We start from the raw sequence: 71,498 nt of genomic DNA, 5'->3' as shown, positions 1-71,498 counted from the left end.
GCACTCCATAAGATCTTCAAAAGGAAGAATAAGCCGCCATCACTAAGGTGGACCCGTTCTTTAATTTCCTTGTTCTTATTTCTCTGTTTTTCGAAAATTATGCTTTATGTTTTATTTATATTTGTGTCTTATTACATGATCACTAGTGTCTTAGTGTCTATGCCTTAAAGCTATGAATGTCCTATGAATCCATCACCTTTCTTAAATGAAAAATGTTTTTAATTGCAAAAGAACAAGAAGTACATGAATTTCAAATTTTAAAATAGTTTAATTATTTTGATGTGGTGGCAATACTTTTGTTTTCTAAATGAATGCTTGAACAGTGCATATTTTTGATAGTGAAGTTATGAATGTTAAAATTGTTGGCTCTTGAAAGAATAATGAAAAAGGAGAAATGTTATTGATAATCTGAAAAATCATAAAAATGATTCTTGAAGCAAGAAAAAGCAGTGAAAAGCTTGTAGAAAAAAATAAATATGGTGAAAAAAAGAGAGAAGAAAAAGAAAGAAAAAGAAAAAGCAAGCAGAAAAAGTCAATAGCCCTTTAAACCAAAAGGCAAGGGTAAAATAAAAAGGATCCAAGGCTTTGAGTATCAGTGGATAGGAGGGCCCACAGGAATAAAATCCTGGCCTAAGCGGCTAAACCAAGCTGTCCCTAACCATGTGCTTGTGGCGTGAAGGTGTCAAGTGAAAGGCTTGAGACTGAGCGGTTAAAGTCATGGTCCAAAGCAAAAAGAGTGTGCTTAAGAGCTCTGGACACCTCTAATTGGGGACTCTAGCAAAGCTGAGTTACAATCTGAAAAGGTTCACCCAGTTATGTGTCTGTGGCATTTATGTATCCGGTGGTAATACTGGAAAACAAAATGCTTAGGGTTACGGCCAAGACTCATAAAGTAGCTGTGTTCAAGAATCAACATACTGAACTAGGAGAATCAATAACACTATCTAAATTCTGAGTTCCTATAGATGCCAATCATTCTAAACTTCAAAGGATAAAGTGAGATGCCAAAACTGTTCAGAAGCAAAAAGCTAATAGCCCCGCTCAACTAATTAAGACTGATCTTCATAGATGTTTTTGGAATTCATTGTATATTCTCTTCTTTTTATCCTATTTGATTTTCAGTTGCTTGGGGACAAGCAACAATTTAAGTTTGGTGTTGTGATGAGCGGATAATTTAATGCTTTTTGGCATTGTTTTTAGGTAGTTTTTAGTATATTTTAGTTACTTTTTATTATATTTTTATTAGTTTTTAAATAAAAATTACATTTCTGGACTTTACTATGAGTTTTTGTATTTTTCTGTGATTTCAGGTATTTTCTGGCTGAAATTGAGGGACCTGAGCAAAAATCTGATTCAGAGGCTGAAAAAGGACTGCAGATGCTGTTGGATTCTGACCTCCCTGCACTCGAAGTGGATTTTCTGGAGCTACAGAAGCCCAATTAGCGCGGTTTTCATTGCGTTGGAAAGTAGACATCTTGGGCTTTCCAGCAATATATAATAGTCTATACTTTACCCGAGATTTGATGGCCCAAACTGGCGTTTCAAGTCAGCATAAAAATTCTGACGTCAAAACACCAGAACTGGCATAAAAGCTGGAGTTAAATGCCCAAACTGGCATAAAAGCTGGCGTTTAACTCCAAGAAAAGTCTCTACATGTGAAAGCTTCAATGCTCAGCCCAAGCACACACCAAGTGGGCCCGGAAGAAGATTTCTGCATTAATTACTTATTTCTGTAACCCTAGGCTACTAGTTTTCTATAAATAGGACCTTTTGCTATTGTATTTTCATCCTTTAATCATGTTTTGATGATTGAACCCTCTTTAGGGGGCTGGCCATTCGGCCATGCCTGGACCTTTTGTTCTTATGTATTTTCAATGGTGGAGTTTCTACACACCATAGATTAAGGTGTGGAGCTCTGCTGTTCTTCATGAATCAATGCAAAGTACTATTATTTTTCTATTCAATTCACGCCTATTTCTTCTCCAAGATATACTCTCGTACTTAATTCAGTTAAGTCAGAATGAAGGGGTGACCCGTGACAATCACCCAATCTTCATTACTCGCTTAGCCAAGGTTGCGTGCCTGACAACCACAAAGCGATCTACATGATGTTCAACGTAGTCATTGGACGACAGCTGGAGTATATTCTCTTGGGTTTCCAATCTAAAATTAGAACCTTCGTGGTATAGGCTAGAATTATTGGCGGCCATTCCTGAGATCTGGAAATTCTAAACCTTGTCTATGGTATTCCGAGTAGGATCTGGGAAGGGATGACTGTGACGAGCTTCAAACTCGCGAGTGTTGGTCGTAGTGACAGACGCAAAAGGATCAATGGATCCTATTCCAATATGATCGAGAACCGACAGATGATTAGCCGTGCGGTGACAACGAATTTGGACCTTTTCACTGAGAGGACGGGAGGTAGCCATTGACAACGGTGAAACCCAACATAAAGCTTGGCATGGAAAGGAGTATGAATGATTGGATGAAGGCAATAGAAAAGCAGAAGTTCAGGAGGAACAAAGCATCTTCATACGCTTATCTGAAATTCTCACCAATGAATTACATAAGTATCTCTATCTTATTTTATGTTTTATTTATCTTTTAAATATCTTAAACTCCATAACCATTTGAATCCACCTGACTGAGATTTACAAGATGACCATAGCTTGCTTCAAGCCGACAATCTCCGTGAGATCGACCCTTACTCACGTAAGGTTTATTACTTGGACGACCCAGTACACTTGCTGGTTAGTTGTGCGGAGTTGTGACAAAGAGTTGAGATTACAATTGTGCGTACCAAGTTGTTGGCGCCATTGATGATCACAATTTTGTGCACCATCAGCGCTGGCCACCTGTGCTGCCACGAGTATCGAATGGGGTCCATACGTCTATCCAGTGTACACACAGCAGGCTGTGTTCAAGGTATACCAATCGGAGTTTCTGCCAATACTAAATGAGAAACTTTGGCCAGAGTGGTATGTGATATGCCTCCGACCTAACCCCGCCATACGCAGGAAGTCCACTAGCAAACTGATTTTCACCCGGTTTTGTAATGAGATGGACGAGGACGAGTACCAAGAGAAAAGTACGGTCTATGCAAGCAAACTGGTCATACCCGAAGAGGTTATCCAAACCATCAGACGAACGAGGCCTAATTTACGGTTGTTACTTTGTATGTGTTTGGTTTAGGGTTTATGTTCGCATAGTTTATGTGTCTTGGAGGAACAAGTTATGTTTAAGTTCGTGTTATTTTCACTCGCAATATTTTGTATCCAAATTTGCATCATTTAATACAACGAATTCTAAATATTTTGTATTCCATATTTTGTATCTCAACATTGTACTCTATCTGTGGTGTTTTACATTGAATTCTAAATATTATAGTACAAACCATAACTACGTTGACATGAAACATGCACAAAGCGAGCAGTACATAACATGACTATTAGGTCAAAATACATCAAAGGTTACTTTATCAAAGTACATCAAAATGTAACTATTGTGATATAAATACATCAGAGTACATCAAAATACATTAATGGTAAAGAGAAAAGTAACAGCATACAATAGAAAGTATTCGATGTCATTAGCAGTGATCACCTTGAAAATGATGCCGATGGCCAGTGCCACACAGCGGAAGTTGCGCCTATCTCTGAGGTTTGCTCGGACGTGGCTCTGCCTGAGGCTGTGGGTGATACTCGGGTGCCTGTGGCTGCATATGCAACTATGATGGGTCTGGATGGTAATGGGCAGCATAACTATCAAAGTAGGACACCGACAGATACAGAGGGTGATAAGGCAAAGGAGAGGTAGTACAAGCATCGACTGCGATGTTGTCATCAATTGACCGTAATCTACCAACAGCGGTGTCGCGTACTGAGCATTGGGTCCAAGGTGTCAACCAAAGATGTGCCAAATCCCAGGGACATGTGAGGAACCCAAACAATGGCGGATGCAGGCACAGATGAATGCTGGTATGGCTAACCCATGCTTTGCTCTCGACCTGTTCGGAATTGTTTCGCAATGGCACTGCATGGTGGATTGGTTGGTGGTGTGAATATGAAAAGCCTCCTCAAAGTCTATCTCATCAACCATCGAGTCCTCAAGGTGACTGCTAGATGGACCGAGGTCATGCCAACCAGGAGCGGCAAAGTCCCAATCATCCCAACCAGCCCCTGAGCCTGACCCGGATGGCAGATGTGGTGGAGGAGGTGGAGGAGGTGGTAGTGGTGAAGGAGGTGGCAAGTCACCCTGGTCTTCTAGGATATCATTGTGCTCCTCCTGCTGGTGATACTCGGACTCAACTTCTAAGCGCTCTCTCGGGGCCTAACCCTCTGCTTGTGCTGGTCCCTGCTCTGCTATGTCATGCCGATCAATCTGTGAACAGTTACAACATTAACCACCATTCAGTCAATATGTCCTAATAATGTTATGCAAAAAATAAAGAATAGTGAAACCAAACTAAACAGTTATCTCGCGCAGCCAAAGGAAACATGTGAACCTGTTGCTCAGGTAGACACCACTTAGGGAACCTCTGGTATATCCAAGATATGAGAAGAGGAGTACACTTGGCGATGTCTATGGTAGAGCGGTAGGTTGCAGAGCATAAGGAGTGGTACGTCCATGCTAGCACCACAGATCCCCAGGACAAACTTCTGCACCTCGCAAATCCCTAGTATTTAAACCAATATATTCATCCTCCTAACATATACTGCATACTACCTCCATAAAAGTACCCAAATCATGGCAACACATCTATTCTTTAACATAACCATAAAACACAAAACAACACCAATCTCAAAGTTGGCTGCCCCTACAATGTGTCAAGTCGCGTTCAGTCTATTAATGTCTCCATTATGATTATCAGCGTGCACCATATTCTTCAAGTAACTCAGAAATATGATTAGAAAAGGGTAAAAGTAGGAGAAAAGGCCAAAAAAGGGAAGTTAATGGGTCTATGGATGAGATACATATATATAGCATCCGCTTCTCTTATCTCGTTTATAGTGTAAATGAAATAAGTTAACACGTATCTCGTTTACACTATAAATGAGATAAGACCATTACACAACACGTGTATAAACGTGATACGACCACATCATCTCGTGCCTTATCTCGTTTACACTGTAAATGAGATAAGAGGTGCCGATACTTTTCAGTACAAATGCTCCAAAATGTATATTTCGGTAATTAAAATATTTATTTTATTTATTTAAAAAAATTCAGCATTTTGCTCATTTAAATATAGACAAATTTTTTGTCGGTAATTATTTTTCACAAAAAAACTTAATTTTTCAACAAAATTATAGACAGATTCTCTTTTTTGTTTGTAATTTATGCTAATTCATTCTTTCTTTTTTCTAACGAAAATTCTCTTGCAAAATCTGTCTGTATTTTGTGGGATAAAATTTTTCGAAAATATCCATCTGTAATAAGTAGTTTTCTAGTAGTGCTTGCTATTAATGAGTATAGGAACATGATAAACGATGTATTATACTATTAGTTTGAAGAAAATTTTGAAAAGAATGTGAGAGAAACTCCTTAGCATTGTCTGTTTGTATCGCTATAAGATTGAAACTAGTTTGTTTTTTCATCAATTGTTTATATTATTACAAAACCTGCAAAACCTGAGCTTTAGAAGTCAGTAAATACAAGCAAGTATATCTACTGTAAGCATAAAAAATACTCATATAGTACCTAAAACCAAATCTTGAGGTCATTGGTGTAGGACCCCATATATCAATAAAATTGAGTTCAAGAGGACCAGCTATTTAGTTTGAGAATTAGGAAAGGTAAGTGTGTGCATCTTCCCTTTACAACAAGCTTCACACAGAAATGATTCATAATCTGATTTATTGGAACAAGGAATATTACAATGTCTTAGGATAATGTCAACAATAATAGGAGGGGAAGGGTGTCCTAATTTTCTATGCCAAAGTACTAAATTTAATTTACATAGCCAAAAATGATTGAAACACTTATGGATCATGAATTTGTTTAGGTATGATCATATTCTCAAAGGATATAGTCCTTGTTTATGTATCCCTCGAAGGAGCACCTCCTTGGACACCTGAGATTTCACAAAGCAATTATATGGATGAAATTCAAAATATACATTTTTTTCAAGACAAAACTTTGATGTATTGATTAGATTCTTTATAAGAGTTGGAATATGTAAAAAAAATTTTAAAACATAAATCTTGTTAGTAGTAAAATTTTTCAATAAAGAAGTACCAATTTTAGGGATCTTGATACCTATCCTATTTGTAGCATACAACTGATCTGATCTAGTAAATTTTGAAGTAGAAAAAAAGTTTGTTGCATTTGGTGTTGGATGATGACTTGCACTTGAGTCTGGGTACCAAGCAGAATCAGATGCAAGAGAAGAAGCAGCAAGAAAAGATTGTGGATTCTGGAAAGAGGCTGAAGAGGTTGTTAGTGAATTGGAATTTGTTGAAGATTATGGATCGCTAAAGATGAATTGCCATGGAAATTTTGATCGAACCTGTGAAAGCATTAAAGTGCAATGTGGCCAATTCTACCACATACCTGACAATTCTGCCAATTACTAAGTTGCCATGAGCTCCTGCCCCGTCTGTAGAAACAACCTTCTCTTGCTCCTCTTCTTCCTCCACAAGGTCTTGAGAATGATCTTAAATTTGAAGGTTGAAACTATGTCAAATTCACTTGGGCAACTGACATTGAAAACTGCTTGAATTTTTCTATTATATCCTCATAAGAAATTGGCAAAATTTTTACTTCACCAATAGTGAATAGTGACGTCGGGACGTCATTTGTCTTACCAATCTTGGCGAGGTTAACAACCCCATTATTGTGAAGATAGCCAAAAGCCCACCTTGGTTGGCCAAGCCAAGGATATACCCCTTTACTCTTAAAAGAGCCTAGAGGAGATAAGCGTAAAGCTTATAATATAAGAAGTTTTTATTACTCAAATCATGTGATAAAAAGAATACATGGACTTATTTATAGTAGTAAAGGGAAGGGGAGCCTTTGAGTATTATGCGATGTGGGACTAATTCATATGCATACTATAATAACATAACTAAGTTTTGCTACTTCAGCTAGTATTTCTAATGACCTAATAGATGCTCAATCATATAAACCCACATTTATTCACCTAAATAGTATGCTTTTGTGTTTTCTCTCTAAATTATGTCCGATTGTGAAAACATTCTATTTTGTGCTTAATTTAATCAATTTTATTCCACTTTCATGTCATTCGATGCCTTGATGATTTTGATGAGTGATTTCAGGTGTAAGAGGTTGGAATGGCTTGATAAGAGTGGAAGAGAAGCATGCAATTGGGAGAAAATATGAAGAAAATAAAGGAGGAGTACACAGCCAAGTGTGCGTACACACAACACCCTGTGCGTATGCACGAGTGACGAAACCAGCAAGTGTGCGTTCGCATACTGACGAACAGGATTTTTGCCAGTAAAGAATGTCATAAAAACAGTCGCGTTGTAGATATAGTCTCTAAACCAACAAAAATCCCTTTCGTGCAAACGTTTTGGTTGTCACAAGTAACAAACCCCTTAAAAATTATTAACTGAGTATTCAAACCTCGGGTCGTCTTCTCAAGGAACTGCAGGGAAGTATGTTCTTATTATTGGCTATAAAGGTTGTAATCGGGGTTTAGAAGATGAGAAGCAAGTGATTTAAATGGCAATAAACATCAATAAATAACTGTAAAGCAACTTTTAGCAGGGTAAGAGAAATTGGAAGTCCAACTTGGGTATCCCTCTCAACAATAATGAAAGTTGAATCTTAATTCCTCTTAGTCAACCTTTAAAGCAAAGGAAAGTCAAGGGACTAATTAGTTTGACCTTCGAATCCTATTTATTTCCTAAGAAAAAGTTGGGATTATTGAAGTTCAGTTCAATTAGCAAGATAACGATTATCAATTATGCTGAGTTTGATAATGTTGAGTTACTGATTTCTTAACCAAGACCAAAAGGGAAAAAAGTAAAATTGCTGGAATAAAAATGTCCTTAGATGGGAAGCAAAAATATCTTAATTCAAAGAGAACAATAATAAACTGAAATACCTCAAATAATCATTAATTCAAATCATAACATGGAAACGGTTCATAAGCCAATTTGGCAACATTTATAGATACGAATAAAAGCATTAAAGTAAAAGTAGCATAGAAACATAGATTAAAGTAAATATTAAACCTGGATTGAGAGTCACTCTTAAAAACTAAGAGAAGTCCTAAATCCTAATCCTAAGAGAGAGAGGAGAGAACCTCTCTCAAACTAAATCTAAATCATGAAAAGTGAAAATTGGCAAGCTCTCCCTGAATGGATGCATTCCCCCACTTCATAACCTCTGGTCTATGCCTTCTGGACTTGGATTTGGGCCAAAAAGGGCTTCAGAATTCGCTATGAGCGTTTTCTGCAATTTCTGGTGCGTGGCCTCTGTCACGCGTCCGCGTGGGTCACGCGGTTGCGTCATTTGGAGCTTTTCCTTGTCACGCGGTCGCGTCAGTCATGCGACCGCGTCGCTGCTTCTTTGCGCTTGGCACGCGTCCGCGTCGCCCATGCGATCGCGTGGATGCCAATTTCCTCAGAAACTCCGTTTTGTGCTTTCCTTCCAATGTTGTATGTTTCCTTTCCATCCTTTAAGTCATTCTGCCTTAGAAAATCTGAAACTACTCAACACACTAATCACGGCATCGAATAGAAATAAGGGTAATTAAAATAATTAATTTTAAAGCTTAGGAAACATGTTTTTTCACATATATCACATAATAAGGAAGGAAAAGTAAAACCATGCAATTAATATGAATAAGTGGGTGAAGGATTGAATAAATCACTCAAATTAAGCACAAAATAACTCATGAAATATGGGTTTATCAACCTCCTCACACTTAAACAATAGCATGTCCTCATGCTAAATCCAAGGTAAAGAATAAAGTAAGGTTAAAGTGGTGGAATGTTATGCAATGCAACTTATTCTAAATGCAACTACCTAAATGAATGATGCATCATGCAATTCTAATTTATTCACTCATATATAAATCTTACAGGTAGTTAAATTAATTCACATTCTCAAGGAGTCATATATGTATATATAGCCAAGCCGTAGATAATCAATAAGCACTTTTACAATTGAGATGGGAGAAGAAACATTTGCAAGACAATTAGATAATTCAAACAGAGATAAATGTTAATGAGCTATTGAACCCTCACTAGATTTGTGTTTACTCTCTAGTTACTCAGTGTTTATTGGGTTAATCACTCTATTCCTCTTTTTATTCTTCCTTTCTATAACTTTGTTCTTCATCTAACCAATCAACAATTATAGAATACAGCCATACCAAAAATCATGAGGTCTTTAATTAAGGTTGTAATGGGGCCAAGGTAAAGGTAAGGATATATGTATAAGGCTAAGTGAGCTAATAAGTGAATCCTTAATTAGACTAAAATCTCACCTAACATACATATTTAGTAAGACAAAACTTTTTTTTTACCTATTTTCCCATACTTTTCCCACTTTTGGATGTTACATGCTCATGTTTCAACTTTTGTTCTTATTCCATGTGCATTGCTTTTATTTTTGCATTTGGGGAATTCTTTTGTTATCCCCTTTATTAAAATTATTTTTTTTATTGCACATGGTAATTTAATCACTTTGATTTCTCATGAGCATTCTTCCCAAAAATTTCTTAGTTGAATTATTTTATTCTTTTCAACTCTTCTACCTTTTGTTTTTATCATCCATGTTCCCAATAGGTTTCCCACAATTAAACTATTCATAATTTTCTATCTTAAGCTAACCAAGGATTCAACTTGGAATTTTATTTTGTTTTTCTGCTTAAGGCTAGTAGTGTGGTCAATAGAATAAAAGGGGATTTAAAGGCTCAAGGGGGCTAACAAGGGTGATGTGAAAGGTAAGTTATTTTGGGATAAGTGAGCTAAAATCAAATGATGGCCTCAATCACTCTTTTGGTATGTGTCTATATTCTATAATTGGACATATAGATTAAAACAAAGTAAAGAACATCAGAATGTAAAAGAAGGGCGGAACACACAGGAATAAAAATTATGGTTTAAATGTAACCATACAATTAAGCTCAAAACTCACAGGCTATGTGTTCTCTAGCTCAAAAATCATTTATCAGTTATGTATGTCATGCAGGTTTAGTTAAAAATTCTCATTATTCTCAATGTAAAATTTATATTGAATGGCTTTAAAGTTTTAGTGTTTCTCCTTGATGAAATGTTGTTAACTTAACTATGTGATGTAATGCTATATATACAAGGTTTATGGATTTAAATCTGTTATGTTCAATTTCCTAGCTTACTTCCTTTTTATATTTTTCAATTTAAACTAAGTTGTCTTATGCTAAAAAGGGTAAGCTATACTAGTTAATCCACTAATAAGTTAGAATTGCAAACTAAACTAAATAACTAAGATATGACTAAAATGCAAAATGCAGAAATAGAATAAAAATACATAAAAGTAGCAATGTATAAGTACTCAGAAAATAAAAATAAAGAGAAAAATACAGAAAAATATCCAAAATAAAAGAAATGAGTATGTAGTGGTTCACTGATGGCTCTGATAGTGTGTCAGGCTCGGAGGGGATGTCACTGCCCTGTCGGATCATCAGCTTCAAATGCGCATAACGTCGCCTGCTGCGACGCTCCGATCTCTCATATCGGCGCCGGTTACGGCGCTCCATCTGATCAAGCTGTCGGAATAAGCAGTGCATGAGGCGGTACATTGGCTCTGAGGCAGGTGGAGGTGCAGTGGTGGTGGCAGGGGCAGCTGTGGAGGAAGAGGGTCCAACAGACGGTGGGGCTGTCTCAGCAGTAGCAGTGAAGGGTGGTGGTCTGTAGTCCAAGGCCAGGAAGTTCCTGCTGTGAGGAATGATCTTCCTGCAGTCCGCCGCTGGTGGTCTCTCATCGGCATCCTCCCATGGCACATCAGCTCGACGGCCTAGCTGTGTAACCAGATAAGGAAAGGGGAGGGTGCCGCGGACGTGGACCCTGGCCATATAATGCCAGATAAAGCATGGTAAGTACAGGTCCTTACCCTCCATCACACACCATAGGAGGGTGATCATAGCAGCCGGGATCTCCGTCTCATGAGTACTCGACATCACAAAATTACTCAGGATCTGATGCCATAACCGAGCCTCATCATTCAAATATGCCCTCTTGATCCCTCTAGGCATGGTGGTGTCCTGACCCATCTCCCAAGGAACAGTCGGGTCGAGGGCTATCCGTGCCTTAACAGCATCCCAGTCAAAACGCATATAGTGCATGTCCTCCTCAGCTTTCTGATAGCCATCTGTCTGATCAGTCTTAGGCAGAAGCTTCAGAACCTCTTCTATTACCTCCTCAGTAACCAGAATCTGCTTCCCTCTGAGGTTCACTGCATCTAAGGAAGTTTTGAAGTAGTTGCAGTAGAATTCCCTAACCCAAGATGCATTAACCTCAGTCAGAGGTCTCTCCAGAAAGAACCAGCCTCTTTGTTTGATCTGATCAGAGATGTATTGCTGGAGTTCTTCTGGGATCTTCAAAGTCCGCCCCAGGTATAGGTGCCTGGAGTTTGCAAACACTGGATACCTCAGCTCACAGTATCGGTTTGCAAATTTTATTGGATCAGTAGCAGGTAGCAGTTGGTCGGCTTTCTCCTGCTGGGTAAAATTTTTCTCCCGCAAGGAGGCATCATGCATGAGGTCGATGATAGACATGGAGGCTTCTCCTCTTTTCCTTTTGCCAGTAGTGGCCTTGCCTTTTCCCTTTCTATGGGAATCCGACATCCTAAAAAGCAGAAAACCAGGATATAATAAAACCGGGAAAGCAAATAGGCAAATAATCAAAGAAAACACAAAGTGGCAAAGGAGAATTAGAATGAGGTAAATGAGTTAACTAAATGTGCATTCAGGATTGTATAGGAATGAAAAGGTCAAAAGGAAAAATTCACAATCCAAAATGTAATTGAATTCATGTTAAACAGAAAAAATTATCATTATGCCATGGTTAGAAAGTTAAAGGAAAGTGAAAAACCAGAAAAGAGATTTTAAAAGGGTAGTTTGGTTAGAATTTGAAAAGGAAGTTAGTAATTTAAAATCAGGGAGTCAGTAAAAAGTGGGTTAAGGTAAGTGGCATAAAGAAAATATTCCATGTAACAAGGATTCACAGGTAGGAACTATAAGTAACTCACAACCAAACAAGAAAACATGTTGATGCTGATTCAAATATATATAAAGAAAGCAAAAATTGGAATCAAAACATCACAAATGCAGTTTATAAACCAGGAAATCAAAAAGGATAAGAATGCATGCCCAAGCATTCATGAAATGGTTTGGTTAAAGCAGAGGAAAACAGAGTTCAAATTGCCAAACCGAAACATAAGTGAAAACATTTTTATAGAAATTTGGGCAGCATTCCAGCTAAAATTGGATTATCCTGGAAAATAAATAACAATCAAAGCAGTTCATATGAATTAAAAATCAAGCTGCAGTTACAGATAATGAATAGAAACATGAAAATTCAGAGTAATAAGCAGCAAATACAGGAAATCATAGCATATGAACAGGGTCATAGCAACAGCAGAATTGCATATATGATAAAACAGAAACATGAACAGTGCAAGTAATCAGACCTAAATCCACTAACCACATCCTAGGCTACCTAACAACCTAGAATCCACTACAGCATGCATATCTAACTATCCTAACATGATCATAAACGGAAAAAATAAGAAAAACTACGAACGGATAAAAGGATTGCATGTTGCGGAACCTGGAAGGCGAAAGAAGGAGGTTGGGGTACAGAGGTGGCTGGGGGTGGTGGCGGTGACATCCGGCGCGGCTGTTGGCGGCGGTGGGCACGGCGGTTGCTGCTGTTAGGGGGGTAGGGGCTTTGGGAAGGGTAATGGGGGAGTAGGGGAGAGGGTTGGGAGTCGCGGGTGGTGGTGGGCGCGGTGGGTACGGATGGCGGCGGTGGGTGGTGGTTCGCAGAGGGCAGTGGCGGAGAGGGGGGAAGGGGAAGAAAGAAGAAGAAAGTAAAGGGGGGAAAAGAGGGGGTTGGGTGGCGGTGGCGTCTAGGTGGTCGGCGGTGACAGGCGGTGGTCGGGGCGGCGGTAATGGTGGCTGGGTGGTGGTTGAGAGTAGAAGAAGAAGAGAGGGAGAAGAGGGTTAGGGGGTTGCGCAACTGATAGGATTCGCGTGGCTGGGGGGTTATATTTTCAAATCCACGCGATCGTGTGGGGGACGCAGTCGCATGGTGGGGTGAAAATGGAGGTGACGCGATCGCGTGGTTCGCGCGATCGCATAAAAGGGATAGAAGAGGGGATGACGCGATCGCGTGGGTCGCGCGATCGCGTCGCTTGAAATTGTGCTAAACGCATGACTCCAGCGTCGTTTCAGCGCAACTCTCTGTCTCCTTCTGGGGTGATGTGCAATCCATGCAACACAATCGCGTCGCTCACGCGGTCGCGTGGGATTGGTTGTGTGCATGTGACGCGATCGCATGAGGCATGCGGTCGCGTGGTCCATTTTGTGCTAAACGCACCAGGGCCGCATGATTCCAGCCTAACTTTCTGGACGTTGGATCTTTACGCCGATCTCCAGGTCACGCGGTCGCATGGATGACGCGGTCGCGTGGGAAGTGTAGTTCGCCATTGGACGCGATCGCATGGGTGACGCGGTCGCGTCACGCATCCTTTTTTCTTTTTTTTTTGACGCATGAAAAATGCAGAATGCAATGATTAATGTGAATGCTATGCATGATCCCAGTTTTAATAAAACAAAATAAAACTCAAAAACAAAACTAGATAAAATTAAAAGTGTAATAAGAACGATCATACCATGGTGGGTTGTCTCCCACCTAGCACTTTTGGTTAAAGTCCTTAAGTTGGACATTGGAAGGGCTTCCTGTTATGGTGGCTTGTGTTTAAATTCATCCAGAAATCTCCACCAATGCTTGGAATGCCAATAGCCTCCGGGGTCCCAAACTAGGCATGTGAAGCTTCTGATCAGCTTCAAGCAGATTTTCAGGCTCCCGGGATGACGAATGTCAGAATAGAATCCATGATCCCAAGCTTTGTTTTTAAATCCGCCTCCGTCTTGATCTACATGTTTCTATCCGGGTGGTTTAAAAAGTAGAATCTCATCATGGTAACCAAACGTTCTCCGTGATCCATGCAATTGAGCATGATACCAATCCGTGTACTTCGAGGTGAAGCATGGAACCTTATTGAACCTTGTGCACCAGCTCTGAGTACGAGCCATTTCCCTCTTACTCTTAAAGCCGCAGAGAGCTCTAAGCTGGCTATCTGTTTCAAGTAAACCATATTCAAGTGAATAAGTAAAGTTAAAGGTTAAGGATTGTACCCACTTGAAGCTTGTATTGGGTGGAAATGGCCTTGGGGTAGGTGTTTCTGGTGGTTCTGTAAGTTCTTCTCCCTTGGGTTCTTTTGTGAATTTCTCCACTTCCTTGCAAGAGTCTTCCGATGTAGTATCACCCTGGTCAAAGTCTTCTATGTCTTCCTCATCACTCGAGTCGTAGATTGGAGGTTGAGAGAAATCTACCTCTGCATCATCTTCGTATTCATCTGGGGAAGATTCTTCGATCTCAGAGAATTCACTTGCGGATGCAAGTTCATTACTAAGAGAGCTAGACTTGTGACTATCACTATCAAGGGAATTTGCTTCTTGGATTATTCTGTCTGATTCTTCATAAACGACTTGCCTTGGGGGTTGTGCACTATCCTCCTTAGCATCAACTGTAACGTCCTTGACGGAGTTCTCTTCAGCTCTGCATTCCCATGGAGGTTCAACATCTCCTAGATCTTCAACCAACTCTTCTTCTTGAACGATGACAGCTTCTTCTACTTGTTCTAGTACGAATTCATGTTCTGTCTTGTCCATTGGAGTTTTTAATATCTCCTTCATGCTACGCTCTTCATTAGTCTGTCCACATGGAGCTGTGGTTGATCCTTGCATATTTGAGCGTCTAGAAACCCATTGAATTACTGCTTGCTCCAGTTGTCGAATGGTTGTTTGAAGTTTATTCACTATTTCCTTGAGGCGAACCTCTGATTCTCGGGGTGCTGGATTTGGATATGAAACACAGGGAAGTGGTGGTGCTTGGGAGTGAGTGGATTGGAACTGGGGTGGAAAAGGATCATATGGTGGCGAATGGTGAAAAGAAGCTTGTGAGTGTGGTGGTTCGAGGTTATGTTGAGAGGATGGTCTATGGGCACGGGGTGGGGCTTGTTGGTAGTTACAAGGTTGTCCACCATATCTCCCAGCTGGGTATGCATTGTGGAATGGTCTTTGTCCATGATATCTTGGAGGGTGTTGTTGCCTAAAGGGTTGATTAGATCCTCTTGGCTCCATCCATCCTTGATTGGTCTGACCTTGATGCATATTCCTGCTGTAACTTCTATTTCCTTCAACAAAGTTAGAACCAAACTCAAAGCGAGAGGGGTGAGAATTCATAGTAGCGAATGAAAAATAAAAATGAAAAACAGAAATAAATAAACAAGTAAAAGAAAAATATTCACAATAACCAATAATAAGGCACACGTTAGCAGTTCCCCGGCAACGGCGCCATTTTGACGAACAGGATTTTTGCCAGTAAAGAATGTCATAAAAACAGTCGCGTTGTAGATATAGTCTCTAAACCAACAAAAATCCTTTTTGTGCAAACGTTTTGGTTGTCACAAGTAACAAACCCCTTAAAAATTGTTAACTGAGTATTCAAACCACGGGTCGTCTTCTCAAGGAACTGCAGGGAAGTATGTTCTTATTATTGGCTATAAAGGTTGTAATCGGGGTTTAGAAGATGAGAAGCAAGTGATTTAAATGGCAATAAACATCAATAAATAACTGTAAAGCAACTTTTGGCAGGGTAAGAGAAATTGGAAGTCCAACTTGGTTATCCCTCTCAATAATAATGAAAGTTGAATCTTAATTCCACTTAGTCAACCTTTAAAGCAAAGGAAAGTCAAGGGACTAATTAGTTTGACCTTCGAATCCTATTTATTTCCTAAGAAAAAGTTGGGATTATTGAAGTTCAGTTCAATTAGCAAGATAACGATTATCAATTATGCTGAGTTTGATAATGTTGAGTTACTGATTTCTTAACCAAGACCAAAAGGGGAAAAAGTAAAATTGCTGGAATAAAAATTTCCTTAGATGGGAAGCAAAAATATCTTAATTCAAAGAGAACAATAATAAACTGAAATACCTCAAATAATCATTAATTCAAATCATAACATGGAAACGGTTCATAAGCCAATTTGGCAACATTTATAGATACGAATAAAAGCATTAAAGTAAAAGTAGCATAGAAACATAGATTAAAGTAAATATTAAACCTGGATTGAGAGTCACTCTTAAAAACTAAGAGAAGTCCTAAATCCTAATCCTAAGAGAGAGAGGAGAGAACCTCTCTCAAACTAAATCTAAATCATGGAAAGTGAAAATTGGCGAGCTCTCCCTGAATGGATGCATTCCCCCACTTCATAACCTCTGGTCTATGCCTTCTGGACTTGGATTTGGGCCAAAAAGGGCTTCAGAATTCGCTATGAGCGTTTTCTGCAATTTCTGGTGCATGGCCTCTGTCACGCGTCCGCGTGGGTCACGCGGTCGCGTCATTCGGAGCTTTTCCTTGCCACGCGGTCGCGTCAGTCATGTGACCGCGTCATATACATTCTGCTTAAGGCGCGCGGTCGCGTCAGTCATGCGACCGCGTCGCTGCTTCTTTGCACTTGGCACGCATCCGCGTCGCCCATGCTATTGCGTGGATGCCAATTTCCTCAGAAGCTCCGTTTTGTGCTTTCCTTCCAATGTTGTATGTTTCCTTTCCATCCTTTAAGTCATTCTGCCTTAGAAAATCTGAAACTACTCAACACACTAATCACAACATCGAATGGAAATAAGGGTAATTAAAATAATTAATTTTAAAGCTTAGGAAACATGTTTTTTCACATATATCACATAATAAGGAAGGAAAAGTAAAACCATGCAATTAATATGAATAAGTGGGTGAAGGATTGAATAAATCGCTCAAATTAAGCACAAAATAACTCATGAAACATGGGTTTATCACATACATCTGTGCGTACGCACAAGAGGAAAATTTAGCATGTCTGCGTACGCACACACCTGTGCGTATGCCCAAGTCCCTGCGCGTGACTTCATTAAAAAGTCACGTGGCTCGCGATTTGGGAGGCTTTTTGGCCCATTTATGATGGCTTTGGAGCATATAAGGAGGCTAGCAACATACCCTTTGATACCATACTATACCATACATTAGACAACACACTTAGGAGTAGTTTTAGGTAGTTTAGGTTAGGTTTTCTTTCAAATTTCCTTAGGTTTAATTAGGGTTTATCTACAAGTTTTCATTCCCAATTTTGATCTTGGATTATAGCTATTTCCATTGTAAGTATTCCTTAATTTTCTCTTTTATTGCACTACTTGTTCTTCACTTTCTTACATTTTAAGTCACTTTGTCAACACATATATGCTTTTGCAATTTTGAGTTTTAATTGATGAATTTGATGTTTAGTGATTTTTTATATGTTTGTTGAGTTGCAATTGTTGATTTTGTTCTTAGTTTCAAGCATTTTTCTAATTTTGTCATGTTTTATGATTATGCCCACTATGTGTTTGATGAAATACCAATTTTGATTATGGGGTAAATTTCCACCTCTTGGCTTGGGGGAAATGATTTATGAAATACTAGAGTCATAATGCCTGACATTTAGTGATAATTCTTGGATTGTTAGTTGTTATTGTTTCTACTAATGCTAGCTTTTTACTAAGGTAATTAGTAAGTTAGCTAGGATTTGTGGATTAATAGCAATTATGCTCACTTGACTTATTCTTTGATGTTAAGAGTTGACTATGTGAGATTAATCCATCAAAATTATCATAGTTGTGGTTATGGAAAAGAAGGAATTTCATAACTCATCCCAAGTCAAGGTTCCATTTATGTTTTAAATCACAATTCCATCAATTTTGAGTGTTACTTGTTTATATTACATACATAGTTCTTTAGTTCTTTTATTAGTTTATTAATTGCAATTTTGATCGTTCTTTTATTTCTTAATTATTTGCTTCAACCATTGAAAACCCCCTTGCTTTCCACAACCAATTTTATGCACTTGTTGTCACTAGTTCCTAGGGAGAACGACTCGAGGTTTAATTACTCTCGGTTATTTTAAATTGAAATTGTACTCTGATTGATGGGATTTAACTGCCGGTTTGGACTATGCTACCGACGAAGTGATTCTTGTTTTTGAGAAATTCCGAATCGTCGTAATCCTCTCACATCAATATCACTGGAGATGGCAGACAAGTCCCTGAAAAGGGCATATGGCATGATGGAGGATGTCCTGGTAAAGGTTGAAGACCTTTACCTCCCTGCAGACTTTGTGATCCTAGACACTGGGGAGGACAGAAATGCCTCCATCATCCTTGGAAGGCCTTTCCTGACTATTGTAAAGGCCTTAATAGATGTGGAAAAGGGAGAGCTAGTCTTGAGGTTGTGGGAGGATCATATCCTGTTCAAGATCTCCAACCCTCAGTATCCCTCTGACAAAGGAGGTACCATTGTGCAACACATAGTGTTTCAGCCTTCACTCTCAGTGCAGAGTTATACAGAGCCCCCAGACACCAACTCTGAGTTTGGTGTTGGGCAACCCTCATCAAGCACTAGGAAGGAAGGTACTAAGAAAAAGGTACCTAAAGGCTGGAGGGATAAGATGGTTCCCACTGAAGGTGTCACACTTGGCATGAGAGTCAACTTCACTAAGAGTCCAGTCATTCCACATACTGTGAACCGGATCCTATTTCTAGAGCATGTGGAGCTCATTCATGAGAGCACAGGAAGAAAGTTCACTGTGAGGGGTGAATATCTGAGCCCCTACTTACCTCCGTAATAGAGCTGTCTGTCAAGCTAATGACGGTAAAGAAGCGCTTGTTAGGAGGCAACCCACCTTTAGCATAGTGATTTCATTTTTATTTTCATTTATTTTAAGTTTTATATTATATTTTTTTCTTTGCTTTTTGACGTTTGTGATCATGTGTAGCACTTAGAACAGTGACAGATGCATACAGAACTGAAAAGAAAACACCTTGAGGAGAGTCCCTTACTGGCACTGAACGCTAGACAAAGAGGAAGTTGGGCATCCAATGCCCATTCAAGAGCTGAGAAGAGTCACTCCTGGATCCCCTTTGGGCGTTCAACACCCAGTAAGGAGGAATTGCTAGCGTTGAATGCCAGGATAGCAAGGGAGATGGCGTTCAACGCCCCTGGAGGAATACTAGCTGGCGTTGAACGCCAGGAGAGGATCAATCTGGGTGTTCAACGCCCTTGAAGGAGCAACCATGCCTGCATTTTGACCCCCTATGGGCGTTCAACGCCCATTCTTGGCATTGAACGCAAGGTAGGGGACAGGAAACTCGAAGTTTCAAGGATTTTTAAGTCAGTGGGTCCCACACATACCGCACCTACCCCCACCTTTCCTTCTCTCTCTTACTTTCTAAACCTTGAAACCCACACCCTACTTCTCCTCTTCCCAACACACACTCTTCCCCAAACCCATCGTAAATCCCATCACTTTACTTCCCCACTAACCCCCAATTTCAAATTCAAAACTTTCCTACCCATATTTCCCTACCACATCCTAACCCTATAAATACCCCCTCATACACCCCTTCATACACATACCTTACACACTATTCTTCTTCGTTCTTCAAACCCCACTTGGTCGAAGCCTTCTCCTCCTTCCCCTTTTACATTTTCTTCTTTCTTCTACACCTCTACTTCGCTTTTGTTCACATTTGCTCGAGAACGAGAAAAATTCTTAAGCTTGGTGTTGCAAAAGCTTTGCTTTTTGACTTCTACCATTCCTAAGTATGGCACCAAAGGCCGGTGAATCCTCAAGAAAGAGGAAGGGAAAAGCCCTCGCTTCCACCTCTGAACCTTGGGAATCATGGAGATTCCTCACCAAAGTGCACCACGATCACTTCTATGATGTGGTAAGGCATAAAAAGGTGATTTCCAAGGTCCCCTTCAAGCTCAAAAAAGGGGAGTATCTAGAGATCCAACAAGAAATCTAGATAAAGGATTGGAAAATTCTGACAACCCTATTTTAGAGGTCGGAACACTAATGGTGCAAGAATTCTTCGCCACTGCTTGGGTCAGCAAAAATCATGATACAAGTGTGAACCCAAAGCCCAAGAACTGGTGCACCATGGTGAGGGAGCAACTCTTGGACTTTAGCCCGGAAAGTATGAGAGTGGCGTTACAATTGCCACAGATGCTAGGAGATCTACACTCTTACACTAGAAGAGTCAACTCCGACCAAAGATTGGATCAAGTCCTTGCGGATATCTGTGTGGAAGGAGCACAGTAAAGGAGGGACGCACAAGGCATGCCCTACCAACTGGGTAGGCTTGACCTCAAGCCCATGGCTAAAAGATGGTTGGAGTTTATCCAACACTCCATCATCCCCAAAAGTGACTGATCTGAGGTTACCATTGATCGAGCAATAATGATTCATTGCATTATGCTTGGGAATGAGGTGGAAGTACATGAGGTGATACCTCAAGAATTGTAAAAGGTGGCTGAAAAGACCTCCACCCAAGCGAGGTTAGCGTTCCCACACCTTATACATCGCCTATGCAACTCAGCTGAAATTGGCATAGCTGGAGATACCCTCATTGAGATGGGCAAACCCATCACAAAGAGGAAGATGGAGCATGTGAGGTAGCCGGCACATGAACCACAGCAAGAACCTGTGCAGCCGCCTCCACCAGAAATCCCTAAGATGCCTTAAGGGATGTAGTTTCCTCCTTGAGACTATTGGGATCAACTGAATACCTCAATAGGGGAACTAAGTTCAAGCGTAGATCAGCTGAGAGTGGAGCACAAGGAGTACGCCACTATCCTCCATGATATTAGAGAAGATCAGAGAAGGTTGATGGAGGAACAGCTAGGACAGGGGCAGGACATAGAGGAGCTTAAACGCTCCATTGAATTTTCCAGAGGGAGCAACAGCCGCCATCACTGAGGTTGTTGAGTCCCATTACCCCTCTATTTGTTTTATTTCTGTTTTCATTGTACTTTAATTTACTGTCTATTTTCTCTTCTAAGTTCATTTTCACATTTAGTATTTTGTTCTTTTCTAGTTTTATTTTCTTGTTTTGTTTGGTTATAAGATATCCTCTGTATCCCTCACCATGCTTAAAAGAAAAATTTTAATTGAAAAGGAATAGTGAGATACATAAGTTTTGAGTTATATCATAAGTAATTCCAATTATTTTGATGTGGTAGCCGTGCATTTATCTTCTGAATGTATGAATTAACTGTGCGTAATTGATAGTGAAGTTGAGTATGTTGGCTCTTGAAGAACAGTGAATTTAGAGAAGTATTATTGATTCTCTAAAAAATAAAAAATATTGATTCTTGATGCAAGAAAAAGCAGCAAAAAGAAAAAGAAAAATAAAAGAAAAAAAATAAAAAGCTCAAAAGAAAAAGAAAAGAGCAAGGATCCAAGGCTTTGAGCATCAATGGTTAGGAGGGTCAAAAATTAGCCTAAAAAGCTCAAATGAGTTGCTATCCCTAACTATATGCTTGTGGTATGAAGGTGTCAAGCAAAAAGCTTGAGACTAAGCAGTTAAAGTTGTGATCCAAAGCTAAAGAGTACGCTTAAGAACTCTAGACACCACTGTTTGAGAATTTAAGCAAAGCTAAATTCGAATCCAAAGGATTCCCCCAGTCAAGTGCATGTGGCGTTTACGTATCCGGTGGTAATACGGGAAAACAAAACGCATAAAGTCACGGCTAGGCTCAAAAAGGTGCAAGGCACCATAAGAAGCTGTGTTCAAGAATCAAGAAGAGCTACAAGAAGAGAATCAATAATATCATTCACATTCTAGTTCCAAGGGATGCCAATACTTCTGAGCTTCAAAGGAAAGTAAGATGCCAAAACTGTTCAGAAGTAAATAGCTAATAGCCCCACTCAATATTTGGAACTGAGCTTCATTAACAACTCTGAGACCTATTATATTTTTCTCTTCTCTTTAGTCCTACTTTATTTTTGGTTTCTTGAGGACAAACAACAGTTTAAGTTTGCTGCTATGATGAGCGGATATTTTATACACTTTTTAGGGTCATTTTCTTAGTGTTTTCAGTACATTTTATCAATTTTTAGTATGCTTTAGTAGGTTTTAGTGCAAAATTCACTTTTTAGATGCTACTTTGAGTTTTTGTATGTTTTCTTATGATTTCAGCTGATTTTTGGGTGAAAATGGCAAGTTTTGGCAAAGTCTGGTTTAAAGGCAAAGAAAGGATAGCAGATGTTGTCAAATCCTGACATCCTTACATTCAAACGAGCATTTCTGGAGCTACAGAGGTCCAATTTCTACGTTCTTAATGGCGTTGGAAAGCTAACTTCCAGAGCTTTCCAACAATATATAATAGTCTATACTTTCTTTGGAATGGACTGCCCAAAATGGGCGTTGAACACCTAACTTACCTTCTTTCTAGCGTTCAACAAACATGACCAACCTCCCAAGTTGAACGTCCAAACTGGCGTTCAATGCCACCAAGGGAGCAAGGAAGCAGTGTGGACACCCTCTAGTGGGCGTTCAATACCCACTCACTCAAGTTGGACGCCAAGTGGGCCCAGAAGTGGATTTTTGTACCTTTAGTATAGTTAATCTCATTTTTATAATTTTTAATTATTATATTAGTATATATAGGTGAAGATCACCCATGTTTAGGATCTTCAGCTTTTCAGAACCTATTTTCTATTTTCTCTGTGAATTATGAGTGGCTAAACCTCCTAGGTTAACGATAGGAGCTCTGCTCATTCCTATGGATTAATATCATTACTCTTCTATTTTAATGCATTCTTGATTTCATTCTATGATGTATTGTCGTCCTTCATCTCTATGAATCTGGGGTGGAATGAAAGTTTGACCCCTTATTCTACATGAGTTCTTTACAAGTCCTGACCCGGATTGTATTGAGCCTCAGCTTGAGAGTACATCACAGGTTCCAACAAGTTATTTGGGATAATTGAGATACGTGACATGAAATCTCGTTAGTCATGGGTAATTGAGGTCCCTGTGGCATTAAGGCTAGAACACTGAGCATCATTCTCCAATCCAAAAGATCCGACCTTGTCTATGGCGTTTTGAGTAGGATCAACAGAGATTGATTTACGTGAGCTTCACCCTCGTCCAGATTGAACGATCAGCATCTTGGTATTTAGTTTGGACCATGGAGATTAATGACCATGACCCATGGCTTAATCACTTACAGCCTTGCCATTGAATGAATCACTCATCGTTAAAATAGTCAGTAAGAAGTATTAATCTAGAAGAATAAGCATCTCCGAGGCCTTAACTGATTCCTTACTATCGTTTCTACACCAATTCTTTATTGCTTTCGTTATTGCTTTATTAATGCGCCTACAACAACAACAATCAACTTTCTATTCGCCTGACTAAGATCTGCAGGATAACCACAGCTTGCTCAATCTGGCAATCCTCGTGGGATTCGACCCTCACTCACCTGAGGTATTACTTGGATAACCCAGTGCACTTGCCGGTTCAATTGTGTGAGTTTCATTTTTGCACACCATCCGTCCTTTTCTTTCTTGTTGATATTTGAGATTCTCCCACCATACTGACGTGTGCTTCTTTAACTTGATTGCTACAAGCTTCACGCGCTTGTCATCTGGAATGTCTTTTAACTTGAACACTCTTTCCACTGTGCAAAGCCAGTCGATGAAATCATCTGGTTGGAGTCTACCATTAAACTCAAGAATATCAATTTTAATTCCTAAGTCTTTAGCTTTCTTGTTGTTATGTAGTGCTCTTCGTGTGGATAAATCTTCAAACGTAGAAGAATAATGAAATGGATTTGTATTATCCTCTTCGCTAGAAGAACTGTCTTCACTCTGCTTGCCATGATTATTTTGGGCAACTTCATATTTTACAAGTTGCTCTTGCAACTCCTTAGCTTGACGGCGTAATTCCTCAATTTCAATCTCTTGAATAGTTCTATGCTTTGGGGTCATCTTTTACATCTATGCAATGATGTTGATGCTTTGGCACCAATGTTATGATGAGAGATGATGCACAACGATGATGGAAATGCACTAATGATGATAATAATGGAAAGGTGCGAAAGATAATTAGTAACAGAAAAAGCACCAAAAGAAGAGAAAAGAACGATATTACCTAGAACTCCGTAACAGACAACCTGCACTGACGATTACTAATGTCGGAAGCACCGCACTGAAGACTCATACCCACAAACAAAATAAAATTTTACTAGAGCAAGGTGAGGACCGACCTTGCTCTGATATCAAACTAATGTCGGGATGTCGTTTGTCTCACCAATCTTAATGAGGTTAACAACCCCACTATGGTGAAGATAGCCAAAAGCTCACCTTGGTTGGCCAAGCTAAGGATATACCCCTTTACTCTTAAAAGAGCCAAGAGGAGATAAGCATAATTCTTATAATATAACAAGTGTTTATTACTCAAATCATGTGACAAAAGGAATACATGGACTTATGGTGCACGAATTGTAAATCACACTTTTCACAACTCGTACCACTAACCAGCAAGTGCACTGGGTCGTCCAAGTAATACCTTACATGAGTAAGGGTCGAATCCCACAGAGATTGTTGGCTTGAAGCAATCTATGGTTATCTTGTAATTCTTAGTCAGGATATCAATTATAACTATCAGTTTGGATTGCGAAAAATAAAAGAGCATGAATTAAATACTTGTTATGCAGTAATGGAGAATATGTTGGAGTTTGGAGATGCTTTGTCTTCTGAATCTCTGTTTTCCCCCTGTCTTCTTCTTCATGCACGCAAGGTTCCTCCTATGGCAAGCTGTGTGTTGGTGGATCACCGTTGTCAACGGCTACCATCTGTCCTCTCAGTGAAAATAGTCCAGATGCGCTGTCACCACACGGCTAATCATCTGTCGGTTCTCACTCATGCTAGAATAGGATCCATTGATCCTTTTGCGTCTGTTACTACGCCCAACCCTTGTGAGTTTGAAGCTCGTCACATACATTCAATCCCTGAATCCTACTCGGAATACCACAGACAAGGTTTAGACTTTCCAGATTCTCAAGAATGCTGCCAATGGATTCTAGCTTATACCACGAAGATTCTGATTAAGGAATCCAAGAGATATTCATTCAATCGAAGGTAGAACGGGAGTGGTTGTCAGGCATGTGTTCATAGATTGAGAATGGTGATGAGTGTCACAGATCATCACATTCATCATATTGAAGTGCGAATGAACATCTTAGATAGAAACAAGTGTGTTTGAATGGAAAACAGAAATAATTGCATTAATTCATCGAGACACAGCAGAGCTCCTCACCCCCAACAATGGAGTTTAGAGACTCATGCCGTCAAAGAGTACAAAGTTCAGATCTAAAATGTCATGAGATACAAAATAAATTTCTAAAAGTTGTTTTAATACTAAACTAGTAACCTAGGTTTACAGAAAATAAGTAAAGTATGATAGATAGTGCAGAAATCCACTTCTGGGGCCCACTTGTGTGTGCTGGGGCTGAGACTTGAGCTTTTCATGTGTCTAGACTGTTTCTAGAGTTAAACGCTAGGTTGTAACTTGTTTTGGGCGTTTAACTCCAACTTGTAACCTGTTTCTGGCGTTTAACGCCAGAATGCAGCATGAAACTGGCGTTGAACGCCAGTTTACATCGTTTATCCTTGAGAAAAGTATGGAGTATTATATATTGCTGAAAATCCCTGGATGTCTACTTTCCAACGCAATTGAGAGCGTGCCATTTAGACTTCTGTAGCTCCAGAAAATCCATTTCGAGTGCAGGGAGGTCAGAATCTAACAGCATCAGTAGTCATTTTTCAGCCTGAATCAGATTTTTGCTCAGCTCCCTCAATTTCAGCCAGAAATTACCTGAAATCACAGAAAAATACACAAACTCATAGTAAAGTCCAGAAATGTGATTTTTATTTAAAAACTAATAAAAATATAATAAAAAGTGACTAAAACATATTAAAAACTACCTAAAAACAATTCCAAAAAGCGTATAAATTATCCGCTCATCACAACACCAAACTTAAATTGTTGCTTGTCCCCAAGCAACTAAAAATAAAGTAGGATAAAAAGAAGAGAATATACAATGAATTCCAAAAATATCTATGAAGATCAGTCTTAATTAGATGAGCGGGGCTATTAGCTTTTTGCTTCTGAACAGTTTTGGCATCTCACTTTATCCTTTGAAGTTTAGAATGATTGGCATCTATAAGAACTCAGAATTCAGATAGTGTTATTGATTCTCCTAGTTCAGTATGTTGATTCTTGAACACAGCTATTTTATGAGTCTTGGCCGTGGCCCTAAGCACTCTGTTTTCCAGTATTACCACCGGATACATACATGCCACAGACACATAACTGGGTGAACCTTTTCAGATTGTGACTCAGCTTTGCTAAAGTTCCCAATTAGAGTTGTCCAGGGTTCTTAAGCACACTCTGTTTTTGCTTTGGACCTTGACTTTAACCGCTCAGTCTCAAGTTTTCACTTGACACCTTCACGCCACAAGCACATGGTTAGGGACAGCTTGGTTTAGCCGCTTAGGCCAGGATTTTATTCCTTTAGGCCCTTCTATCCACTGATGCTCAAAGCCTTGGATCCTTTTTATTACCCTTGCCTTTTGGTTTTAAGGGCTATTGGATTTTTGCTCTTGCCTTTTGGTTTAAAGAGCTTTTGGCTTTTTCTGCTTGCTTTTTCTTTTTCTTTATCTCTTTTTTTTTCGCTTTTTTTTTTTGCAAGCTTTGTTCTTCACTGCTTTTTCTTGCTTCAAGAATCATTTTTATGATTTTTCAGATTATCAAATAACATTTCTCCTTTTTCATCATTATTTCAAGAGTCAACAATTTTAACATTCATTAAAAGACATATGCACTGTTCAAGCATTCATTCAAAAAACAAAAAGTATTGCCACCACATCAAAATAATTAAACTATTTTAAAATTTAAAATTCATGTACTTCTTTTTCTTTTTCAGAAAACATTTTTCATTTAAGAAAGGTGATGGATTCATAGGACATTCATATCTTTAAGACATAGACACTTAGATACTAGTGATCATGTAATAAGACCCAAACATAAATAAACATAAAGCATAGTAAACGAAAAACAGAGAAATAAGAACAAGGAGATTAAGAAACGGGTCCACCTTAGTGAGGGTGGCGTCTTCCTCTTCTTGAAGAACCAATGGTGCTCTTGAGCTCCTCTATGTCTCTTCCTTGCCTTTGTTGCTCCTCCCTCATGGCTCTTTGATCTGTAGTCAAATGCTCTACCACTGAATTATGGACCCTTGAGATGAATCTCTCCATCTCCCATGACTCGGATGTGGAAGCTTTTGCCTTCCCTTTCCTCCTTCTAGAGGTTTCTCCGGCCTTAGGTGTCATAAATGGTTATGGAAAAACAAAAAGCAATGCTTTTACCACACCAAACTTAAAAGGTTTGCTCGTCCTCGAGCAAAAGAAGAAAGAAGTGGAGAAGATGGAGGAGATGGAGGTGTGTGAATGGGTGGGATTGGGAGGGGAATGGTTTGAATTTGAATGGTGAGGGAGTGTGGATCCTGTGGGATCCACAGATCCAGAGGGGTCAAGGACTTAGCATCCCTGCTCCATTGAGGCATGCAAAACGCCCTTAGTGTGCAATCCTGGCGTTTAACGCCAGACTGCTGCTTGTTTCTGGCGTTAAACGCCAGCTTTTCCCCTTTCTTGGCGTTGAACGCCAACTTGGTGCTTGTTTCTGGCGTTTAACGCCAGCTTGATGCTTCTTTCTGGCATTAAACGCCAGTCTGATGCTTCTTACTGGCGTTTAAACATCAGTAAGCTCTTCCTCCAGGGTGAGCTGTTTTTAATGCTATTTTTCATTCTGTTTTTGATTTTTTAGTAGTTTTTATGACTTCACATGATCATCAACCTACAGAAAACATAAAATAGCAATGCAAACTAAATAGATATAGTTAAATAACATTGGGTTGCCTCCCAACAAGCGCTTCTTTATTGTCAATAGCTTGACAGTGAGCTCTCATGTAGCCTCACAGATAATCAGAGCAGGGTTGGGGCCTCTCAACACCAAACTTAGAGTTTGGTTGTGGCCTCCCAACACCAAACTTAGAGTTTGAATGTGGAGGTTTTGTTTGACTCTGTATTGAGAGAAGCTTTTCATGCTTCCTCTCCATGGTTACAGAAGGAGAACCTTGTGTCTTATAGTTTGCAATGTCTGCAAACCACAGAGCTTCCTGAATATCAAACAATTGCTCATCTGGAAAGGTTTCAGAGATCTCAGTAGGAGGGAGGGATGCTCCTGCTACTGGTTCTATCCGGGATAGGTGATCAGCTACTTGATTCTCTGTCCCTTTTCTGTCTCTTATTTTTATATCAAACTCTTGCAGAAGCAAGACCCATCTTATGAGCCTGGGTTTTGAATCCTGCTTTGTGAGTAGATATTTAAGAGCAGCATGGTCAGTATACACAATCACTTTTGATCCTACTAAGTATGATCTAAACTTGTCAATGGCATAAACCACTGCAAGCAATTCTTTTTCTGTGGTTGTGTAATTTTTCTGGGCATCATTTAAAATGCGGCTAGCATAATAAATGACATGCAGAAGCTTGTTATGCCTCTGTCCCAGTACTGCACCAATTGCATTAATTCATCGAGACACAGCAGAGCTCCTCACCCCCAACAATGGAGTTTAGAGACTCATGCTGTCAAAGAGTACAAAGTTCAGATCTAAAATGTCATGAGATACAAAATAAATTTCTAAAAGTTGTTTTAATACTAAACTAGTAACCTAGCATCACAGAAAATAAGTAAACTATGATAGATAGTGCAGAAATCCACTTCTGGGGCCCACTTGGTGTGTGCTGGGGCTGAGACTTGAGCTTTTCACATTCCTAGACTATTTCTGGAGTTAAACGCCAGGTTGTAACCTGTTTTGGGCGTTTAACTCTAACTTGTAACCTGTTTCTGGCGTTTAACACCAGAATGCAGCATGGAACTGGCGTTGAATGCCAGTTTACATCATTTATCCTTGAGAAAAGTATAGACTATTATATATTTCTGGAAAGCCCTGGATGTCTACTTTCCAACGCAATTGAGAGCGCACCATTTAGACTTCTGTAGCTCCAGAAAATCCATTTCGAGTACAGGAAGGTCAGAATCCAACAGCATCAGCAGTTCTTTTTCAGCCTGAATCAGATTTTTGCTCAGCTCCCTCAATTTCAGCTAGAAATTACCTGAAATCACAGAAAAACACACAAACTCATAGTAAAGTCCAGAAATGTAATTTTTATTTAAAAACTAATAAAAATATAATAAAAAGTGACTAAAACATATTAAAAACTACCTAAAAAACAATGCCAAAAAGCGTATAAATTATCCGCTCATCAACTTATTTATAGTAGTAAGGGGAGGGGGCATCTTTGAGTATTAGGCGATGTGAGAGTAATTCATATGTATACTATAATAACATAACTAAGCTTTACTACTTCAACTAGTATTTCTAATAACCTAATAGATGCTCCTACATCAAATAGCTTAGCTTTAGCTTGTACCAGTGTTATACAACTGGAGAATTCTTCATGTAAATCCTCACAAATAGCTTCTATATGATCTTCATTGGTAATTGAATATCTAATTGCAATTAATTGATCCACAATCTTCAAATTAAGAAGGAACTTTGTCTTCTTGAAAATGGTCTTCAAGGTTCTATCCCATAATGGTGAAGAGCAATTGCTGCTGCCAAGTGATATAATTAACTTTAGCGAGTTTATCCAAAATAGGAAAAAGAAAGTTCTTTTGATTGATTTGGAATGTCATAGATCGATCCTACTCTTTATACCATGTCAAGATGATTTAAGGTTGCAAAATAGAAAGCTAATGTCCTTGAAAACTCAATTATCTTGTAATGCAAAGAGAGAGTAAAATGAAACTATATTAGCGTTATTGTTATAACCTAAAACTTTTTTCTATATGCCAGTGTTTCATTTATACTAGTTAAGACTACTAATTTATCTTGTTTCTTGTATTACTCTCCAGAATTTTTAATAATTACTTTTATATATATATATATATATATATATATATATAAAATATTTTTTTAGAAAGAAAGAAAAATTAATGCTAACCCAGATATTATAATCTATGTGGCATTTTTTTACTCGTCTATTTTATTTATCGTATTAATATGTATTAATTAATCATTGTTAGGGTAGAAATAAATCAGACGGTCTGTCAGAGGCCTACAGTCTGATCTAACATGGTCTGTTATAAAATAGGCCAAGACTTAGGCTATTATAAAGTCTTAATATGTTAATAGACTAGTCTCAAACTCACTGATTTGTCTTATTGGCCTATCAAGCCTGTTGGAACCTATTAAAACATAAATAAATATATAAATAATGATAATACTAGGAGACAAAAAAAAAAGTTTAAACTTATCATATTTAACATTCATTAATTTAGCAACAATTAATAAATGTTAAATAAGATAAGTTTTGACTATTTTTGACTAATTTTTTTTATTATTAAATATTTTCATATAAATAACTTTTTATTACTAATAAAGTTATTAGATTTTTTAATTTATTATATTTTATTATAAATATTTTTATATATATTAAATACTTTAAAAATTTTAAAAATATTAAATTTGGCATATTACATATAAATAATTTCTATTAAAAATAATTTTGATAAATAATATTTTTAAATTTTATTAATTTTTGTAATAAAAAATGTCAAGCATTTTACTAAGTTTCAGGTCAGGCTAGATTTAGATTTAGGGCCAGTTTGGCTAAACTTCTTAAATAAGTTCTTGTGAAAAAGGAGCTTAAAATATAAGTACTTTTATTAATAACAATTTTTAAATAAGTTATTTTGTATTTGGAAAGTTATTATAGAAATCCTTGTTTTAAAGTTGTGCATTAAATAGGAGTAATAAAATAGCTTTTGAAAATAGAAAAAGTCACATTTTTTAACTTCTTCAAAAGCTCTTAAATAACTTTTTAAAAAGTTAAAAGTTTATCTAAAAAATTATACCAAACACTATTAATGTAACTTTTTATAAGTCAAAAGCTAAAAAAAAAAAAAATAACTTTTGGAGTTTCCAAACGAACCCTTAATACTTAAAAAAAAATCTATGATAAATTAGAGGCCAAACTCAAACTAATTAACTATATGATAGATCTAACTTTTTACAAATAAAAATTGACCAATTTTCGCTCCTAATTATCATATGCCAAAACAAGTAGTACTATTATTTTACTAAATATAATCTATAGTTATTTGTATTTATTATTATAAATTACTTTTAATTTAATTTTACAAATTATTTTTTAAAAATTATTTATAAAAAATAAAAGATTTACTAAACTTAATTTGAACCACTCATTATTCCTTAATAAAAATAGTGAGTCTAATAGTATATAAAATAAATAAAAAATTAAAAACTAAAAGAATAAAAATATAAATACAAAAACGAAGAAAAGTTTTTTCGTATCCATCTACATTTATGTATATATAGTATAAAGCTGACTTTTTGATTTTTATTTTAAGAGTAAACTACTATTTCTACCCATAAAAATTGAAAATGTTAACATATTTACCCATAGAAAATAAAAATTATCATTTGTATCCAAAAAAAATTGATTTCGCAAGCAAAATTACCCAAACCCTAAATTATTACATAAAATCTCCAAACTACCCTTTCTGAATCTCATCCTCTTCATCTTCATCTAAACCGTGAACCAGCATTGCTGCAGCACCCTCCCCTCTTCTTCTTCTTCTTCTTCTTCGGGAGGTTTTTGCATTACTTTGAAAAATATTTACCTCTTCCACTGACAAAAAAAAGGTAAAAGAAAAAAAATTACAAGTCTTCATTTTTATCCTTCTTCCCTCACTTCATTCAAATCGTAGAAAGTGGGTTAGAATCGTAGCTACAACGGCACCAAGTTCTTCCCTTTACATCCCCAATTGGATTTTTTGGCCAATTTAAAATTTGAAATTGAAGGAATCAAGAAATTAGAGCTAGAATCCGTTGATCGATGGGTCTCGTGCAGAACCTGCGAAGCTCGAGAACCGAGTCAACTCACGAAGGTTTACTGGTTTTATCGGTTCAATTGGGTTTGGTTCTGAAGCGAAAATGTTCAAATCTAATGCCTCTTGTGGTGGCATTTGTGGTCATTGTGGAGATCGCGTTTTTAGGGAGGCTCAACATGGCGGAGAATGCAGCTATGGTCACTGACTTTTTCTATCGGTCATGTGCTGCGTCCGTGATGGATGGTGCTGATGATTTAGATTTTGGTTTGCTTGTTGGTAGAACTAATAAAAAGAATTCAGAATCAGAGAGCTGCAAAGAGTGGATGGTGCTGATGATTTAGATTTTGCTTTACTTGTCGTCGTATCTTCGTCTTCTTCTCTCGGCGTCGCTGCTCTCTTCTCCTCCTAGCGATGCGTTTTCGTCATCTCCTCCCAGCGTCACCAAAATCGAATTAATGTTTTGTGTTATTTGCAATGAAATAGTGATCTTGAATCTGAGAAATTGACAATTTTTGGTGAAGATTCTAAGAAATTAGGGTTTTATTTTGAATCTATACATGTTCTATTCTTCAATTTGATCTGAGTTTGTTCTTTTTTGTGATTTTGAAGAGGATAGTGGTTGGGCTATGTTGATGTTCAAGAGAGAGAGAGAGAGAGAAAGAGAGAGAGAGAGAAGGAAGGGAGATGATGCTACTGCAGTGATAGTTTAGATGCTGCAGATAGTGAGTGAGGGTAGGTGCGTGCGTGAGAGAAGAGAAGGGGATAGTTTGGAGATTTTATGTAATTATTTAGAGTTTGGATAATTTTGCTTGCGAAATCAATTTTTTATGGGTATAAATGGTAATTTTTATCTTCTATGAGTAGATATGTCATATTAGCGTTTTCAACTTTTATGAATAGAAATGATAGTTTACTCTTATTTTAATTTTCAAAGTTTTAATTTATTCATTTTAACTTAGTAAAAGGATATCTTAAACAAAGCGAATATATGTGTATCTTTCATTTTCATATATATAATCAAAGGCACGATAAGGTTGAATTGGTGTTTTGTGAAGTGTCGGTTTAATTTTAATTTTCATGGTTGAATAGCGATAGCCGATAAGTACTAGCAAACGATGATCATCATGAATAGTAGTGTTTTTCAATAAAAAATGTTTAATAATTAAAAAAAATTAATCAAAAATAATTATAATTTATTTTATTTAATATTTTTTAATTATAACGATAATTAATAATATTAAATAAGATAATTTTTTTTATGTTTTCGGTATTACCGTTTTCCAATTAGCAAATATTAAGATAGGAAAGATAAAAATTAGTGGCACAAATAAGTTATTTTAATTCGATTAGTAGGTATATAACTAATTAATTAACTCTACATGTTGATTACGTGGCATTACATATAAGTTTGAAGAATTAGTATAGGGAGAATATTTTAAGGAGGAACAAACAATATGGAGCAGAGAGTATGTGTAATACTAATATTAATTAATATCATAAAATATGTCTCACCTAATAATCTAAGCTAGTACAAAAGGTTAAAAGAAACCTAATCCTAAACAGAAGTGAATGCATGAGAATTAAGTTGGAACACAAGAAAAGGAGAGGAATCAAAGGGAGCAGCTGAGGGAGGTTGAAGAATCATTGCCTTTAGAAGTTTCCACGAACTAACTAATCACACAGAATTGCTCCAATTTTGATTTATTCACGCGCCTCAAAACCTCTCTCTCTCCCGCACACACAAACACAAAGTAACCGCGTCTTGCAATGTTTTCTGTGTTCTTACGGAAGCACCCAAACACGCGTTAATTATTTAGTGACTATACTACTCTTCTTAGCTTCTTGCCGGTTACTTGCGGTTAATTTTGTTGACTATTTAAACGCGCTTTTCCACGTGTTCTAGCCTCTTTATAAACACCATTTCTCCCCTCATTTGTCATAAACCAAACACACCTTAATTATTATTCTTTCCTACAAATCATCAGCAAACCATGTCTGCGAACCAGCCACAGCTCAACGGAGCCTACTACGGCCCCGCCATCCCCCCTTCTAAATCCTACCACCGTCCGGGACGCGGCGGTGGCGGCCTCCTCGGCTGCTGCTGCGGCTGCATCTTCAGCCTCATCTTCAAGCTCATCCTCAGCATCGTCATCATCATCGGCATCGCCATCTTCATCTTCTGGCTCATCGTTCGCCCCAACGTCGTTAAGGTCCACGTCACCGACGCGTCCCTTACCCAGTTCAACTACAGCGGCAACACCTTAAATTACAATCTTACCCTCAACTTCTCCATCCGAAACCCAAACAAGAAGCTCGGCATCTACTACGACTATATCGAAGCCAGAGCGCTGTTTCAGGATTCTAGGTTTGACTCCGACCTCTTGCCTACCTTCTACCAGGGGCACAAGAACACTACCGTGCTGGGCCACGTGTTCGAGGGCCAGCAGGTGGTGCCTCTTAGCACCGACCAGGTTTCCGAGCTAAACAAGGAGAACAGCAAAGGAGTTTATGATATCCGAGTGAAATTGTATTTGAAGGTGAGATTTAAGCTTGGTGCAATCAAGACCAAGAAGGTCAAGCCAAAGGTTACCTGCGACTTGCAGGTACCTTTGACTTCTTCCAAAGGTGTTTCCTCTTCTGATATCTTTCAGACCACCAAGTGCGATTGGAGTCGCTGATTGATTTATTAATTAGTTTTATGCTTTTGTTTAGAAAAATGCTATATCAGTAAGTATATACTGTAGACAATTAAATTAATAACTGCAGTTAAACGCAAACGATCTCTTCGTTTAAATCCAGTTATTGATGTAGTTGTCCAGTCTATAGTTGTTAATATAGCATTTTTCTTTTCTGCATGTATATGCGTTTGGCAGTGTTGCCTTGTGTTTTTCGCCTTCTTGTTTCTTAGACGGGATATTTGTTCATTGTTTATTTGGACATAGCTATACATTATAGTCATACACCTTGACTTATTCAAGGATTTTATTACACTATGTACGTTTATTTTATTTTATTTTTCATATCCTTCGGTTCCATTCAGTGGAGAGGATTTTTGGCATTATTATACATTTATCTTCTTATTATTTGTGAATAAATAAATAAATAAAATCTGAATATCCCCTCGGTCTTACGTAGATTAGTAATTAGTTAGTTCCCCGGTTTCTCAAGTTGTCTGTTAGCCATGTGAAAATATATTGTTAACGTAATTGTGCCGTTATCTTAATCTTTACAAGGTCACAATGAAATCACATTTTCTATCCTTTTCTCCAATCGCGCTAATAAGAAAGGTTCAATTCTGAAAATATCCAAACAGGATCGGAGCAAGATTAATAATATGTAGTATAATGCATTAATGCTACAGAAGCGGGTTAGTAAAAACTAATAACACGAGAAGAACACGGATACGAGATAAGTATAGCGGTATTCACACGATATATACTTTTTTTTTCAATCCGCTAGTACCCAAGTAGTTACCAGCTAACTTAGAACAATTTTTTAAAATTATTAAAAACTAAAATTTTTTATTTTTAAAAATAGAATTTTAAATTTGTAACCATTTTTAACAAATAAAATTTTGAATTTTTTAAAATAGAATTTTAAATTTATAATTGCTTCATTAATGTGAAATTCCATCTCATTCCTTCTCATCGTGTCACTATATCTCGTCTTCAAATGCCCATCACATTGCTGTTATATTCTCCGCCTCATCGCAACTCTTCTGTGCACTTTGCGGGGTTCACCTGCATTGAAATATCCTAAGTTTAACAAGAAAAATATTCCAACTTAATAGTAAAAATATTCTAATTTTAACAAAAAAAAAAACGCATCCCAAGTGTAATTAAAAATTTAAAATTTAACAAAAGAAACATCACCACAAAAATTCTTGTTTGTTTGTGGAAGTTTTTCAGAAGAAGATATTACAAGCTTTCATAATATATTTCACTACAAAAAAAAAGAGTTTAAAATGGCATTGATATTACGGCGGTTTTAAAGAACCGCCGTAATATCCGATTATTATGGCATGTTTGGTGGCGGTTCTGGTGATTATGGCGGTTTTGAACCGCCGTTTTCACACGTATATAAAAGAAAAGAACTGCAATCCTAGCTAGCTCATTAAACGAAACATTACGGCGCTCTCAATCTCGCTTCTCTCTCTCCTTCGTCTCCTCCGACAACGCCGTTCTTCCCTCTCGGCTTCTCCTCTCTCCGCCGGTTACAATTTCGCTAGGTACTTTTTCCTCTCAAGTTAAACTGAGTTACTGATTTGTTTCTCTGCAGCTCCCTCTCAAGTTCTTTAGAGAAGGCGAAACCGAAACTGAAATTACTGATTTCTTCATTTTTGCTCGGGTTATGGTTTTAGAATTGTTTTTGTTGCTGATTTTTGGAGGTTTTTGTTTCTCTGCAGCTCCGCGATCGGGTCTTGTGTTGAAGCATTCGATTGACGTTGGTGCAGGGGTGATTGACGCCGATCGGGTCTTATGTTCAACCAGTCTCAGATCTCAGATCTTGGATCTTGGATCTTCCTTCCTTGCATCTGCCGTCGACACTGCTTACAAAGCCGGCGAGGTTGTTTCCATAACCTTACCCCCTCCTCTCTCTCTCTCTCTCTCTCTCCTCGATCTCAGATCTAGTGCCAATGTTGATTTGCGAGGGGTCATAAGTTCAGATCTCTCCACGACTTGGCGAGGTTGTTCTGAACTGGTTATGTTGATTAAAGACCACTTCTTATCTTAACTGGTTTTGTTATGTTGATTCAAATATCTAGTGTTCTGACTTGTTTAAATTTGCATTTGTATCCGTTTTTGATTTAGACAAGTTTGGGTTTGTTAAATTATCTTATTTTGTTAAATTTGTTTGCTTTGACTAAATTTTACTGGTTCAGACAAGTCAACTACTCTTTTTTCTTTGATTCGTTACTTTTTTTTTCTTTGATGTATGATAATTTAACTATATCCAGCAACATATATGTTGAATTAGAATTATTTTTTTAGCTTATTTTTCAATGAACTTGATATATAAGTTGCTTAATCATTATCTGGATGAGATGCCTAGTTTCTTCTCCTAATGTTATGCCTAGTTTCTATATTATTATATAATTTGTTATTGTTGTCTGTATCTGTGGCAGTAGCATTTGATTTGAGTCATTAGAATTGTTTTTGATGCAGCATTGAGGAAGCACAAGCTTCTCATGTTTATAGCTACAAGCATGGTTTTAAAGGATTTGCAGCCAAGCTCACTGATGAACAAGCTTATCATATTTCAAGTATGCTATTGAGATTTTTCTTCTATTTGATTTGCAAATCATCTGTATCACAGTTAGTTATGAATGTACCAAATCTTTAGTTTGATAGATATTATAGAATAGATGAAGTAAAATAATATTTTTTTCCTTTGATCCATTTAGACCAAGATTAGTAGTAATGTCTAATGTAATAGCTTTTCTATTGTGTTTAAATTTGAGCAGAAATGCCAGAAGTGATCTTTGTGTTCCCCAATTCCAAGAGAAAGCTGCATACAACTCATTCATGGGACTTCATGGGGCTTCTTGATGACCAAACCATGGAGACTCTTGGCTACTCTATAAGGAACCAAGAAAATATCATAATTAGTTTCATTGATACTGGTAAAGTAACCAACAAGTGTTACTATTTTTAGTAAAAGTGTCATAGTAGACAGTAATTCTTGTTGCATTAAATTTCTTGACCCTCTACATGCTCAGAATAATAATAAATTTGAGACCTTTTTTCCTTAGAAGTACCATATAGGCATTAATTCTTTGGTTCAGAAGAACTTCAACTTCCAGTTCCAGTTTTAGTACACAACTTCCATATTAGCCTTTCATTTATTACTTTTGTGTCAAAAACTCTGCCCCCCTTTATATTTCTCCTTCTAGCAGTAGAATCTTAAGGAAGCTATAATTAATGACAGTGGAACATAATTAAGGTAGTGACATTCTTATATGAATTCCAATGACTCAAATCAAATGCTACTGTCACAGATACAGACAACAATAACAAAAAAAAAAGTATTCTTATATGAATTGGCTATTTACTTTGGCTTCATGATTGATGAGAAGCTGCATGTTTCGTTATAGTTTCAAACTTTGAGCTTATATATTCTTGGTCAGAATCTATATTTGTGTTTTGTGCATCTATTTATAGCTATAAGTTCCGACGTTTGCAACCGAGTGATAGTTGATTTCTCACCCTGTTTCTCACCTGATTCATGCAGGTTTATTTGTTTATTAGCTTAATGAGTTTGAAAACAATTTATTGGGAGATTCATCTAAGAGGTATGAATATCAAATTTGTGCTTCTGGTGGCAGCCTATGTCAAATTTTATTTACTTCAATTTATAATCTTACATAATTGAAAGTATGGAGGCATTAGGAGTTCTAGCCATAATTGAGTTTATTGAATTTATTGGATGCTTTATGTTCACAACTCCAGCTGCAGTTCTGGTTGGTTTTAGACTTTTCATGTAATTCAGACATGAGTACATAAAGCCTACTTTGTTGAACTTTGGATTTTAAATCCACCAAAAATTGGTTATAGTTATATAATAAGATTAAGATTGCTATTACATTTAATCCAACATGCACACTAACAATAGAGCCCTCCAATGGTCTATCTTCATGCACTGTTCTTCTCTGTTATATACCTTTCATGTAAAATGCCAAGATTCCTTACACATGTTTTAAAAACAAAGAAAAAGAAAAAAAAAAAAGAGAAAATGTACTAATACCTTTCATCAAATTTATGCAGTTTCTAGCTCTAAATTTTATATGAAGTTTTGTTGAACATAATGTTTCAGTTCAAAGTGTGACACCTATGTTACTTAGCCAACAGATCCATTGATTTTAAGCTTTCTTGTTTGTTTCTGATATGCACCTAATTTTACTACTTTGAATCAATGTAAGGCTGAGAACAAAAGTAGTAGAAGTAGTAGTAGTAGTAGTAGTAATAATAATAATATAATAACTGAAACTTGTGGATGGTAATGGCCGGTTATTATGCTGCCACATAATAAATTTCTTTGATTAGAATAATAAAAATAATACATTTTTTCTCCTTGGAGTTAGCTACAAGTACTCTTCAAGTTAAAGTCATCATTAATGTTAGTGCCCTTGTTTTAGTTTTTCAAATGTTATATTTTAATATGGTGAAGATTTTATCTTTAATAATTCATGTGTGCTGAACTCAACCCTGTAACTTTCATCTGAATTTGAATAAAAGAAAAATTCAAAGTAAGTAGTGAAGACAGTTCTCCAACTGATGTAATAACGAGTAATTTATCCATAATTTTCATTTTGTTTTGTCAGTTAAGCTTCTTGATTGGGGGAAAGAGGGCCATCGTTCTGAAGCGGAAATAGCTTCTCTGAGGGCAGCTTTTACACAAGAAGTTGTTGTTTGGCATAAGCTTGACCATTCTAATGTGACCAAGGTAATGTTTAGGTCCTCACTCCTCGTTATAATTTTTCTCTTTCTTATTTCCTACTAATAGAAGATTTATTCCTATCTGAAAGAGATACAAATAGTTATCTCTATGCCTTGTCATGGTTGTATTGGTGTATTGCTAACTTAGGAGTATTAAACATTGGAGTATTTATAATTTGGATCTCTCTAACCCTTTAGTTTGCTTTGGTTCCTTAATATACTTTTCTGAGTCTAGTATCTATATGTCATGACTTCCATGCTTCAGGAATCAGGAGCATGTTTATTTACTCACTGACCCTTATTGCGTTTTTATTTTTTACTTTTTATAGTTTTATTTTCTGGATTTTGAGATTTTATGAGAAAAAAATAATAAAAAGTAAAAACAATTGCTGTTAAGTTACTTGTTTGTTTGATTTTAAATGATTTAAAATATTTATAATTTATCATTTAATTTTTTTATTTTATAAAAAAGCCATTTTTATTGAATAAGATTCTTCAGAACCCTTTGTATTTGGTAGCAAAGATTAATATATACTTATATCCTTTATTAAATGAAGCAGTAATAAGAATTTTGGAGGAGATTTAATTGTCGGTTGAATACTCATTTAGTCTTGAGATTATGGAGATAGGTAGCAAATAATTTGTTATCAAACTAAATGTAAATATGATTTTTATAAGCCCAATTTCCTTTCAAATAGATGCTTACTAATTAGATGCTCATCTTTTTCCTTTAAACTACTAACTGAGGTCAAAACAGGAATCCCATTTTTTTTATCCCCCAAATTCTACTTTGCACCTTTATGGAGGAGCTGCTTTTGAAAGAGTCATACATGAATTTCGATGTGCTGCCTATTCCATTGAATGCCCTCCAGTGTCAAGGGAGAAGGTACTTCATATACCTTTTAGAATTTAGATAACTGATTTGGAAACATATCATCTTTCCTTTTTTTTCTTCCTCAATTTGAGATTCTTTTGATATGCTTTCAATAGGTTGCGAATATATTACTTGCCCATGCTAGCCGAGGCAGTGCAAGAGGAATAACAGAAGCTGCAGCAGAAATTGCTCGTTCTGCTGCTAGATCATGGCTTGCTCCTCTTCTTGATACTGCTTGTGACAGACTTGGTTTTGTTTTAGGAAACTTATTTGATTTGGCTCTAGAAAGAAACCGCAGTAATGACTCAGAGTGTAAGTGATTCTCCTTGCTGAAAATTTATCACTATTTCATTTGGTTGTGTATTTACCACTAGAATGTTATGAAATAAATCCTATGACAGAATTGCAAATGATCATTGTGTGAAATTGTTTTATCTTTTACTATATGTTTAATACATCTGATTAGAGAAGCTGAGTGGTGGTTATTTTCATTGCAGATGGGAGTAAAACAGCTAACATGGACGGCTGTATTGGTTTTCATGCTGCATTAAGGTGTGCATACAGCCGCTTCATAAAGGATCTTTCAAAACAATGCAAACAACTAATTAGGCACCACCTTGATTCAGTTACCAGTCCATTTCTCCAACTAGATGTTCTATTAGTATTTTTAGATGTATAGATGTTATATATGAATTAGTTTGAAAGGATTGAAAATAGAAATTGAATTCTATGATACCCTTAGCTAGTTATTGGTAAGCTGGTTCCTTGAAATTATTAGAAGCAGTTTATATTATATATGATGAAGAAAAGAAGGTTGCTGTCCACTTTATATATGTTGCCTTATCTACTTATGTTGCTGTCCAACATACAACATGAATTTTATTTATTTTATTCTTTAGCGCTCATTTACTCATTTATTTATACTCATTTTATGACTATGCCTTTTGGTTATTACGAGATTTTTAAGTGAGTTTCAAAAATATCACTTTAAATTGGTAGTTTTAATCTTATTTTAAAAAGCATAAAATTGTCATCATAATTAGGTAGAAACGACGGTTAGAAACCCCCATTTTAAATGAAAACGATGCCATTATACGCTGGTAGAAACGGCAGTTAAAAACTGCCATTTTAAACACAAAAGATGCCATTATAACCTGGTAAAAATGGCGGCTAGAAATTGCCATTTTAAACACAAAAGATGCCATTATAACCTAGTAAAAATGGCGATTATAATGGTCAAAACGGCGGTTTTCAACTGTCATTTTAAACAGAACTGATGCCACAACATCCTGGTAAAAACGGCGGCTGTTCAAAAACCGCCATTTTATCCGGAAATAATGGCAGTTACAGACCGCCATTTATCCCTCAAAAAACCGCCGTATTATCCATAGGTTATTACGGCGGTTTTCCAAAAACCGCCGTAATAACCAGAATGGCGCCCAGAATAACGGCGTTTCTTGGAGGCGCCAGTTTTGGTCATAATGGCGGTTCTAACCGCCGTAATTCCCCAAAATAACCGCCGTTTTAACCCCTTTTTTTGTAGTGTTTTATTAGTGCCAATTTGTAAAACCTCCCTAAATTATTAACAAAAACTCTCGCTGTTATTAAAAGACTCTCAACCTAATCAATACTAAAAATATTCCAACCCAAATAAATGTTAGCCCATAATAAAAATTGAAAAAAAAACATTTAAAAGAGGGCTTCGAGCGAGAGAGGGAGAGGGACTTCTATGATACCCTAAAATCTCGATGTCATTGCTTTCGCCATTCATTTCTTTGCTGCCATTGTCTCCTCCGTCTACATGTCGCTGATAGAGTTATGAATGGCGGACGAGATAAACGTGGAGTCTCTGAATTCGTTGACCTCTGGACATAGTATTTTAGTGATGATTCCATTCAGATTGTTTCGATAATGCTTTAGATATTTCGCTTCTGCATCATCTTTCACTGCCAGTTGTGCTGCTGGTTCTGCTTTTCCTTCGACAGCTTGAAGCACTCAGAGTGCGGTTTGGGCGCATATTCAGTGGTGCTAGCTGAGGAGATCAAGAAGGCGAGTTAGCGAGAGTCTCTAAAAGCTTCGATTGAAACTACGTTCAAAGTTATCAGATCTCGTGGAACTAATTTTCATGTCGTGTGAGTTTATTACAATGAGGATTTGTTCCTAATTTTTCTTGTTCTTTGCTTTCTTCAATTCTTCAATTTTTTTTCAACGATATTAGTTTTTGTGATAATTTGATGATATAGTTTGGCAAAGAGTATACACAAATCCCACTTCTTATGTTCTAATATACTCTTCTCTTTTGTAAATATTTCAGGTCACGAAAAAGGATTTGATATAGATTTAGTTAAATTGATTTGATATATTATAAAGGTAAAGAGACATAAATAAAAAATTATTATTCTCTATTGAAAAATTTGATTTCTTTATGAAGTAAAAATGATGTTAAGTTCATAGTTTAGGTGATCTTTAGGTTTAACTATTTTCATTAGAGGCTGTTCTCTTTTATTGATGCAATCTTATTGAGATATATCTATAAATTAAGTGTTTAGTAATTTGTCAATTCAAATTTTAGAATGAGAAATAGTTATCTTTTGTATGCCTTCAAGATGTACCATTTTTTGCTGATCAAGGTTGGTAGAAAAATTTTTAAAATATAAGTTTAATTACTCTGTTGGTTCCTATAGTTTTACTAAATTTTTAATTAGATTCTTATATATTTTTTCTTTTCAATTGAGTCCCTATACCATATCAAATTTTATAATTAAGTCCCTATCGTTATAAAAAGTTAAAGTTAACAAAATATTCCGTTAAATAAAATAAATATACCACATATAAAATAAAAAATCTAAAAGATAACACTTTTTATTTTTTAAATTACAAAACTGCCCCAAATCCACCTTTTCGAGAGAGAATTCCAGAGAGAGAATTCCATGCCATCCACCTCTTGCATCAAATCCACCTTTTCGAGAAAATTCTAGAGAGAAATATGCAATTGGAAAAACTTGGCAACGGAAAGACACTCTCTAGAATTTTGCTCTATGCTGGAGCTCTATTGAGGGAGAAAATGTCACTACAAGAAAATAGGCCTATGGCCACACTTTTATGAAGGTGGCGATTGATTAGAGATTCGGCCACATTTTTTCTCGCCATGCTTCAAAAACTTGTCGCCACGCTTTTGTGATAGTGGCAATTGATTAGAGATATGGCCACGTTTTTTTTTGCCACACTTCAAAAGTATGGCCATAGAGAGAAACAGGGACATTTTGAAAGCGTGGCAACAGAATTTCATTACAGTAGCATTTATAAAGCGTGTCCATATCCTGTTACTCTTTTGTCATGCTTTAAAAGCGTGGCCAAAAGGTTTTAAAAAAAGAAAACATAATTACCCCAAACCTAATAACCCCTAATCTTAATAACCCTAAAACTTGGCCAAAAGCCTCAAGACTCTCTCACTCTCCGTCACTCACAACCCCTAACCCTAATAACCCCTGAAGAACGAAGAACATCGCCGACGCTCACAATGCCTCCCTCGGCATTCCCACCATCGCTGGTCCCACCATAAACCCCTAACCCTCTTCTCGGCGGTAACTCTGACTTCCCTCGTAAGTCCTCCGTGGATTCTCCCTCCATCGCTGCAAACCCGTGACCTCTTCTGTCGCCGCTCCCTTCCGTTAGTCGAAAGGGATATCTTGTTATGAGTTTGGATAGGTATTTGTCAGAACGATCTACATGCATAGTAATAGTATCTATATTATGAGTACTTGAGAATTTTGATATGCCATTTCTTTTCTATAGAATTATAGTCCATAGTTTATTGATTTAATTTCAAAATTTTTGAATGGAAATGAGAAAAGCACCTTTATAAGTTTTAATTTCTTCATGCTTTGACACTGGAAATGAAAATATAATTGTTTCTATCATAGATGTGGGGGATGTTGAACTTAGTGATTGTCATTTTGATTTTCTTTTTTGTAGAACTTAGTGCTTATTTTGAACTTAAATTACAAAGGAATGCTTTGAACCAAGCTGCTCTGTTTCGAACATGATTCTGTGTTCCAATCTCAACCTCTGGTGCCTTCTTCCTGTATTTGCAGTTGTTCTCTCAAGTGAATATTCCTTTTCCCCGTCAGTGTATTGTCTTTGAAAAGACTTGACAAGAAACTAGAAAGAACACTTTACATTCACATCATAAGATATATTTATGCTTTCACCCACATAAAGCTTCATCAGAATTTGTTTGAAACTCTTAGATTCACAAATATATTGTCAATAATACTGGTAATGTATTAAAATCAGATTGGTAGGTAGATCAACTAAAATGAACCAAAATGAAGATTGTTCTTTTCAGCTGGAAGGCAAAATTCTAATTTAAGTCTTGACAAACAAATTTTCAATCAGGGGAAAATATTTATCATAGTTGGCCTACCATTAACTTTTGTTATTGAATATTAGGAATTAACATCACACTGACAGGACTGTATTTCATGCAATTATATAATATTTTATATTTAATATGATTTTTCTTGTTTCCTTTTCTTTTATTCTTTAATATTCTTTTAAAGTTTTTTTACATGATAATACATGTTTTAGTTTGTGACTTTCACTACAAGATTTCTATTTGTTTATTGGATTTTTTGTGGAAGTTTTAAAAAACTTCCATAACATATTTTATTTATGGCAAAATATAAAACCCCCATTAATTAATGTTAATTTAAATTCCTAAGCCCAATTCCTCACACAAATAATTAGTCCTTAACCTACTCTGATTAAGCCCAATCGCCATCAATCTTCTACATCTTTCGAACCCTATCCTCCCGCCAAAGACACCAGATCCATTTCTATGTTCACGCTATTCTCCAATGGAATAAGGTATACATAATTCATACTTTCCAATTCTTTCAACTCTTCAACTACATTAACACTTAATTTCTGCATTTTCAATTGCAGCGCATGAATCTCACCGCAGTCAAAGACGCCGACGAAGTCATGGAAAGGCACGTCGAGGACTCGCTCACGATCCTCCCTCCTTTTAGGGATTGCTACCGCACGTGCTGCGGCGGCGCGTCGTCACATGAGAGGCTTAGCCTCATGGACGTTGGAACGGGTGCTGGTATTCCCGGAGTTGTTTTGGCCATAGCTTGTCCAGGTGAATTTTTCGCTGCTTTTTTTTCCTTGTGTAATTAGATTCAGTTCCTTTTTTGCGAGTTGTGATTTTCTCTCTGCTTTTGCAATTGAAATGGAGTAGAATGGGAAGTTACGCTGATGGAGTCCATAAGTAAGAGATCTGTATTCTTAGAGCATGTTGTTGGAATCATCGGTTAATCAAATATCCAGATAGTAAGAGGAAGAGCATGAAACTGTCCTTTTTGAAATTTTAATTTCAGTTTCTTATGTAGTTAAGGTATTGGAATTTGAAACGCAATCTCCCTTACCATTTTTAATGCACGTGGTGTTATTTTGAATCCACTTGCTGTTTGTTCTAGTGTGTGGCATGATAACATTCTTAATTTAAAAAGAAAAATAAGAGAATAACAAGGTTTTTTCTAAATAACTGGGATGTTTTTGGTGATGATGTTCTTGAGCTTGGTAAATTGCTGGTAATTTTTATCATACTATATTGTTTACCAATTCATTATTATGAATATACTTGTGTATTCTACTTGTTTTTCCTTTTCCTTTAAAGAACTCTTGCATGTGTTTTATTCTTAGTTGTTGTATTGAAAGGTTGAAAGAAGATTGATTTGGTTTATGGTGGAAGATTAGGACTAATGGCTTATATACTGTTATATACTATTTTTATTGTAAATTTTTTCTAAACTTTCTTGAACTTCATTTGTTTATCTTTCCTAGGTTAGAGTGATTCCTAAAGCTCTGTTGCATCATGAGGTACAATTCCATCCTGATGTGTCAACTACTATGGTTGTAAAGCCTGGCCCTTTACTGGACTTCCTTTGTGAGAATAAGAATGTGAAGCATCCAAATCTTATTGATTGGACCAAGGTAATATTGCTATCTTATTTTAATTATATCAAGGTTATGATGTTTGTGTGTATTGAATGTGATGCTTTGTTTTTGTTTACTTTCAAGCAAAAAGAGTGCTGAAAAACCTCAAAATCAAGGCTAATAAAAAAAATCAGTGAACTCAGTGATAATCCTTACAGGACTCAAAAGTAAGTTGTTTAAACAATATGGTTGCTAAATCTGTTTTCTTTGTATAGTTTGTTGGAGAGGTATATATATATATATATATATCTCAATTATTAATACATCCAAAAAGAAGCTGCAATTGTGAAGCAATAACTAATTTTGATAAAGAGATAACAAACTAGCATAATAAGATGGCAATGGAACTTAACTGCCTCTAAAATCTAAAATCAATAATACTTATTAGAAAGTAGGCAAGTAATTTGTTCATTTTAGTATTGAAAAATTTTTTTTGTGACATTTTAGTACTAAATTTGTGACAATTGAATTGCTTTTATTCTAATAATCATGGAGAATCTGGTATATGCAGAAGTTAATTTGTGTAGGTAATAGGCCTGAGGATTTTACACTCTTTACAATAACTACTACTTGAACCTAATGCAAACACAAAATATCAAAGTCATTTTCATTGTCAATTGTGTGTAACCAACCTTAACTAGCTTGTTTCAACTAACATATTATTATTAATAATATATATATATATATATATATATATATATATATATATATATATATAAGCATGCTGGTTTACTACATCCAATGATCCTTGAAAGTTACATGTGACAAAAACATTGATTAAAAGTTTCAATTGGAAATTGAATTTAGACTTTATTGAATTTGAAAACTCTAACTAACCTGAGATGCAATTAAGTATTGATAACCATCAGTAAAAAGGACCTTTTGTTTATTATGATAGTATTCCGGATCTGCGAGTCTAGCTGGTGACTCTGCATTAAGTTGGAAAGTTATGGATAGTTTCATTACAATTTTGTTCCATAAGAAACACATTTAGTTTGTGTATCTGTTTATATTTCTGTCTTGAGCTAGTTACCAAATAGGGCTTAAAGATACACAAACTCAATGGCCTACCGATATCGAAGCAGATCAAAGCACTGGTTTTTCCTAAATAATTTGAGAACCACTTTGCTGCTTCTGGTCCCTCATGCCAGGCAGATCCACTCCAATCCCATAGAAAAACACCATCTCCAAACCCATTTGATAAAACCAACCTTAATTAGCTTGTTTCAACTAACATATTATTTGATACAAGAGTTATTGTTGGATGTTATAGTAGCTCTGAGTGTGGCTACAATAGGATTGAGTGTGACACCAAGTTTCAATGTGTTACAATATGGAGCAGTTGAAAATGGACAAACCAACGATTCACCGGTAACTAATAACTTTATTTGAATTACATTTCTTATCCCAATCAAATATTAATAAAGATATATGCATAGGCATTTGAGAAGGTGTGGAAAGCAGTGTGCTCAAGCAAGGGAGATATATCTAAGCTTATAATACTAGCAGGCAAGACCTTCATGCTAAAGCTTCTTTCCTTCAACGGTCCATGCAAATCTAAGTATACCTATGTTCAGGTCCCTACATCCTTTTAATATTTTGTTCCATTTTGATTTTGAATTCCCCTACTCATTGCAGGCTTAAGGCACCTTGATTTCATTGCAGCGGTACACCAAGGCATTGACAAATTTACAAAGGGCTCAATTAGTTTACTCGGGTTGAAGGTCATATTCTACAGCCCCCAAAAGTATATGTTTTCATCTCCTCAGCTTCTTAAATCTGTTTAGTTTTTCATTCACATTTTCATTTTAAGGCCTCTGAAGGTGTTCTCATATGTCTCTTGTATTTGCAGCTTGTAGTTGGAAATGAGGAGAGCTTCATTCCAAAGGGTGGGCGCTGGAATTTCAATAATAAAATTAGTATTCTGTATTGTTTTATCTTATTATTTTCTATTCTTATTGTTGAAAAGTTAGAATTGTTAATCTAACATTGAATGCCATATTTCAGAAACCAGTTAAACCTATGAGGATTGAGCGCTGGACCGTTGTAAACTTCTCAGCTCACTGTGCACACGTTTTCTGTGTAATACTATCAAGAAATGTGCTGAAATGAAGGGCATTGTAAGAGTTCTATGGCTAATTTAGTAGTTTGTTGATGTTGTGATACATCATTCTTTTGTCACTTTTGGTTTCTTTTGAAAAACAATAATAGTTATGTAGAATAATACCATATATAATTATGTTTGGAACTATTGACATTAAGAATTTTTTTTATATATAGAATTAAGTCTTATATTGAGAAATTGTGTTATAAAAGATTTATGTTTTAAATTTTTAATTTGAGAATATGTAAATGAGATGAGATTAATGAATGATTTGAAATTAAAAATAAATAAATAATTACATGATTTATGGAGATTTGAAAATCTTACAAAATAGTTAATTTTTTGTTAAATTAAAAAATTAATTTGTGGGGGTTTTAAACTGTTACAATAGTGATTTAAAACTGTCACCAAAATCTAATATAAAACCCCCACTAAACATACACAAAATCCCCACAAAATCCTCGTAGCACCTCAAATTTTGGGGATTTTAGAAACCTCCACAAACTATTTAGTGGGGGTTATAAACCTCCACAAATAGGAGAAAAAACTGCCATAAATCAACAAAAACCTTGTAGCGTTTGAGTGATGGACTAAAAGAAAATAAAACTAGTATTGCCTAGAATGGAAAGTGAAACTTCAAAATAATTTATCAATTTTATTTCTATTTTTTTCATATTTTGCAGATAAAAAAGTTTACAAATGTTCCAGAAACAATTATTTTATCATTTTTTTCTTTCATAGCATCAGAAATCAAATTTTTTGGTGGTTAAAATGAATATTTACTCACTACTTGTCTATTTATATTATTACTATGAGCTTCCAAACAAGTTAATAGCTCAATGTCTTATCCTCTGGACATGGTTCATTTTTCTCTTCTTAGTATAGTTGGTGTTAAAAATCAAAACTATCATAAAACGTGTGCTATTGCCTCAGTTCACTTAATGTTTGTTTCTGAATAAAGTCTCTTATTTATTGTTTGATTAGTATAGCTACCCAGGTTTATCAATTTCTAATTTGGTGAACATTATAGGCCCAATTGCGACAATAATCTCATTATAGTTTAGATGAATTATTAATACCGATGCTAATGATAATTGTCTTGTAGGTATTTATATATTTGTATCTTATTGAATTAATTGATTTTTCCCACATTTTAATGAGTATATAACATAGCCAAATTATAAACTAGTTATATGGATTCTGTTATGTTGGTGGTGGCTGAATATGCACGGGGATTTGATTGGGTGGCATTAGTTACATTGTCAATATTTTTCATAATTATTGGATCTACTATATCTAACTTGTCTTTTCCTCTTTGACTAGGTCAATAAGCAGCTTTTTCTTCTATCCTTGAAACCAAAAGAAATCAACTCACTGGTGCTTGGATTCAGCTTGGCTATGAGACCAAGATATAATCTAGTTTGATCATATCACTGGTGTAGGAAGTCATTACGGGGAATCATATCTGACAGTAGTTTAGTTCATTGATTTTTTCTTTTGTTTCGGTGTTGAAGTGCTAGTTCACTATTGACTATTATTTTGGATGCACGCATTAGTCAAAGTAAATAATGGGTAGAATTTTTTCATCTAATATATAGATATATAGTATATAAGGAGAATGTTTGCCCACATCACATTTAACGACTATGTGCAGGCAAGTTTCTATATGATTTAGACGATGCATGCTTGTTGATGGTTTGGAATCCTAATTTTGTAGGATTGAATTTCATGTATAAACAAGTTTAACAATTTAGACAAAACATGTAATCAATTTTCTTTACTAGAAATGATCAAACCGTTTCATTTTAAAATTTTTGAATTTTGTTTTGTATAAGAATAATTTGACTTGATCATTGATGTTAAAATATTCTAAGTTTTCTTTATATTCATTCTAGCTAGGTGATTCAGCAAGTCGCCATTCCACTCCTCTAATGCATGCATCGGTGTTTCAAGTCTAGATTAGATGTAATTTGGGAGGTTTATTTGATTTAATTGTATTTGAGACTAATGACTTAATTCACATATCGAGAACAGGGTTTAATCCAATTCTAAATGAGTTGATAATTAATGATGCAATGACACTTATCATTATAATTTATCTTACATTCGAATTAATACTAATGGGTAATTTTTTAAACTAAAAACCTAATAAATTCATGCATCATACACTGTACTATATATACATTAGTCAATATAATCAATGCACATTTTTTCTATTTTAGTATTTACTTAGGGCTAAGTCTATTTTTGTTCAGATTTTTATATTTATCTATCCATTACTACTGTCACTTCTTTTATTTTATTCTATCCACTACTGCAATCACTTCTTTTATTCTACTGTTTTTGTGGTACTAATTATTTGCTGCCGAATAGTTATTTGCTGTTGCTGCTACCTCTCTAATTCTATTTCTGCTGCACTACCACTTTGCTGCTGTTGTGGTACGGATTAAGACAGTAATTAAGATTGGTTTAGGCGAATTTGAATACATATATTAATTTGTTATTGATGTTATGTGTACAGTTTAAGTGCTTTTCTGAGGCACTCATCACTTTAGGACCTTCTTTAAGCATTGCTAAAATTCAATTTTCTTTGTTATTTTATGTCTAATTCCTTCAAAGTATTTTGGAGGCTTGCACACCATTGTCTCTTAGTTAATTAGGAAGCTAGATTCGCAGTTAGTGAGACTAACAATAAGGACTTTAATCTAGAAACTTAGCTATCTATTTGAAATATATATGTTTTCGATGGATGTGTCCAAGGACTGGATGGATACACCACGTCAGTGACAGACCTAAAAAATTTTAAAAGTGAAGGGCAAAAATATGTTTACTAAAATAAATTTTGTTGAACATTATTAATTATATCAAGACATAAAAATTAAAAAGAGTTAGTGAACACTTTTATTCTTAAAATACTATTCATTATATATAATTTATAAAAAAATTATTTCTAAAATTTGGACTGAAAGTATTTTAATTAAATTATATATAATTTGTTATCCTAACTAATTTTATTTTTATTTATTTTTATACACATTTAATAATAAATACTAAATCAATGGACATGTTAACGTCTAATGATATACTAGTATTTAGAAGTTGAAACTAGAATTATATATAAATACTAAAAAAATTAAATATGTATATGAAAAGTATATTTATATAAAATAATAGAAACTTAATTTATAATTTTTTTATTTTTAAAATAATAAAATTTGTATATATTTTTTTAATTTAATTTGATATAATGTCAGTTGAAAGATTTTATGCATTTGTTTAATTATGTATTATAATTAAAATATTTTTTATTACTATTTCTGAAAATAAAAAAATATATTCTAAATTTGTAAATTAATTAATTTATTTCAAAAATTTATACGCAAGTACATATAATAGAATAAAAGATAAAAAAATAAGTAATACAGATGAATAAATTGAGAATAAAATAAAATATATAAATCCATAAAGAGAATAAAAAAAACTAGATTAATACCTAAACTATAATGGTTTAAATTAAAATTTATAATTAAAAATATCAAAAAGAGAAACAATGAAATTGAAAGATATAGAGAGAGCTATATAAAAAAAACATGGAGAATTTAAAATTTACCTTTTGATGAAGAAAAGATAACCACTAGATAAAGAATAGAAAGGAAAGATTGAAAATATAAAACTAAGAAGAGGGTTTAAGGGAATAAAGAAATGACAGTGCAAGAACTAAATTTGATTAGGTTAACTAATAATCAAAATGATAAAAAAGATAAAAAAAATAAATTTGAGGCTTTAGCTAATTGAGTTTAGTTTATTTGTAGTAAAATCATTTAAAATTTGAAGTGGGGCACATAATACATTATGTATAACTATAATTTAAAAAAAAATTGAAAACACGTGGGGCAAGTGCCCCCTATTGTTGTTACCGGGTCCGTGCCTGCACCACGTCATGAGAAAGAATATCAAGTTAGTGTAGAAAGATTTTTACACTTTGCTTTCTCATAAACGGGAGTTCTTCAAGGGGAAGAATTCAATGTCCATGTGCAAAGTATTGTAATAGACTTTGGTTAAAGAGAGATGATGTATATGATCATCTAATATGCCACAGTTTCGTAGAAGGTTATAGGCGGTGGTTTAATCATGGGGAATCACTTGTTGCTATAGATGTTGACAGACTGACAGTGACATAGACGGTGAATATAACTGCAATGATAACATTGATGAGTTATTACGTGATAGATTTAGAGATACTATATAACTTGATGGACAAAACATGGGGCCCAATAAATGTGCAAAGGAATTTTATAAATTGGTAGATGAGACAAGCCAAGAACTATACTCAAGGTGTAAAGGATTCACAAGGTTATCCTTTACCATCTATCTTTACTTGTTAAAATGCTTGTATGGTTGGAGTAATGCGTCGTTCACTTCTCTCTTGGAATTATTGAAAGAAGAAATGCCATATTTGAATATTCCTACTTCTTTTGATAAAACAAAAAATATGGTGAAGAATTTGGGTCTTGAATACCAAAAGATCGATGCATGTCGCAATGACTGCACGTTGTTTCGGAACGGGTATGAGAATGACTCATCTTGCCATGTCTGTGGAACATTGATAAACCTTAATTTTGTGGTTTATCTTGTGCTTAATTTAGGAGATTTTATCAACTTATCTCACATTTATTCAATGAAATAGCATGGTTTTGTAATTCTCCTCAAATTTGTGCTTAAGAGTGAAAACATGCTTTTTAGGCCTTAAATAGCTAAATTTAATTCACTTTATTCTCATTCAATGCCTTGATATATTTGTTGAGTGATTTTAGGCTCATAAGGCAAGTATTGGATGGAGGAAGTGAAGAGAAAAAGCATGCAAAGTGGAGAATTCGTGAAGAAATGAGCATTTGGAGAATTGAAGGCCACGCGCACGCATCATTCACACGTCCACGTGAGAAGGACATTCATGGCCACGCGCACGCGTCACCCACGCGTACGCATGAGGAGGAAATTTGCCAGCGACACGCACGCGTCGACCACACGCACGCGTGACGCTCATCATGTGACCTCATTAAAGTGAATTCGCTGGGGCGATTTCTGAGCTTCCCAAACCCAAATCCAACTCATTTCTGAGGCTATTTGATGCAGAACTCAAGATGGGTCAATGGGGGAGCAATTAGATTAGATTAGAACCATGCTTTAGGTAGTTTTCTAGAGAGAGAAGCTCCCTCTTCTCTCTAGAATTAGGGTAGATTTAGGGTAGATCTCTTCTAGGTTTAGTCTTTAATTCTTGTTTTCATCTTGTTTTCTTTACAATTTCTTGTTCTTATATCTTTGTTCTTCTTAGTTCTCTTGTTAATTTCTCTTTCATGTCACTTTTATGTCGATGCACTCTTGTTAGATTTGGATTTTCTTTAATACAATTTATGTTTTATGTTTCTTTGATGTTTAATTGAGTTGTTAGTGTTAATTTCTTGCATTAGGTAGTAGTAGATTTTATTATTCTTACAATTTTACCATGCTTTCCTTTTATGCCTTCCAAGTGTTTGACAAAATGCTTAGTTGAATGTTAGAGTAGCTTTTTGAGCATTCTTGGCTTGGAAAGAGAAATTAGGCAATCTTGAGTCATTAATACCCAACTCATGTTGGTCATCTAGAGTTGTTAGTTAATATTGTTTTCATTGACTCTAATCTCTTGCTAATTCAATTAGTAAGTTGATTAGGACTTGTGGATTGATATTAACTAGTCTTATTTGACTTTCTCTCATGTGAAGATAACATGTACCTTCTTCCATTGTTGAAGATGACTAAATAGGATTAGCTCTTGTTAATTGTTTTATGATAATTAATGACTAGGATAGAAAGCTTATATTCTCAATCCTTGCCATGAATGTCTCTCTTTATTACTTGCTTTATTTAATTGTTGCTTTAATTTCTTGCCTTATTAACCCAAACCCCCTCCGTGAAACTCATAACCAATAATTGAGCATTCGATTGTGATTCCTAATGAGAACTGATAAATCCCGATTCTGTGGTTTATCTTGTGCCTATTCTAGGGTATTTTATCACCTTTTCCCACATTTATTCAATGAAATAGCATGCTTTTGTAATTCTTCCTTAATTTATGCTTAAGTGTAAAAACATGCTTTGTAGGCCTCTAAATTGGTAATTTTAACTCATTTTAATTCCAGTCGATACCTTGATATGTTTGTTGAGTGATTTCAGGTTCATAAGGCAAGTATTGGATGGAAGAAATGAGGAGAAAAGCATACAAAGTGGAGAATGCATGAGAAAACAAGAATTGGAAATGCATCGATGAGCGCGTGATGAGCGGATAATTTATACGCTTTTTGGCATTATTTTTAGTATGTTTTTAGTAGAATCTAGTTACTTTTAGGGATGTTTTCATTAGTTTTTATGTTAAATTCACATTTCTGGACTTTACTATGAGTTTGTGTGTTTTTCTATGATTTCAGGTATTTTCTGGCTGAAATTGAGGGACTTGAGTAAAAATCAGATTCAGAGGTTGAAGAAGGACTGCTGATGCTGTTGGATTCTGACCTCCCTGCACTCAAAATGGATTTTCTAGATCTACAGAACTCAAAATGGCGCACTTCCAATTGCGTTGGAAAGTAGACATCCAGGGCTTTCCAGAAATATATAATAGTTTATACTTTGCCCAAGTTTAGATGACGCAAACTGGCGTTCAATACCAGCTCTCTGCCCAATTCTGGCGTCCAGCGCCAGAAACAAGTTGCAAAGTGGAGTTCAACGCCCAAAATGGCACAAAAGCTGGCGTTCAACTCCAAGAATGACCTCTCCACGTGTAGACTTCAAGATCAGTCCAAGCACACACCAAGTGGGCCCCGAAAGTGGATTTATGCATCAATTACTTACTTCTGTAAACACTAGTAGCTAGTCTATTATAAATAGGACTTCTTACTATTGTATTAGACATCTTTGAACATCTTTGGACGCCTAGTTCTTAGATCATGGGGGCTGGCCTCTCGGCCATGCCTGGACCTTTCACTTATGTATTTTCAACGGTAGAGTTTCTACACTCCATAGATTAAGGTGTGGAGCTCTGCTGTTCCTCAAAGATTAATGCAAAGTACTACTGTTTTTCTATTCAATTCATCTTATTTCGCATCTAAGATATTCGTTTGCACTTCAACCTGAATGTGATGAACGTGATAATCATCATCATTCCCTATGAACGCGTGCCTGACAACCACTCCCATTCTACCTTATATTGAATGAGTATCTCTTAGATCTCTTAATCAGAATCTTCGTGGTATAAGCTAGATTGATGGCGGCATTCATGAGAGTCCGGAAAGTCTAAACCTTGTCTGTGGTATTCCGAGTAGGACTCTGGGATTGAATGACTGTGACGAACTCCAAACTTGCGAGTGCTGGGCGTAGTGACAGATGGAAAAGGATAGTAAATTCTATTCCAGTATGATCGAGAACCTCCAAGATGATTAGCCATGCAGTGACAGCGCATCGGATCATTTTCACAGAGAGGAATAGGATGCAGCCATCGACAAGGGTGATTCCTCCAGACGATTAGCCGTGCTGTGACAGAGCATTTGGACCATTTTCCCGAGAGGATTAAAAGTAGCCATTGACAACGGTGAAATCCTTACAAAAAGCCAGCCATGGAAAGGAGTAGGACTGATTGGATGAAGACAGCAGGAAAGCAGAGGTTCAGAGGAACGAAAGCATCTCTATGCGCTTATCTGAAATTCTCACCAATGATTTACATAAGTATTTCTATCCTTCTTTTATTATTAAATTTCGAAAACTCCATAACTATTTTATATCCGCCTGACTGAGATTTACAAGATGACCATAGCTTGCTTCATACCAACAATCTCCATGGGATCGACCCTTACTCACGTAAGGTTTATTACTTGGACGACCCAGTGCACTTGCTGGTTAGTTGTATCGAAGCTGTGACAAATTATGAATTGAGATTAGAGCACCAAGCCTTTGGAGCCATTACCAGAGATCACAATTTCGTGCACCAAGTTTTTGGCGCCGTTGCCGGGGATTGTTCGAGTTTTCGGCAAGCTTTTGGTCTGGTAACATCAGTGCTAAATTTTGATCCGGCAACAACACCAAGTTTTTGGCGCCGTTGCCGGAGATTGTTCGAGTTTGGACAACTGACGGTTCATCTTGTTGCTCAGATTAGGTAATTTTCTTTTTGTTTTATTTTCAAAAATTTTTCAAAAACCTTTCAAAAATTTCTCATCTGTTTTCGAAAAAAAAATTTATTTTCAAAAATATATTTTTCTTCAGAATTTTTAAGAATGAATTCTAGTGTTTCATGATGATTTGTTGAATCCTGGCTGGCTGTAAGCCATGTCTAATATTTTGGACTGGGATTTCAACTTATCATCACAAGAGATTCTCACACACTTAGTTGCTCTATACATGGAAAGTAGCAATATCTTCTAAAGCTTGACTGGCTATTAAGCCATGTCTAACCCTCAGATTGGAGCTTTAGACTAAGAATTGAAGATTCCTGGAATTCATATTAAAAATTTTGAAATCCTTATTTTTCTTTTTCTAAATAATTTTCGAAAAAACCAAAAAAAAAATTAGAAAATCATAAAAATAAAAAATATTTCATGTTTCTTGTTTGAGTCTTGAGTCAGATTTTAAGTTTGGTGTCAGTTGCATATTCATCTTGCATTTTTTGAAAAAATTCATGCATTCATGGTGTTCTTCATGATCTTCAAGTTGTTCTTGGTAAGTCTTCTTGTTTGATCTTGATGTTTTCTTGTTTTGCATCTTTTCTTGTTTTTCATATGCATTCTTGAATTCTTAGTGCCTAAGCATTAAAGATTTCTAAGTTTGGTGTCTTACATGTTTTCTTTGCATTAAAAATTTTTTCAAAAATAAGTTCTTGATGTTCATCTTGACATTCATAGTGTTCTTGATGTTCATCTTGACATTCATAGCATTCTTGCATGCATTCATTGTTTTGATCTAAAAATTTCATGCATTGCATCATTTCAGTGTTTTTCTCTCTCATCATAAAAAATTCAAAAATAAAAAAATATCTTTCCCTTTTTCTCTCTTAAAATTTCGAAAATTAGATTTGACTTTTTCAAAAATTTTTAAAATCTAGTTGTTTTTATGAGTCAAATCAAATTTTCAATTTAAAAATCTTATCTTTTTCAAAATCTTTTTCAAAAATCAAATCTTTTTCATTTTTCTTAGTTATTTTTGAAAATTACAAAAATATTTTTCAAAAATCTTTTTCTCAATTTTATCTCATAATTTTCGAAAATAACACCACCAATTAATGTTTTGATTAAAAAATTTCAAGTTTGTTACTTGCTTGTTAAGAAAGATTCAAACTTTAAGTTCTAGAATCATATTTTCTGATTTCTTGTGAATCAAGTCATTAATTGTGATTTTAAAAATCAAATCTTTTTCAAAACTAACTTCAATCATATCTTTTCAAAAATATCTTCTTATCTTATCTTTTTCAAAATTTGATTTTAAAATATCTTTTCTAACTTCTTATCTTCTTATCCTTTCAAAATTAATTTTCAAATTTGTTTCAACTAACTAACTAACTTTTTGTTTGTTTCTTATCTTTTTCAAAACTACCTAACTAACTCTCTCTCTCTAATTTTCGAAAATATCTCCCCTCTTTTTCAAATTTTCTTTTTAATTAACTAATTATTTTATTTTTTATTTGATTTTCGAAAAACTACTAACCTTTTATTTTTTAACGTGTTTGACAAATTTCTAGTAGTAAAAGTAAAAGCACTAGTAAAATAAAAAAAAGATCTTTTTTGAGAAGCTGTAATTTACATCTTTTTTTTAAAAGATCTTTTTTCCTTAAAAAAAAGATGTTTTTCATGTAATAAATAAACAAAAAAGTACTTTTATATTGTTATACCCAAACATAATTGATAGATAAAAAGACCTTTTTACATGAGATATCCAAACATAAAATTACTTTTACTTCTCTATAAGATCTTTTAAAAAAAGATAACTCAAAAAAAGATCTTTTCTTAAAAGCTCACCCAAACAAGCCCTAACTCTTTTTCAAAAATTATTTTCGAAAATTCTCTCCTCCTCTCATCTCCTTCTTTTTATTTATTCATCTACTAACACTTCTCTTCATCTCACATCTCTGCTCCTATCATCACCTTTGTTTTTGGATTCTTCATTCTTCTTCACCCCTATTCCTTTTCTTCTTCTACTAACAATAAGGAACCTCTTTACTGTGACATAGAGGATTCCTTTTCTTTTCTTGTTCTCTTCTCTTTCTTATGAGCATCAACAAAGAAAAAGGCATTCTTGTTGAAGCTGATCCAGAACCTGAAAGGACTCTGAAGAGGAAACTAAGAGAAGCTAAATTACAACAATCCAGAGACAACCTTATTGAAAATTTCGAACAAGTAAAGGAGATGGCAGCCGAACCCAACAACAATAATGCAAGGAGAATGCTTGGTGACTTTACTGCACCTAATTCCAATTTACATGGAAGAAGTATCTCCATTCCTGCCATTGGAGCAAACAACTTTGAGCTGAAACCTCAGCTAGTTTCTCTGATGCAGCAGAACTGCAAGTTTCATGGACTTCCATCTGAAGATCCCTTTCAGTTCTTAACTGAATTCTTGCAGATCTGTGATACTGTTAAGACTAATGGAGTAGATCCTGAAGTCTACAGGCTCATGCTTTTCCCTTTTGCTGTAAGAGACAGAGCTAGAGTATGGTTGGATTCTCAACCCAAAGACAGCCTGAACTCTTGGGATAAGCTGGTCACGGCTTTCTTAGCCAAGTTCTTTCCTCCTCAAAAGCTGAGCAAGCTTAGAGTGGATGTTCAGACCTTCAGACAGAAGGAAGGTGAATCCCTCTATGAAGCTTGGGAAAGATACAAGCAACTGACCAAAAAGTGTCCTTCTGACATGCTTTCAGAATGGACCATCCTGGATATATTCTATGATGGTTTATCTGAGCTATCAAAGATGTCATTGGACACTTCTGCAGGTGGATCTATTCACCTAAAGAAAACGCCTGCAGAAGCTCAAGAACTCATTGACATGGTTGCTAATAACCAGTTCATGTACACTTCTGAGAGGAATCCTGTGAGTAATGGGACGCCTATGAAGAAGGGAGTTCTTGAAATTGATACTCTGAATGCCATATTGGCTCAGAATAAAATATTGATTCAGCAAGTCAATATGATTTCTCAGAGTCTGAATGGAATGCAAGCCGCATCCAATAGTACTCAAGAGGCATCTTCTGAAGAAGAAGCTTATGATCTTGAGAACCCTGCAATAGCAGAGGTAAATTACTTAGGTGAACCTTATGGAAACACCTATAATCCATCATGGAGAAATCATCCAAATCTCTCATGGAAGGATCAAAGGCCTCAACAAGGCTTTAATAATGGTGGAAGAAACAGGTTTAGCAATAGCAAGCCCTTTCCATCATCCACTCAGCAACAGACAGAGAACTCTGAACAAAGTACCTCTAATTTAGCAAACTTAGTCTCTGATCTATCCAAGGCCACTGTAAGTTTCATGAATGAAACAAGGTCTTCCATTAGAAATTTGGAAGCATAAGTGGGCCAGCTGAGTAAAAGGATCACTGAAATCCCTCCTAGTACTCTCCCAAGCAATACAGAAGAGAATCCAAAAGGAGAGTGCAAGGCCATTGAATTGATCACAATGACCAAACCTGTAAGGGAAGGAGAGGACGTGAATCCCAAGGAGGAAGACCTCCTGGGACGTCCAGTGATCAATAAGGAGCTTCCCTCTGAGGAACCAAAGGACTCTGAGGCTCAATTAGAGACCATAGAGATTCCATTGAACCTCCTTATGCCATTCATGAGCTCTGATGAGTACTCCTCTTCTGAATAGAATGAGGATGTTACTGAAGAGCAAGCTGCCAAGTTCCTTGGTGCAATCATGAAGCTGAATGCCAAATTATTTGGCATTGAAACACTGGAAGATGAACCTCCCTTATTCACCAATGAACTAAGTGATCTGGATCAACTGACATTGCCTCAGAAAAAACAGGATCCTAGAAAGTTCTTAATACCTTGTACCATAGGCACCATGATCTTTAAGGCTCTGTGTGACCTTGGTTCAGGGATAAACCTCATGCCCCTCTCTGTAATAGAGAAACTGGGAATCTATGGGGTGCAAGCTGCTAAAATCTCATTAGAGATGACAGACAATTCAAGAAAACAGGCTTATGGACAAGTAGAGGACGTGTTAGTAAAGGTTGAAGGCCTTTACATCCCTACTGATTTCATAGTCCTAGATACTGGGAAGGATGAGGATGAATCTATCATCCGAGGAAGACCTTTCCTAGCCACAGCAAGAGCTGTGATTAATGTGGACAGAGGAGAATTAATCCTTCAAATAAATGAGGACAACCTTGTGTTTACAACTCAATGATCTCTCTCTGCATCCATGGAGAGGAAGCATAAAAAGCTTCTCTCAAAGCAGAGGCAGACAAAGCCCCCACAGTCAAACTCTAAGTTTAGTATTGGGAGGCCACAACCAAACTCTAAGTTTGGTGTCAAACCCCCATATCCAAACTCTAAGTTTGGTGTTGGGAGGTCTCAACAAAGCTCTGCACGTCTGTGAGGCTCCATGAGAGCCCACTGTCAAGCTATTGACATTAAAGAAGCGCTTGTTGGGTTTTCATGTTTTATTAGGTTCATGATCATGTGGAGTCACAAAATAAATATAAAAATTGAAAACGAAATCAAAAACAGCAGAAGAAAAATCACACTCTGGAGGAAGACCTTACTGGCGTTTAAATGCCAGTAAGAAGCATGTTTTGGGCGTTCAACGCCAGAACAGAGCATGTTTCTGGTGTTGGGCAGCATCTGGGCGTTTGAATGCCAGAAATGCACCCTGGAGAAGAGCTGGCGCTGAACGCCCAGAACAAGCATGGTTCTGGCATTCAACGCCAGAAATGGGCAACAAATGGGCGTTCAACGCCCAGAACAAGCACCAATCTGGCGCTGAACGCCCAGAGTTGTGTGCAAGGGCATTTTGCATGCCTAATTTGGTGCAAGGTTGTAAATCCTTGAACACCTCAGCACCTAATTTGGCATTTTCCATTTACCACTCACATCTATACACCCACCTACCTTCAAAATTCAACATCTCTTTCCCACCCAATCCCACCCATATGGCCGAATACGCACATCCCTCCATCTCCTCCATATCTTATTCTTCTTCTTCTATTCTTTCTTCTTTTGCTCGAGGGTGAGCAACATTCTAAGTTTGGTGTGGTAAAAGCATAGCTTTTTTTTGTTTTTCCATAACCATTAATGGCACCTCAAGAAAGAGGAAAGGGAAGACAATTGCTTCCACCTCTGAGCCATGGGAGATGGAAAGATTCATCTCACAAGCCCATCACTAAGAAAAGGATGGAGCAAACAAGAGAGCACATTCATGGATCTCAACAGGCACATGAAGAAGCTCATCATCAAGAAATCCCTGAGATACCTCAAGGGATGCACTTTCCTCCACAAAACTATTGGGAGCAAATCAATACCTCCCTAGGAGAATTAAGTTCCAACATGGGACAACTAAGGGTGGAACATCAAGAGCACTCCATCATCCTTCATGAAATAAGAGAAGATCAAAAAGCAATGAGGGAGGAGCAACAAAGACAAGGAAGAGACATAGAAGAGCTCAAGGACATCATTGGTTCCTCAAGAAGGAAATGCCACCATCACTAAGGTGGACTCATTCCTTGTTCTTACTTTCTCTGTTTTTCGTTTTCTATGCTAAGTGCTTATCTATGTTTGTGTCTTCATTACATGATAATTAGTATTTAGTAACTATGCCTTAAAGTTATGAATGTCCTATGAATCCATCACCTCTCTTAAATGAAAAATGTTTTAATTCAAAAGAACAAGAAGTACATGAGTTTCGAATTTATCCTTGAACTTAGTTTAATTATATTGATGTGGTGGCAATGCTTCTTGTTTTCTGAATGAATGCTTGAACAGTGCATATGTCTTTTGAAGTTGTTGTTTAAGAATGTTAAATATGTTGGCTCTTGAAAGAATGATGATAAGGAGACATGTTATTTGATAATCTGAAAAATCATAAAAATGATTCTTGAAGCAAGAAAAAGCAGCAAAGAACAAAGCTTGCAGAAAAAAAAAGGCGAAAAAAAAAAGAAAAAGAAAAGTGGTGCACGAATTATGAATCACACTTTTCACAACTCGTACCACTGACCAGCAAGTGCATTGGGTCGTCCAAGTAATACCTCACGTGAGTAAGGGTCGAATCCCACGGAGATTGTTGGTTTGAAGCAATCTATGGTTATCTTCTAAATCTTAGTCAGGAAGTCAATTATATTTATCAGTTGAATTGCGAATAAACAAGAGAGCATGAATTAAAGGTTACTTGTTATGCAGTAATGGAGAATGTGTTGGAGTTTTGGAGATGCTTTGTCTTCTGAATCTCTGCTTTCCTCTATCTTCTGATTCACGCACGCACGTCCTCCTATGGCAAGCTGTGTGTTGGTGGATCACCGTTGTCAATGGCTACCTTCCATCCTTCCAGTGAAAACTACGCTCACGCGCTCTGTCACAACACGGCTAATCACCGGTTGGTTCTCGATCCGGTTGGAATAGGATTTACTATCCTTTTGCGTCTGTCACTAACGCCCAGCCTTCAGGAGTTTGAAGCTCGTCACAGTCATTCAATCCTTGAATCCTACTCGGAATACCACAGACAAGGTTTAGACTTTCCGGATTCTCATGAATGCCGCCATCAGTTCTAGCTTATACCACGGAGATTCTGATTAAGGAATCTAAGAGATACTCATTCAATCGTATATAGAACGGAGGTAGTTGTCAGGCACACGTTCATGATTTGAGGAAGGTGATGAGTGTCACAGATCATCACCTCCATCACAGTTAAGCGCGAATGAACATCTTAGATAGGAACAAGCGTGTTTGAATGGAAAACAGAAATACTTGCATTAATTCATCGAGACACAGCAGAGCTCCTCACCCTCAACAATGGGGTTTAGAGACTCATGCCGTCAGAGAATACAAAGTTTAGATCTAAAGTGTCATGAGATACAAAATAAGTCTCCAAAAGTTGTTTAAATACTAAACTAGTAGCCTAGGGTTACAAAATATGAGTAGACTATGATGGATGATGCAGAGATCCACTTCTGGGGCCCACTTGGTGTGTGCTGGGCTGAGACTTGAGCAATTCACGTGCAGAGACCATTTGTGGAGTTGAACGCCAGTTTTTATGCCAGTTTGGGCGTTCAACTCCAGCTTTGATCCTTTTCTGGCACTGGACGCCAGAATTGGGCAGAAAACGCCAGTTTACGTCCTCTATCCTTGTGCAAAGTATGGACTATTATATATTGCTGGAAAGCCCAGGATGTCTACTTTCCAACGCGATTGGAAGCATGCCATTTCGAGTTCTGTAGCTCCAGAAAATCCACTTTGAGTGCAGGGAGGTCAGAATCCAACAGCATCAGCAGTCCTTTTTCAGCCTGAATCAGATTTTTGCTCAGCTCCTTCAATTTCAGCCAGAAAAATACCTAAAATTACATAAAAACACACAACTCATAGTAAAGCCCAGAAATATGAATTTTTCCTAAAAACTAATAAAAATAGACCAAAAACTAACTAAAACATACTCAAAACTATATGAAATTATCCCCAAAAAGCGTATAAAATATCCGCTCATCACAACACCAAACTTAAACTGTTGCTTGTCCTCAAGCAACTAGATGAATAAAATAGAAAACTAATATGTTGGGAAGCAATAATATCTCAGAGTTTTTTTTTTATTGAAGCTCAGATTCTAATTAGATGAGCGGGACTAGTAGCTTTTTGCTTCTGAACAGTTTTGGCATCTCGCTTTATCCATTGAAGCTCAGAGTGATTGGCATCTATAGGAACTTAGAATTCAGATAGTGTATTGATTCTCTTAGTTCAGTGTGATGATTCTTGAACACAGCTTCTTTATGAGTCTTGGCTGTGGCCCTAAGCACTTTGTTTTCCAGTATTACCACCGGATACATAAATGCCACAGACACATAACTGGGTGAACCTTTTCAGATTGTGACTCAGCTTTGCTAAAGTCCCCAATTAGAGGTGTCCAGAGTTCTTAAGCACACTCTTCTTTTTGGAGTTGGACCTTGACTTTAACCGCTCAGTCTCAAGTTTTCACTTGACATCTTCACGCCACAAGCATATGGTTAGGGACAGCTTGGTTTAACTGCTTAGACCAGGATTTTAATCCTTTAGGCCCTCCTATCCACTGATGCTCAAAGCCTTGGGATCCTTTTCATTTACCCTTGCCTTTTGGTTTTAAGGGTCATTGGCTTTTTCTGCTTGCTTTTTCTCTCTTCTCTTCTTTTTTTTTTTGCTGCTTTTTCTTGCTTCAAGAATCATTTTTATGATTTTTCAGATTATCAATAACATGTCTCATGTTCATCATTCTTTCAAGAGCCAACATATTTAACAGTCTGAAACAATAAATTCAAAAGACATATGCACTGTTCAAGCATTCATTCAGAGACAGAAAGCATTGCCACCACATTTAACCAATTAGAATTTCTTTTATTAAACTCGAAATTTTATTTCCTCTTATTCAAAAGATCTACTACTTTATTCATGTTTGCTGATGATGAGAAAAATAAACTATAGCTTAAATGGGAGATAAAATCAAAATAGATACTAATTACTACTATATGACTTCTAAGGTAAACTTTTATAAGGACACTGTCACAGAGTTAAGGCAGAAATTGGAAATTAACAACCTTTATTCCGGAGGCACGGGGGTTCCTCTGATCCTTGGGGTGCTTGGTCCTACAAGAGAAGACTTTTGGCGCTTCAGTTCCCTTAAGTCGCGCCCCTGCTCCTCTTGTTCTTTAAACATATAGGTCAGCATTTGACTGTGTTCCTTTTGTTCTTTTATTATTTGCTCCATAGCTTCCCGTATCTTGGTAACAGACGTCTCAAGATACTCCCAGTATTCAGATTGAGGAATCTCTGGGAGGAATTCCTGTGCTCTCTTCTTGATGGGATCCTCCTGTGCTTGTTGTTTTTCCATTGATGCTTTAGTGATTGACTTTTCAATTAGGATATATTCAGTTATTCCCATCCTTACTCCCGCGTCCTTGCAGAGCAGAGAAATCACACTTGGATAAGCCAACCTGGCCTCTTTTGAATTTTTGTTAGCAATCTTGTAGAGTTCAGTTGAAATCAGCTGATGAACCTCAACTTCCTTTCCCATCATGATGCAATGGATCATCACTGCTCTTTTAACTGTGACCTCAGAACGGTTGCTAGTGGGCAACAGAGAACGCCCAATGAAGTCCAGCCATCCTCTGGCGGCTGGTTTGAGATCCTCTCTCTTGAGTTGATTTGGGACACCCTTTGTGTTGGTGGTCCACCTGGCTCCAGGGATACATATGTCCTCTAGAATCTTATCCAGGTCAATGTCTGCTCTCATCATCCTCCTGTTGAAGGAGTCTAGATCATCCTTTAGTTGAGGTAGCTTTAAGATCTCTCTGATCTTGTCAGGGGTGGTATGAACAATCTTCCCTCTGACCATGGTCTGAAATTCATAGAAGGCAGTTCCAGATAGTTTTTGCTTGTCAGTCTACCACATATTAGCATAGAACTCCTGGACCATGTTCCTTCCTACTTTCGTTTCAGGATTAGCTAGGACTTCCCAGTTCCTGATTCGAATTTGCTCCTGGATCTCCGGATATTCATCTTCTTTCAGATCGAATCTAACTTCCGGGATCACTGATCTCAGACCCATTACTTTTAGATAATGGTCTGAATGTTCTTTAGATAAGAACTTCCCTTGATTCCAAAGTGGTTTTGGAACTCTCTCTTTCTTGCCTCTTGGAGTGGGTTGTTTTCCTTTGGGAGCCATGATCTTAGTGATCTCGGATAAACACACCAAAGATAGATTTGTTTTCAGAAAAGATTTGAAAAGAGTTGGATTGAATTTGTAAAGATGCCTGGTGCTTATGGATTAAAATACATTTAAAAAATTTTTTTGTGGTAGGGTTTTTAGAAATTATAGAATTTAGAAATCAGGGTTCTTGACATGTTCATGTAAAAATCATGCATTGAAGCATGAAATTTGAAATTAAAATGGAAATACGTGTGGAAAAGATGAATTTGGTTCCTCCCTGCATTCCTGGCGTTTGAACGCCCAACACTGCCTGTTTTGGGCGTTCAGCGCCCAATTGCTGCTCTCCTGGGCGTTCAACGCCCAGCTGCTGCCATTACTGGCGTTCAACGCCCAGTGGGTGCCCCTTTCTGGCGTTGACCGCCCAGCTGCTATCATTACTGGCGTTCAGCGCCCAGTGGATGCCCATTTTGGGCGTTGAACGCCCAAAATGCTCTTTTACTGGCGTTTTCTTGCCAGTGAGATCTTTTTCTCTGTTTTGTGTGCCGAGGTCTTCTGTAAATGATTATTTACCCTGTTGTCAATGAACTCTATATAAACAAATAAAAATAAAAATAGAAATAGGGCAAAATGCTTAGAGGATTGTTGCCCCATGGCTGGGTTGCCTCCCAGCAAGCGCTTCTTTATTGTCTTTAGCTGGACCTTGCTGAGCTTTTAATCTAGCTTCAGCCTTGAGCATTCTTGCTCAATGTTGCCTTCAAGATAATGCTTGATTCTCTGTCAATTGACAATGAACTTCTTATCAGAATCAATATCTTGAAGCTCCACATAACCATATGGTGACACACTTGTAATCACGTATGGTCCCCTCCACCAGGATTTCAGTTTCCCGGGGAATAGCCTGAGTCTAGAGTTAAACAACAGGACCTTCTATCCTGGTTCAAAGATTCTAGATGACAGCTTTCTGTCATGCCATTTTTTTTATTTTTCTTTATAAAGCTTGGCATTTTCGAAAGCTGTGAATCTGAATTCCTCTAGCTCATTTAGCTGGAGCAATCGTTTTTCTCCTGCTAATTTGGCATCAAAGTTTAGGAATCTGGTTGCCCAGTAGGCCTTATGTTCCAGTTCCACGGGCAAGTGGCATGCCTTACCATACACGAGTTGGTATGGAGAGGTCCCTATAGGGGTCTTGAATGCTGTTCTGTAAGCCCACAGAGCATCATCCAAGCTCCGTGCCCAATCCTTTCTACGGGTATTTACTGTCCGTTCCAGAATTCTCTTTAATTCTCTGTTAGAGACTTCAGCTTGCCTATTGGTTTGTGGATGATATGGAGTGGCCACCTTGTGGCGAATTCCATACCGAACCATGGCAGAGTAAAGCTGTTTATTGCAGAAGTGAGTGCCCCCATCACTGATTAACACTCTAGGGACACCAAACCTGCTAAAGATATGTTTCTGGAGGAACTTCAGCACTGTTTTAGTATCATTGGTGGGTGTGGCAATAGCCTCAACCCATTTTGATACATAGTCAACTGCCACCAGAATATAAGTGTTTGAATATGATGGTGGGAAAGGTCCCATGAAGTCAATTCCCCATACGTCAAACAACTCAATTTCCAAGATTCCTTGTTGAGGCATGGCGTAACCATGAGGCAGATTACCAGCTCTTTGGCAACTGTCACAATTACGTACAAACTCTCGGGAATCTTTATAGAGTGTGGGCCAATAGAAGCCACATTGGAGGACCTTGGTGGCTGTTCGCTCACCTCCGAAATGGCCTCCATATTGAGATCCGTGGCAATGCCACAGGATCCTCTGTGCTTCTTCTCTAGGCACACACCTACGGATAATTCCGTCTGCACATCTCTTAAAGAGATAAGGTTCATCCCACAAGTAGTACTTTGCATCAGTAATTAATTTCTTCTTTTGTATCCTGTTGTACTCCTTGGGTATGAACCTTGCAGCTTTATAGTTTGCAATATCGGCAAACCATGGTGCTTCCTGAATGGCGAATAAATGCTCATCAGGAAACGTCTTAGAGATCTCAAGAGAAGGGAGGGACGTCCCTTCCACTGGCTCTATCCGGGACAGATGATCAGCCACTTGGTTCTCTGTCCCTTTTTTGTCTCTTATTTCTATATCAAACTCTTGCAGAAGCAATACCCATCTGATGAGCCTGGGTTTTGAATCCTGCTTTGTGAGTAGATATTTAAGAGCAGCATGGTCAGTATACACAATCACTTTTGATCCTACTAAGTATGATCTGAACTTGTCAATGGTGTAAACCACTGCAAGTAGTTCTTTTTCTGTGGTTGTGTAATTTTTCTGGGCATCATTTAGAATGCGACTGGCATAATAAATGACATGCAGAAGCTTGTCATGCCTCTGTCCCAATACTGCACCAATGGCATGATCACTGGCATCACACATTAGCTCAAATGGTAATGTCCAGTCTGGTGCAGAAATGACTGGTGCTGTGACCAGCTTAGCTTTCAGCGTTTCAAACGCCTGCAGGCACTCTGTGTCAAACACAAATGGCGTGTCAGCAGCTAGCAGATTGCTTAGAGGTTTTGCGATTTTTGAAAAATCCTTTATAAACCTCCTATAGAATCCTGCATGCCCCAGAAAGCTTCTGATTGCCTTAACATTGGCAGGTGGTGGTAATTTTTCAATTACCTCTATTTTTGCTTGATCCACCTCTATTCCCTTGTTTGAGATTTTATGCCCAAGAACAATTCCTTCAGTCACCATGAAGTGACACTTTTCCCAGTTTAAGACTAGGTTGGTTTCTTGGCATCTTTTCAAAACAAGTTTCAGGTGATCAAGACAGGAGCTGAATGAGTCTCCATATACTGAGAAGTCATCCATGAAGACTTCCAGAAATTTTTCCACCATGTCAGAGAAAATAGAGAGCATGCATCTCTGGAAGGTTGCAGGCGCATTACATAGCCCAAATGGCATCCTTCTATAAGCAAACACTCCGGATGGACATGTGAATGCTGTTTTCTCTTGATCCTGGGGATCTACTGCAATCTGGTTATAGCCTGAGTAGCCATCCAAAAAGCAGTAATAATCATGACCTGCTAGTCTTTCTAGCATCTGGTCTATGAATGGTAAAGGAAAATGATCCTTTCTGGTGGCTGTATTGAGCCTTCTGTAGTCAATACACATGCGCCACCCTGTAACTGTTCTTGTAGGAACCAGTTCATTTTTTTCATTATAAATCACTGTCATGCCTCCCTTTTTTGGGACGACTTGAACAGGGCTCACCCAGGGGCTATCAGAAATCGGATAAATAATCCCAGCCTCCAGTAATTTGGTGACCTCTTTCTGCACCACTTCCTTCATGGCTGGATTTAACCGCCTCTGTGGTTGAACCACTGGTTTGGCATTATCCTCCAATAGGATTTTGTGCATGCATCTAGCTGGGCTTATGCCCTTAAGGTCTCCTATGGACCACCCAAGAGCTGTCTTGTGTGTCCTTAGCACTTGAATAAGTGCTTCCTCTTCCTGTGAATTTAAAGTAGAGCTTATGATCACTGGAAAGGTGTCACCTTCTCCCAGAAATGCATATTTCAAGGATGGTGGTAGTGGCTTGAGCTCGGGTTTAGGAGGTTTTTCCTCTTTCAGAAGAAAGTTCAGAGGCTCTTTCATGTCCTCTGAATCCTCCAAATCAGGCTGAACATCTTTAAAGATGTCTTCCAACTCTGATTCGAGACTCTCAGCCATGTTGATCTCTTCTACCAAAGAGTCAATGAGATCAACTTTCATGCAGTCTGTTGATGTGTCTGGATGCTGCATGGCTTTGACAGCGTTCAACTTAAACTCATCATCATTGACTCTCAGGGTTATTTCCCCCTGTTGGACGTCAATAAGGGATCGTCCAGTTGCTAGGAAGGGTCTTCCTAGAATGAGAGTAGCACTCTTGTGCTCCTCCATTTCCAGCACAACAAAGTCAGTGGGAAAGGCGAATGGCCCAACTCTGACAATCATGTCTTCAATCATGCCTGATGGGTATTTAGTGGAACCATCAGCAAGTTGGAGACATATCCGGGTTGGTTTAACTTCTTCAGTTAAGCCAAGCTTCCTGATAGTGGATGCAGGTATTAGGTTGATGCTTGCCCCAAGATCGCATAAAGCTGTCTTGGTGCAATCACCTTCTAATATGCATGGTATCAGAAAACTCCCAGGGTCTTTAAGCTTTTCAGGAAAGCTTTTCAGGATGACTGCACTGCATTCTTCAGTGAGGAGAACTCTTTCTGTTTCTCTCCACTCCTTTTTATGACTCAAGATCTCTTTCATGAACTTGGCATAAGAAGGTATTTGCTCAAGTGCCTCTGCAAATGGAATCTTTATTTCAAGAGTCCTTAGATAATCTGCAAAGCGAGCAAATTGCTTATCCTGCTCTTCTTTCCGGAGTTTTTGAGGATAAGGTATCTTGGCTTTATATTCCTCAACCTTAGTGGTTAAAGAAGCCTTTTTAGAGGGGTTGTTATCAGCACTTGTGTGTGTCTGATCCCTCACTGGCAATTGAGTGCCAGAGTCAGAAGCTGGAGTGACGTTAGACGCCAGCTCACTGTCTGTTCCTGGCGCCTGAACGCCAGAAATGTGCCCAGTTTGGGCGTTCAACGCTGGATTCTGCCCCATTTGGGCGTTCAACGCCAGATTCTTGCCCATTTCTGGCGTTGAACGCCAATTCTGCCTTGTTTCTGGCGTTGAACACCAATTTTGGGCATGGTCTGGGCGTTCAGCGCCAGCCTTCCACCCATTTTCTGGCGTTTTAGCGCCATAATTATTTTTCCCTGGGCTCTTACTGTCCTCAGGTGAATCTTTGGTGGGTTGCTCATTTCTTGAATTTTTGATGCCTTGAGGTGGGGTATTTAATGTTTTCCCACTCCTTAATTGAACTGCTTGGCATTCTTCTGCTATTTGCCTTGATAGCTGCTGCTTTGTTTGCTTAAACTGTTCGTCCATATGTATATTAGCTATCCTTGTCTCCTGTAGCCTGTCCTTGAATTCAGCTAGCTGCTTTGTTAGAAAATCC

General features: G+C 36.9%; 4 protein-coding genes and 1 non-coding gene across 11 annotated transcripts; 4 read left to right on the top strand and 1 right to left on the bottom strand.

Moving 5' to 3' along the window:
* Nucleotides 1–32,151: 32,151 nt before the first annotated feature.
* On the top strand, nt 32,152–32,487 carry LOC148562225 (putative fucosyltransferase-like protein). The gene has a single exon (XM_088490836.1). It carries the CDS (start codon nt 32,152–32,154, stop codon nt 32,485–32,487), a length of 336 nt encoding a protein of 111 aa, XP_088346962.1.
* A 1,132-nt stretch (nt 32,488–33,619) lies between these two features.
* LOC107604665 (NDR1/HIN1-like protein 10) lies at nt 33,620–35,210 on the top strand. The gene has a single exon (XM_016306297.3). It carries the CDS (start codon nt 34,138–34,140, stop codon nt 34,822–34,824), a length of 687 nt encoding a protein of 228 aa, XP_016161783.1. The 5' UTR covers nt 33,620–34,137; the 3' UTR covers nt 34,825–35,210.
* Nucleotides 35,211–36,090: 880 nt separating this feature from the next.
* Nucleotides 36,091–41,394, top strand: LOC107604666 (dynamin-related protein 5A). Of its 2 annotated transcripts, none has more exons than XM_088491926.1 (9): nt 36,091–36,374; nt 36,552–36,712; nt 37,295–37,409; nt 37,611–37,769; nt 38,378–38,438; nt 39,468–39,589; nt 40,340–40,468; nt 40,573–40,768; nt 40,954–41,394. In XM_088491926.1, exons 5-9 carry the CDS (start codon nt 38,399–38,401, stop codon nt 41,133–41,135), a joined length of 669 nt encoding a protein of 222 aa, XP_088348052.1. In that variant the 5' UTR covers nt 36,091–36,374; nt 36,552–36,712; nt 37,295–37,409; nt 37,611–37,769; nt 38,378–38,398; the 3' UTR covers nt 41,136–41,394. The 2 variants fall into 2 exon arrangements, with proteins under 2 accessions (XP_088348052.1, XP_016161784.2); XM_016306298.3 differs by having other exon boundaries at nt 36,237–36,374; nt 37,312–37,409.
* Nucleotides 41,395–45,129: 3,735 nt separating this feature from the next.
* Nucleotides 45,130–50,239, top strand: LOC107648286 (uncharacterized). Of its 6 annotated transcripts, XR_015886080.1 has the most exons (7): nt 45,130–45,325; nt 45,404–45,602; nt 46,307–46,456; nt 47,733–47,968; nt 48,098–48,183; nt 48,312–48,348; nt 48,467–48,669. XR_015886080.1 is itself a non-coding variant. In XM_016352213.3 (5 exons), exons 1-5 carry the CDS (start codon nt 47,522–47,524, stop codon nt 48,475–48,477), a joined length of 513 nt encoding a protein of 170 aa, XP_016207699.1. In that variant the 5' UTR covers nt 47,185–47,521; the 3' UTR covers nt 48,478–48,669. The 6 variants fall into 6 exon arrangements, 2 of the variants coding, with proteins under 2 accessions (XP_016207699.1, XP_016207701.1); XR_002348984.2 differs by lacking the exons at nt 45,130–45,325; nt 45,404–45,602; nt 46,307–46,456 and adding an exon at nt 49,887–50,239 and having other exon boundaries at nt 47,185–47,830; nt 47,899–47,968; nt 48,467–48,579; XR_015886079.1 differs by lacking the exons at nt 45,130–45,325; nt 45,404–45,602; nt 46,307–46,456 and adding an exon at nt 49,887–50,239 and having other exon boundaries at nt 47,185–47,830; nt 47,899–47,968; nt 48,098–48,348; nt 48,467–48,579.
* Nucleotides 50,240–59,380: 9,141 nt separating this feature from the next.
* LOC148562224 (small nucleolar RNA R71) lies at nt 59,381–59,488 on the bottom strand. Its single transcript, XR_015888048.1, has one exon. It is a non-coding gene; the product is annotated as a small nucleolar RNA R71 (small nucleolar RNA).
* Between the last annotated feature and the right edge of the window lie 12,010 nt (nt 59,489–71,498).

Source organism: Arachis ipaensis, chromosome B6 (genome assembly GCF_059453495.1).
Source record: "Arachis ipaensis isolate K30076 ecotype BB chromosome B6, ASM5945349v1, whole genome shotgun sequence".
In the NCBI taxonomy this organism is placed as follows: Eukaryota; Viridiplantae; Streptophyta; class Magnoliopsida; order Fabales; family Fabaceae; genus Arachis; species Arachis ipaensis.
The sequence above is the reverse complement of the archived record's forward strand: the minus strand, read 5'-3'. Positions and strand labels throughout refer to the sequence as shown.

What these genes read in the sequence shown, in the direction of transcription:
- LOC107604666 (XM_088491926.1), top strand. Translation starts at nt 38,399, where the DNA reads ATGAGTTTGAAAACAATTTATTGGGAGATTCATCTAAGAG. An exon ending in CTCCAGTGTCAAGGGAGAAG is followed by an intron (nt 40,469 to 40,572) that starts GTACTTCATATA and finishes TGCTTTCAATAG; the next exon opens with GTTGCGAATATATTACTTGC. An exon ending in CCGCAGTAATGACTCAGAGT is followed by an intron (nt 40,769 to 40,953) that starts GTAAGTGATTCT and finishes TTTTCATTGCAG; the next exon opens with ATGGGAGTAAAACAGCTAAC.
- LOC107604665 (XM_016306297.3), top strand. Translation starts at nt 34,138, where the DNA reads ATGTCTGCGAACCAGCCACAGCTCAACGGAGCCTACTACGGCCCCGCC.
- LOC107648286 (XM_016352213.3), top strand. Translation starts at nt 47,522, where the DNA reads ATGGCCTACCGATATCGAAGCAGATCAAAGCACTGGTTTTTCCTAAAT. An exon ending in GACAAACCAACGATTCACCG is followed by an intron (nt 47,831 to 47,898) that starts GTAACTAATAAC and finishes ATATATGCATAG; the next exon opens with GCATTTGAGAAGGTGTGGAA. An exon ending in TAAGCTTATAATACTAGCAG is followed by an intron (nt 47,969 to 48,097) that starts GCAAGACCTTCA and finishes TACTCATTGCAG; the next exon opens with GCTTAAGGCACCTTGATTTC.
- LOC148562225 (XM_088490836.1), top strand. Translation starts at nt 32,152, where the DNA reads ATGGGTCTCGTGCAGAACCTGCGAAGCTCGAGAACCGAGTCAACTCAC.